Source organism: Arachis hypogaea, chromosome 17 (assembly GCF_003086295.3).
Source record: "Arachis hypogaea cultivar Tifrunner chromosome 17, arahy.Tifrunner.gnm2.J5K5, whole genome shotgun sequence".
Classification (NCBI taxonomy): Eukaryota; Viridiplantae; Streptophyta; class Magnoliopsida; order Fabales; family Fabaceae; genus Arachis; species Arachis hypogaea.
This window is the reverse complement of record NC_092052.1, coordinates 3334829-3395776: the sequence shown is the minus strand read 5'-3', so window position 1 is coordinate 3395776 and position 60948 is coordinate 3334829. Positions and strand designations below refer to the sequence as shown.

Here is a 60948-nt window from a genome sequence, read left to right as displayed (position 1 = left end):
ATATACCAAACGACCATAAATTATGAATATTTTAAAATGATTATTGTATTTGTTTCGGGAATTTATCCAAAATCTTATATATAATTATTTCACGTGTAAATAAAAAATCAACCATTAAATTAATTATTTATATAAAATATATATAAAAATAAATTAAACAACAGATGTATAAATATACAATAATTAATTTCTAATGTATTCAAAACATTTTTTAAAGTCTTATATATATTACTCATCAGAATTCTTATTATAAGCAAGCACATTACTTTTCAAAATTCAAATCATATAAATTTGCAAATTGCATATTGTCTCCATAAGTTATTCTATCATATAAATTGTATCATTATTGGCGTTTTGGCTCGAAAATTAAAGCATGAAAATTAAGAGAACATCTATAATTAATTTTTTAATTTTGAAGGCTTCATCATTTTGGGATGCCTCGTAACACTTGCATCTTCAATATAGCTTTCTGCCTCTACAATTTTATTTATCATCGTAATTAGAATAATCAAATTCAAATGCTTAAATATAAGAATTTTAATTTATAACCGAAAAAAAAATGAAAACAACAATTATTTTAAAATAGATACAGTAGTTCAATAAACGTAAAGGGGTAGAATATTTTCTATTGTATTTAATTGATGCATGCAACGAATATTTTTAAAAGGGTAAATTATATTTTTTATTTTAATATTTGTAATTTTTTTAAAAAATATCCTTAACATTTTATTTCACTCAATTTTGTTTCTAATATTTTTAATTTGTGTCAAAATTATTGTCGAAAATTTTTAATTTCATCCCTAATATTTTACATAAAGTTATCATCTAGAGATATAATTTTAGCATAAATCGAAAATATTATAGATAAAATTAAATACAACTAAATATTAAGAATAATTAAAAAAAAAAACTACAAACATTAGAAATAAAAAGTATATTTTACTATTAAAAAAAAGTTATATTCTTTTATTTAATACTTATTTTTAAATAAAACATGATAAAATCATAAAAAACTACATAGTAATTAAAACTTTGAAATATTAATGTCTCACATTGGTAGCCAACAAGTTGGGCATAGTGATTCATTGTACTAGCAGGCTAACAAAAAAAATAGTTTGAATTTATTTTATTTAGTATTCAACTATTTATTAATTATTATAATAATTAATAAATATTAAATAAAATAAATTTTAATTTTTTATTAATATTTTTTTATTACCAAATATTTTCGTTCATTTTATTAATTAGTTAGTGGAGGAGGCTGCGGAGGAGCAGCTGCTTTGATTTTATTCTTCTTGAGTCGCGGCTGAAGAGCCGGCTTTTTCGAAGCATGACCGGGCCAAGGATTAGAATGCTCCGCCCAAGGACGACGACGATGAAACGGATCCGTACCCTTTCGATACACGTGACTTCTCTTACCCGTGGAAGGATTATACCAATCTACATTTATCATAGTGTTTTCTGAAAGGAAAAGTATAGGTAGACAATGAAAATATTAAACAATGTGAACAATGGATATATCGGATGTTCAATTCACTAAGTGTGCGGATGGTTATTCTAATATTAAGATTTAGGTGAGTAATTTGAAAAAAAAAAGTATAGATAGACAATAAAAATATTAAACAATATGAACAATGGATATATCGGATGTTTCATTTTAAAATCATATCTTCTAATGAATTTACATACAAAAATTGCATAAAAATAGTTAATTTAGGACCATGAAATTATATTATAAGATTTTTTAAGTGAGTATAAAAAGATTATGTCATTTGAAATTTAGTTCGTTAACATCAAATAGCTAACTTATATCTAACATACATAGTGTTTGATATATTTATCTTAATTTGCTAATTAAAACTATCATGAGTTATAAATTATTAAATTTTACTAATAATTAGTATTTCAAATTTTGCTCCTATATACATATGCAATGAACCATAATTTAGAAGAATATACAGATATAAAGATGGAAATTGTATATAGTTTGGGTGACATTGAAGAAAGAAAGAGAAATCTCACCTTTAAATAGTTCATGCGTTAAAACGTGAGAAAATAAGAGAAGAATAGACAAACGAAAAAGAAAAAGAAAAGAAATATAGGCCATGGAGTTAGCCATGTTATTAGAATAACTTAGTATAAATCCACTAAGCTTTGATGGTATATAGCGCCGTTTGGATAGGTTGAAAAGTAGCTTTTTTTTTTATTTTTAATTTATAAAAAATTATAGTATTAATATTTGGTATAAATTTTAAAATTAAATTATAAATTTTTTTTAAGTTATTTAAATAGTTATGAAGAAGTTAAAAAAATAATTTTTTTATAATAAAATATTTTTTATTATTTTTTTTTAAATAAATATTTTTTAAACTAAAACATTAAATACAAAATAATTTATTTATAAATTATTTTTAATATATAAGTATTTATTGTTAAATATTTTTTTTTTAAAAGAAGTTTAATTAAATTATTTACCCAAACTGAATGATAATAATGTACGTTTTGGTTTGGTGTGGTAAAACATGTAATTACAAGAGGTTGATATATAGTACCACCATAGTTGTGTTTTCTTGTAATGTGATCTCTTTAGTCTTTATATTTTTTTGTTGCACAATTAAAAAAAAAATAGTAAATTGAAAATATAGAATTTAAGTTTTAAATTAGGTTCATTAATTATTATTCTATAAGTGTAATTTAACTAAATTATTAATTAAATCTCTATGTCTAGTTTAAATTAAAAAAATTTAGTTAAATTCTTATATAAAATAAAAAATTTCAATTAATTATATTGTCTTACCTGATATAAAACCATCATTGTGATGGAATGCAAATGAATGAGTATAGTGATCCATTTTAGTTGGTGGAGGATGTGGTGGAGAAGAGGCGGAGTTGTGTTTATTTTTTTTCGGTTGTCCACGAAGCGGCGACGAACCAAAAGAACGATCAGACCAAGGATTAACTCGCTCCGACCAAGGATTAACTCGCTTCGACCAAGAACGAGAATAATGAGAAGAAGGAGGAGGAAGCGGACCCGGACGTGGTGGTAGCCTCCTAAATCTCACCCCAGAAGGATCATACCAATCAACGTTTATCATAGAATTTTCTGAAATAATTTCCTCTAATGGATTTACAAACAAAAATTGCAAAAAATCAAAATGTATATATTGTATGTGTTCAAATGAAAATATATTACCCAATGTAAATGCATTTTGTTATATGATTATCCAATGTATAATTATATGATCTATATAAAACTTTTAATTTATAATAAGATAAAAAAAGAATTCACTCTAAAATAAGAAGGCCTAAAATGACAAATTTTTTTCACATGATAATCAGCAACAGTGGGTAATTAAAAAAAAATCAATTTGAAGATAATGAGTTATAATTTAGGGGATATGAAATAATTAGCGTATAGCATATAGTGTTTAATATTTATCTTAATTTGCTGATTAAAACTATCATGACCTACAAGTTTACAAATAATTAAATTTTACTTATAATTAGTTTTATAAATTTTGCTCCTATATATATGAACTATAGTTTAACAATAATAATGAAGATAAAAAGATGTAAGATGAAAATAAACTATACATAGTTTGGGTAAAATTAAAGATATGGAAACATAAATCTTACCTTTAAATTGTTCATGTGTCAAAACGTGTGAAGGTAAGAGAAAAACAGAAGAAAGAAGAAAAGAAATATAAACCATAGAATTAGCCATAATAAAAACCAATTAGAATAACAAATACAAAGAGTTTAATACTGAAACAAAATTTCATTTCATTTTTAATTCGAAAATGAATTGTCACTTGGCCGGGATATAGAAACAATACTCAAGGGTCAATTAATCTTACACAAAAATAAAATTTTATTATATCATGAGAACTAAGAAGTGAATCAAACGGTATTTAATTACAAATCGAGATTACGTAAACGTCTCTGTTAGATAGATAACAAAAATTATGAACAATACAAACAATATACAACAGACTGTATATTTTCTCTTACCCAAAATATATAATTACAAGAGTTAATATTAAATTATTGTCACCAACACATATCTACTTATAAGTAGAAGGATTAATCTAGTTCACTATTATAGATAGAATTTAATATATTGAATCAAGGTGATTATTAATTAAGCACTGCTGTCATTACAGGACATGCGAAGAATAGTAGCGGTTTAATTGTCGAATTGTGGCGGTTTTAAACCGCCACTAAATAGCTTGCCAGCAAAATAGTATCTGCATCGCATAAAGACGCGGGAATCATATTTTGCGGCGGTTTTCAACAATCGCTGGTATGCATAACCGCCGCAAATCAGATATTTTGCGTCGAATAATTTAAACGCCGCTATATCATCCAAGAGTGATTTTCCTTAAGTGTTTGCGACAATCCTCAATCATGTTTATTTTACTTAAAAATGTTAACTCTTCAATCAAATAAAACTTAAAGGAGGTACTTTTTTATTTTCTTTAAACAAACTAAAAAATGCAACATATATATAGAAGGTTTGATGTAGTCATTTTATCAAAAAGCATACCATCAATCAAATTTCTTTGGACAAAATGTTTAATTAAATCTATTATCTTATAGATAAATATATATTTTACTTTTAAATACTTATTAGATATTTATATATTATTGAATTCTTGAGTTTATAGTGGTTAATCACAATTTTATTGAATTGCTAGCTTAGTTTGCTACTCAACTATTTTGAGACAAAAATTGTAGAAATAATCTATTTCAATAAATATCAAAACATCGGCACATAAATGAAAAATAAATAAGATGACTTAAATAACTCATTTTAGTCAAATAGACTCAAATAATTTATTTTAATTTTACATAGAAAAATATTATATATTTCATAAATAGAGATAAATAAAATATCATTCAGATATCTCTCATAAAACAAAATATGCATTTGGTTTTGTGTTTTTATTTTTTATTTTTATTTTCAGTATTTATTATTTTTTAGATTTTGTAAAAAAAAAATAATGAAAACAAGAGATAAAAACAGAAAACATAATTTTATTATTTTCAATTTTTTTTTACAAAATCTAAAAAATAATAAAAATAAAAACAGAAAAATAAAAACGTAAACCAAACACACTCTAATACTTTTTTCATTATTTTTTTAAACTACATACTAATAAGTGGAATAACGGTAAATGATCATCAAAAATGTAAGAACTATATATGTTGTGATTGTGGACAAAGACGAGGATGAGAATGAAGATGCTGAGAACCATGGCGAGGTGATTTTTTGGTTGGTTGAGGAGGAGGAAGATGACGAAAATTGGCCCATGGATCATATATATAAGCCGGCGGCGGATCGTTATAATTGGTGGCGGAATAATAACCTATTAAACAAGTATCATAAAAAAGTCTCTTTCAACTTCATATAGCATAAAAGATCATAATAATATAATGATGAGTTGTCCATTCTAAATTATAGAGATATTAATACAAATGGATATAGGAAAAAAAATATTTATACAAATGGAATGCAAATTCAATTTGTTGTATGACTGCATGCAGCTGTTTTTAAAAAATTTTTAATTAAAGATTAAAAGTATATATTTTATCACTTTAAAATGGCAATTTTTTGCACTAATAATTAACAATTAATGGGTATAGAAATCAATTTTATGATTAATAATAATAATAATAATAATAATAATAATAATAATAATAATAATAATAATAATAATAGATCAGAAAAAAGAATGTACAAAGATAATAATATGGAAAGTGGAAACCATATACTTTGGGTTATTGGTGATGAAACAAAGAAAGAGAAGACTTACCCTTTTTCAATTCATGTGTGAAGACATGTGAAGGTAAGAGAAGAACAAAAAGAACAACAAAGGAAACAAAAACCTTCGACCTATCCATGTGATCACACTCCGATATATGCAATATATATATATATATATATAGGCTAAGAGTAAAGAATATTATTAACTATCATTATAATTTGAATTAATTTTTTTAAAGTAAAGAATAATTTCCTTTTTTTTATTTTTTTTCAATCTTTTTTATTTTTTTACTTATTCTATCTCTCTAATATACTATTATTTATCATGATTAATTATAAATTTAACGATTAAAATATACAACATGATATTATTTAATTGTAATTAAAATTAAATTAAACTTAAAATTAAAATTAAAATATAATTATATTATATTATATTACTAATTTAACAATAAAAATATTTCACATCACACTCTCTCATTATAACTAAGAAAAATATTTTTCTCAAAAATTAATAAATTTCTTTTCTACATCCTTTTATCTTCCTCTCTTTCCTTATTTTTTTCTCTTTTTTCTCTTGCAATTTCTATTTCTCTCAACCTTTTTTTCTAAAAAAAATAAAAAATAAAATAATCTAATTTAAATAAATTCATAAAATTATAAAGAATGTATTCAATTTATAATTAATTATTTCGTAATATTATTCGCATAAAAAATATTATTATTATATGTATATTTTTTTAATTTTTTATTGAGTTTTAAGTTTTCACCATTTATTTTTCTAATCTATATTTTTAGTTCTCTTTCTTTAAATATTTAATTCATATACTTTGTGTCATGATTAATAATTAAAATCAATATTCAATTATATAAAAAAATTGATTTTGAATTAATTTTATAATTATCAATATAAATTTTTTATACTAATATATAATTATATTTTTATATAGATAAAGAGAAAAAAATATTATTTTTAAATAAAAAAACATGAAAATTAATTATTTTTATTTGTGTAATAAATTTAACACCTAATTAAATATAAAAGTATACACATTAAACTCTTTTAAGTTTTAATTAATGAATATTAAAATTAATTATTAAAAAAAATTAAACTATTTCACATGAAAATAAAAACTAAAAATTTTATTATTTAATTTTTTTTATTTATAAAAATTCTGATCTTCTTATTAGTAGACAGAAATTTTTGTCCCTTACGACCTTTTTATAAAAATAGTTTGATTCTATAAAATATTTTTGTATCATAACCTATAACATCATAACAAAATCGATGTGTTATTATGGATAAAATACTAATTTATTATTAATTTTACATCAACAATCAATTATATATATTATTATATTAGCAAAAATAACTCATCTTTAAATTTACTATTCAAAAACTCATATAAATACATAAATTTAATTGCATGACTATTAAAGTTAAGCTCTATGATTAGAGGGACAAAGCTAGAATAATTTTTTAAAAAAGGTCGATATAAAAAAATAATTTTAAAAGGAGAAAAAATAAAATTAGAAGGAAACTATCATTAGAATATATATGTGAATTTGTATTATAATATTAGTAAGTTTGTATTAGTAAGTTAAGCTCTAATAATATTAAACTTTTATGATTAGATGATATGTGAATATTTATTAATAATATTAACTTAATATTAACTTAATTAAGTTTGTATTTAATATTATTAATAATATTAACTTAATAATATTAAACTTTTATGATTTGTATTAACTTTTCGTTCTTAGAATATATATGTGAATTTGTATTATAATCCCAGAAACAAACTTACTCGTAAATTTCTTGCGAATCAATCGCTTTTCTCAAGTTCGGATATTTTATAACCGCTCATTAATTTTGTTATTAGTGCGTCACTAATTTCTCATAAATTAGTGATGGATTAATAACAAAAAATATTTTTCGCAAAAATTCGTTGCTAATTTATCAACAATTATACCAGGATAAAAATCTTCTATTTAATACTATTTTTAAACTATAAAAACCTAATAAAACCTAATAAAATCATAAAGAACTCCATAGTAATTAAAACTTTGAAATATTAATGTCTTACATTGGTAGCCAACAAGTTGGGCATAGTGATTCATTTTACGGTAATGTTATGTTAACAAAAAAAAATAGTAAAAATTTATCTTATTCATTAATTGTTATAATAATTAATGAATATTGATGACTATTAGGCATAGTAATTCATTTTACGGTAAGGAAAAGTATAGGGGTTAGTAATTTTGTTAAATTCTAATCAGCATGTAACCAGCAAAAAAAAAAGTGAGTCATTAGATGAAATCTCACACCAATCTCGCACTATTGAAACTATCATTGATGACTATTTGATAGCTACAAATCATAAAAGTTACTGATCCCCTAATATTTCTTTAATTAATAAATATTAAATAAAACAAATTTTAATTATTTTTTATTACTAAATAATTCCGTTAATTTTATTAATTAGTTGGCGGAAGAGGCCGCCGCTTATTCTTCTTGGGTCGCGGTTGAAGAGCCGGCTTTTTTGAAGTATGACCGGGCCAAGGATCGGAATGGTCCGCCCAAGGACGAGGATGATGAAACCGACCCGTACGATTTTGAATCACGGACTTCTCTTACCTGTATACCAATCTACATTATTCATCATAGTGTTTTCTGAAATCATATATATCTTCTAGTGAATTTACATACAAAAATTGCATAAAAATAGTTAATTTAGGACCATGAATTACATTCTAAGGTTTTTTCTGACTTTTTTCTTACGAAAAAATAGTTATAATAATAGTATGGGATATCAAATAACTTATATCTAGCGTATATAGTGTTTGATATATTTATCTTAATTTGCTAATTAAAACTATCATGAGTTATAAATTATTAAATTTTACTAATAATTAGTATTTCAAATTTTGCTCCTATATACATATGTAATGAACCATAATTTAGAAAGGGTAATATCTTTATAGTACCACCAGTCCACCATATAGTAATTACAAGAGGTTGATATATAGTATCATTATAGTTGTGTTTTTTTTTAATCTCTTTGCTGCGTTTGTTTCTAAGAATAGGACAGGACAAGACATTAAAAATAGGATATGATAAGACATTGATAGACAGAAACATAAAATTTTGTATTCTTGTATTCTGTTTGACAATAAACTAGAATAAATTATGAAAATCTAATTTATTCTTATTTTTTCCACTCAAAAAAATTGAGATAAAAAATATAATAATAAAAAATATAATTATAAAAAAATAACAAAAATAATAAAAAAAATAAAAAATAAGTTGTGTCCCTTGTTAGTGTCTCTGTGTCCTTCCTGTTAGAATGGACACAAAATATACTAATTTAGTGTCTCTGGACACATTGTCTCTGTCTATATCTCATCTGCTAAACAGATTTTATGTCTCTGTGTCCCTGTCTCAGTGTCCTGTCTTTGTAAACAAACGCAGCTAAAATGTTTCTTTTTTGCACAATAAAAAAAATAAATTAAAAATATAGAATTTAAATTGTAAATTAGGTTAATTATTATTCTATAGATATAATTTTAGAAAATTATTAATTAAATCTCTATGTCTAACTCTAAATTAAAAAAATTTAGTCAAGTTGTTATATAAAATAAAAAATTTCAAAATTATATTGTCTTACCTGATATAAAACCGCCATTGTAATGGAATGCAAGTGAGTGAGTATGGTGATCCATTTTAGTTGGTGGAGAGTGTGGTGGAGAAGAGGCGGAGTTGTGCTTATTTTTTGGCGAGCCAAAAAAACGATCAGGCCAAACATTAACTCGTTCCGACCACGAACGAAAATAATGAGAATTAGGAGGATGAGACCTACGCAAACCAAGTGTTGGTCGCATCTTAAATCTAGTCCCGGAAGGATCATACCAATCAACATTTATCATAGGATTTTCTGAAATAATTTCCTCTAATGGATTTAGAAACAAAAATTACATAAAATCAAAATGCATATATTGTATGTGTTCAGATGAAAATATATTACCCAATGTAAATGCATTTTGTTATATGATTATCCAATATATAAATAAAATAAAATTCACTCTAAAATAAGAAGGCCTAAAATGACAATTTTTTTCACATGATAATCAGCAACAGTGGGTAATTAAAAAAAATCAATTTTAAGATAATGAATTATAATTTAAGGGATATGAAATAATTAGCATATAGCATATAGTGTTTAATATTTATCTTAATTTGCTGATTAAAACTATCAAGACTTAAAAGTTTACAAATAATTAAATTTTACATACAATTAGTATTATAAATTTTGCTCCTATACGACAATAAAAAAGAAGATAAAAAGATGTAAGATGAGAACTATACATAGTTTGGGTAAAATTAAAGATATGGAAATATAAATCTCACCTTTAAATTGTTCATGTGTCAAAACGTGTGAAGATAAGAGAAAAACAGAAGAAAGAAGAAAAGAAATATAAACCATAGAATTAGCCATAATAAAAACCAATTAGAATAACAAATACAATCACAATGTACAAGCTAAGCTAAGAGTTAAATACTGAAACAAAATTTCATTTCATTTTTAATTCCAAAATGGACTGTCACTTGGCTGGTATATAGAAACAATACTCAAGGGTCAATTAATCTTACACAAATAAAATTTTATCGTTATTTTATATCATGAGAACCAAGAAGTTGAACCAAATCGAGATTACGTAAGCGGTTTTGTTAGGTAAATAATAATTTTTGTGAATAATGTGAAAAATAAATTTTAGAATTAATTTAATAAATAAAAAAATATTCTACTTTAAATTATTCTAAATTTTAATATTAAGATAATTAATTATTTACACATCTAATAATTAAACATCCAGTCATTATTAATTGTGCATGACTAAATCGAATAAAAAAAAATAACCATCTAATTAAGAATTAGCATAATCATCTGTATACCTATTGAATTGAATATCCAGTATATGTTATTAGTAACTACTTAACCAGCCACATAAGTATTAGACTAATCATCTACATATCTAGTCAATTGAACATCTGGTTTATTATCTATTAGTGACTACGTGTGAATGAGACAAATTGTCGTTGGTGAATGACAATGTCGCATCACAAAGCGGTTGATCTAAGTTGGGAGGTTAGCGTGGTATTAAGAGTATCTGTGCCAATTGTAATTTAGTTTAATTATAAATTTTTATTTTTTAAAATTTAAAATCTAAAATTAAATAATTAATAATCTAATTTATGATTTTAATTTTTTTATTACATTATTCACATTTTTTAATTTTTTCATTGTCTCTATACTTATTTTTACGTGTAATATATAATTATACAAGAGTTAATATTGAATTATTGTCACCAACACGTATCTTATTAGTAGAAAGATTAATCTAGTTCTCACTATTATAGATAGAATTGAAATATATTAAATCAGGGTGATTATTAATTAAGCACTGCTGTTTATTTTACTTAAAAATGTTAAACTCTTCAATCAAATAAAACTTCAAGGAGGTACTCTTTTATTTTCTTTAAACAAACAAAAAAATGTAATATAGAAGGTTTGATGTAGTCATTTTATTGAAAGAGGAGTGTTAAGAAATTAGTCCGTTTTTATGATTTGTAGTTATTAATTAATTATTATTAATATTTTTAATAGTATAAAATTACATATAATAATATTAAATTACTTTTTTTTTACTGATTAAGTGTATGTTAACCAAATTTTAATAAAGATACGAAATTTTTAGACTTTTTCTTATTGAAAAACAGACAATCAATCAAATTTCTTTTGACAAAATGTTAATTAAATTTATTATCTTTTATATATATATATATATATATATATATATATATATATATATATATATATATATATATATATATATGTATACTTTTAGTCATTAACTAATTAGAACTCGTATCCAAAGCCGCTAAAATTTTGCGGTGGATAATATAAGATTTTTTATTTTAATAAATAAAATAAATTTAATATTTATTTAAATAAATATTTTTAAAAATTATTACCGAAATCTATCATCTTTGCTTATTTCGGTTATACTGTAAACAAGATAATTTTGTACGTATTTCGTTTAGAGTGTAAACGAAATACATTGAAATAAATTTTCAATATCTATAAAAGTATGTGTAACCTTTGGCATTTTTCACAAACATTTCATTTCTTCTTCTGTCCCATTTTTCTCACAAAAAAAAAAGGCAATAATGGCTAGTAAATGAGATCATCTCTGCTTTCTACCACAGGACCCTGGCCTCATGTTGATCTCTGCTCTGCTGCTGCGATCCAACCAACCAAAAGAACCAAAGCAGTTCATCATGTAACAGTTCATAAGAAGTTACAAATTGATAACTAAATACAAAAACAAACAATTGTTACCTCGCGGCCATATGATACATATAGATCCCTTTATCTGGTGGACACCACTAAAAAAATCTCTAGTATATCCAGGACATCAACAACGGAGTGTACCGGGTGATGTCTGTGACGCCTCGGTGTGCCGCCGAACACAGTGACTGATACGTTTAGGCCAGCATGGCCGAGCCACAAGACAACGTCCGGCACCGGCCAAAGTCCTTTAAAAGTGGGAGCCAATGCAGGTGGACTAAGTTGTTCGACTTGTCCGTCATCAGATAGCCTCCGATCAGTAACATAATGTAGCACTTCGCGTACTGTCAGAGGGTCTCTGGGTCGTCTGTAGGGGACATCTGGCGGACACGGTCCCGCATCCAAACGAGATTCAGCATGAAGGACTCTTTCTTCTGCGCCGCCTGCTATGCAGCCACCGGAGGTTGGGCTCCCAGCAACCGCTCCACCAACTGTCACGTCTCCGTGTGGTACCACCTAGCGAAGTCACAGAGGCACCCCAATTGGGTTCCCGTGTGCACAAAACCCTATGTGGTACATCACATCCTGTAGGGTGATAGTGGCATCACTTTACGGGAGATGAAACGTGTGGGTTTTCGGATGTCACCGCTTCATGAATGTCGTTATCAGGGAATTGTCGAAAGTAAAATCCCTGAGGGGTATCGTGTCGCCGAATCCAACATCAACCAGATACGGGACGATGGCGTTGGGTAGAGGAAGGGTATGAGTCACTCGCTGGAGCAGTAGAAGGCGAGGCCTCTGAAGAGAAAAAAATATATATTTAGAACTAGCAACAAATATATTCAGTAGAAGGCAATCCCTCCCACTCACTCGCTTTATCACTGAATTTTTTAAATAGGCTTTTATAGTTTTTTTTATTAAATTCATACACTATTTTTTAGTTTTATAATTAGATCTTTTTAGTATAACAAATATTAAAGTTAGATCAATATTTTTTTTCTAAAGTAAAGATATTTCTAATATCGAACATATTTACATCTTTAATTACATGTTTTTGAGACAAATATTATTCTGTTAATTTTCATACAATATAAAAAAACCCTAATCATAAGATTATAAGAAGTATAATAACTACATTAAAAATGATAAATCTCTAGTTATAGATTTGACGAAACTATAACAAATAAAATAGAGTTCTAAAACTAATAATTATTCAGTAACGACCTAACACAAGTGAAATAAAATAGAGTTTTAAATTTCTACCAATGACCTATTTCTAACGCTACAAACTATAGTCTAGTTTTTCGCGACAATCCTAACCATAGATACACACAAAAAAAATATCTATATGGGATTGCATAAAATTCAACACAACAGAATTAACATGAAAGTCGGCTGCCCCAACATAATGTGAAGTCTCATTCAGCCTGTTGATGTCTCCATCATTTTCTGCTGCGCGCGCCATCGTAGTTTTTGTCGATAATATGGTTAGAAAGGGATAAACAGGTGTGAAAGTGGTTGAAAAGTTCAAACTGAATCTCGGTCTAAGGCTGTAAATGACATCTATTTAAAGATGTCTCCTAACCTTATTTCGTTTACACTATAAACAAAATAAGCAATAATAGTAGTTTGATAATAATTTTTAAAAATACTTATTTCAATAATTATTGAATTTATTTTATTTATTAAAATAAAAAATTCCGAATAATATTAGGTATCGAATTTATAGATATCTTATTTTATAATTTTTTTTATTTTTATATGAAATTAATTTTATGTATTTCTTACGCTTACAATATTAACACTACATGTCTCTCAAAAATTACGGTTAGGTGCTCTTTTTATTGTGGTATATGAAACTTTTTTATTAGTACGTAGTTAAATACTTATTAGATATTTATATATTATTGAATATATTATTGAATTCTTGAGTTTATTATAGTGGTTAATGAGAATTTTATTGAATTGCTAGTTTGCTACTCAACTATTTTGAGACAAAAATTGTAGAAATAATTTATTTCAATAAATATCACAAGATCGGCATAAATTAAAGATAAATAAAATGACTTAAATAACTCATTTTAATCAAGTAGACTCAAATAATGTATTTTGATTTTACATAGAAGAAGATTATATATTTTATAAATAGAGATAAATAAAATATCATTTAGATTATTTTCATAAAAGAAAAATAAAAGTGCGTTTGATTTGTATTTTTATTTTTTATTTATATTGTTTATTATTTTTTAGATTTTGTGGAAACAAAAAGTGAAAACAAGAAGAAAAATATAGAAAATAAAATTTTATTATTTTTATTTTTTCTTTCACAAGTAAAAAATAAAAAAAAAAAACAAAAAAGATGAAAAGACAAATTAAATGTACCCTAACATTTTCTTTATTTTTTTAAACTAATAAGTGGACAGTAAATGATCAAGAACTTAAAAATTATATATGTTGTGGTTGTGAATCAGAATATAATGATGAGTTGTTCATTCTAAATTATAGAGATATTAATCAACTGAATCACTTGTTAAATCTTAACCCATCATCATCCTGATCCTTCAATATAGAACGGATATAGGAAAAAAATTATTTATACAAATGGAATGCAAATTCAATTTGTTGGATGATTGCAGCTGTCTTTAAAAATTTTTAATTAAAAGATTAAAAATATATATTTTATCACTTTAAAATGATAATTTTTTGCACTAATAATTAACAATTAATGGGTATGGAAATCAATTTTATGCTTAATAATAATAATAATAATAATAATAATAATAATAATAATAATAATAATAATAATAGATAAGAAAAAGGAATAAAGATAATAATATGGAAAGTGGAAAGCATATACTTTGGGTTATTGGTGATTAAATAAGGAAAGAGAAGACTCACCCTTTATCAATTCATGTGTGAAGACATGTGAAGGTAAGAGAACAACAAAAAGAACAGCAAAGGAAACAAAAACCTTCCATTTTTTACTATCATTATATGGGTTAATGTTCAAATTTGTCCCTGAAAGATTACGCGATTTTCATTTTCGTCCCCGAATGATTTTTTTAATTAAATTAGTCCCTGAAAGATAAATTGTTAGTCAAATTAGTCCTTCCGTCAATTGGATGATGACGTGTCACGTTAAGTGCCATGTGGCAAGATGACATGACACGCCACGTGGCATGTCAGTAACACATGGCACGCCGCGTGACAGATCAGTGACACGTGGCATGCTACGTGTCACTTGACATATAAAAAAGTTTTCTATTAGTCAAAATAGTCTTTGAAAGTTCAGACGTAAGTCATTTTCATCCCTCAAATTTAAAAAAATAGTCAAACTAGTTCTTAAATAATTTTTTATATTTTTTCTTCATAAAATTATCTCTCTCTTTTAATTCTTCTCAAAATCTCTCTTATTCTTTTCTATTCTAAAACCTTTTTTTGTTACATTACTATATTTTACTGGAATATATATATACTCAAAATTGAAATGTATGTATTTATTAACCTAAACAAAGTTATATGCTCAAAATTAAAATTTATGTATATTAACCTAAACAAAGTTATACCACTATTTTTTTCTACTACATCTTTTTTTTCCCATTACGGTATTACTTATATATAGGAGGTAATGGTAGTGATACTTAGAGTCAAAGTTCAATAAGATCTACAAATTTTACTTCAATTCCAAACTTTACAAAATATTAAAAATTTATTGGTTAATTATTATTATTATAAATGAATTACTTTTTAAGCGTAATACGTGCAAACATCATAATAAATTTTTGTGTGCTTTTTGAGATAGATTATATAATTTTTCTTTTAATTTCATAAATCAATGAGATAAAATGAAATAGGAAATATTATACCTATGCATAACACAGGCTACTCCGCACTAGTACATTATATAAATAGATATGCTTCGTATTAAAATAAAATTCCTTTTGTTTTAAATGAAATATTTAAAAAATTATATTAGAATATTAAGATTCAAAAATGATTCCATAAGCCAGTTTTTCAATTATTGAGTTTTACTATATAAATTAAATAATAATAAAAATTATAATTTTAAAAAATTTAAAAGATTTAAAATTTAAAATAATTACTATATTATTTAGTAAAATTTAAAATATTAAATTTTTAAATATATAATCAACAATAATTTGATAAACTCATTTAAATAAAAAAATTTACATAAAAAATTACAATTTGAAAATGTAAAATTTTAAAATACAAATGACAAAATAGTTTTATAAAAATTTAATTATTTTTATTATTTTATATAAAGAGAATTTTATTTATTAAGGTTTAAAAAATAATATTAAAATTAGTAGTATAAAAAAAATATTATAAATTTAATATTATAAAAAATTATATAAGGACTAGTTTGACTAATTTTTAAAATTTGAGGGATGAAAATGATTTACGTCTGGACTTTCAAGGACTATTTTGACTAATAGAAAACTTTTTTATATGTCAAGTAACACGTGACACACTGACCTGTCACATGGCGTGCCACGTATTACTGACCTGCCACATGGCGTGTCACGTCATCATGCCACGTGGCACTTAACGTGACACGTCATCATCCAATTGATAGAAAGACTAATTTGACTAACAATTTATTTTTCAGGGACTAATTTGATTAAAAAAATCATTCGGGGACGAAAATGAATATCGCGTGATCTTTCAGGGACGAATTTAAATATTAACCCATCATTATATATAGAATTATATATATAATATTATTAACTATCATTATAATTAGAATTAATATTTTTTTTAAATTAAAGAGTAATCTCCTTTTTTTTCTATTTTTTTATTTTTTATTTATTCTATCTCTTTAATATATCATTATCAATGATTAATTATACAATTAAAATGTACAATATGATATTATCTAATTGTAATTAAAATTAAAATTAAAATATAATTATATTATATTATATTACTAATTTAACAATCAAAATGTGTCACATAACACTCTCTCATTATAACCAAAAGAAAACATTTTTCTCAAAAATTAATAAATTTTCTTCCTACATCCTCTTATCTACTTCTCTTCCCTTCTCTTTTTCTCTTTTTTCTCTTTCAATCTCTATTTCTCTCAACCTTTTTGTTCTATAAAAAATAAAAAATAAAATAATCTAATTTAAATAAATTCATAAAATTATAAAAAATGTATTAAATTTATAATTAATTATTCTGTAATATTATTCACATAAAATCAATATTCAATTATTTAAAAAAATAATTTTAAATTAATTTTATAACTATTAATATAAATCTTTTTATACTAATATATATCTAATTATATTTTTATATAAATAAAAAGAAAAAATATTATTTTTAAATAACAAACATAAAAATTAATTATTTTTATTTGTGTAATAAATTTAACACCTAATCAAATATACGTAATCAAATATAAAAGTATATATATAATTTGGATAAAATTAAAGATATGGAAACATAAACCTCACCTTTAAATTGTTCATGTATCAAAACGTGTGAAGATAAGAGAAAAACAGAAGAAAGAATAAATAAAGAAATATAAACCATAGAATTAGCCAGAATAAAAACCAATTAGAATAACAAATACAATCACAGTGTACAAGCTAAGCTAAGAGTTTAATACTGAAACAAAATTTCATTTCATTTTTAATTCCAAAATAGATTGTCACTTGGCCGGTATATAGAAACAATACTCAAGGGTCAATTAATCTAAGAAATAAAAGTTTATTTTATATCACGAGAACTGAAAAAGTGAAAAGTGAACCAAACGGTATTTAATTACAAAACGAGATTACGTCAAATATATAATTACAATAGTTAATATTAAATTATTGTCACCAACACGTATATCTTATTAGTAGAAGGATTAATCTAGTTCACTATTATAGATAGAATTGAAATATATTAAATGAGGGTGATTATTAATTAAGGACTGCTGTTTATTTTACTTAAAAATGTTAAACTCTTCAATCAAATAAAACTTCAAGGAGGTACTTTTTTATTTTCTTTAAACAAACTAAAAAATGCAACATATATATAGAAGGTTTGATGTAGTCATTTTATCCAAAAGCAGACAATCAATCAAATTTCTTTGGACAAAATGTTTAATTAAATTTACTAATTATATATATATATATATATATATATATATATATATATATTTATTACTTTAATTTGCCATTAACTAATTAGAACCCGTTTCCAAGCCGCCAAAATTTTGCGGCGGATAATGTTGGGTGACTGAAAATTTTTTTATATGTAAATTATATATAAATTTTAGGTTAGATCTTCTTAAAATTTTATTTTAATTTTATTTTTTTTATCTAAATACTTTTTATTTTTCTTTAATATTTTATCTAACTCCACTCTTGACGACTGATAAAATTTTGAAAGAGAATACAAGATGAGGTTTAATTCAAAATCTTAAGATACTAAATTTTTAGATATTTCATCTTATATTTTTTTTATTTTTTGATGTAAAATTAATTTTATGTATTTCTCACACTTACAACATTAATACACGCCACTAAAAAATTAGTGTTGGATGCTCTTTTTGTTGTGGTATACGAAGCTTTATTATTAGTACGTAGACCGTAGTTAAATACTTATTAGATATTAAAGGGAAAGTATGAGGAGCCAATGAAATATTTATACAATAATGTTTACAATGAAGGTTTATGGAGTATTAGAGATATAATCATTAGTGTTACCTTTTCTCATCAGCTAAAGTTTTTGGGATGAGTGGTATCATGACATAGTATTAGAGCGCTAGATCCGAAAGATCAAGAGTTCGATTCTTGGTGAATTCTAAAATTAGTTTGATTTTTTGAGAAGATGTTTATTATCCCTAGTACTCGAATGGTTATTCTAGATAGTATGAGAGATGTTCATTTTGTAACTCAATAGCCCATTGTACATATTGTACAAATAATCTATTGTCTCCCTAGCGGGATAAGGGAAAGTATGAGGAGCCAATAGAATATTTATACAATGTGTACAATGGAGGTTTATGGAATATTAGAGATATAATCATTAATGTTATCTTTTCCCATCAGCTAAAGTTTTTGGGATGAGTGATATTATGACATAGTATTAAAGCTAGGACTGACAATTCATACCCTACCCGCGGGTACCCAACCCGGTCCAACCCGTTCGGGTAGGGTAGGGTACGGTTCGGGTATGCCTGCGGGTAGGGTAGGGTACGGGTTTAGTTTACGTTTTTATTTTTTATTTTTATTTTTAGTATTTTTTATTTTTTGAATTTTGTAAAAAAAAAGTGAAAACAAAAAATAAAAACAGAAAATAGAATTTTATTATTTTTATTTTTTTTATAAAATTTAAATAAAAAAACTAAAAATAAAAACAGAAAATAAAAATATATTCCAAACGCAACTAACATTTTTTTCACTTTTTCAAACTAATAAGTGAAAAGTTACCAAAAGGAAAAAAAACACTAATAAGTGAAATAACAATAAATAATCAAGAACGTAAGAACTATATATGTTGTGATTGTGGATGAACAGGAGACCGAAGATGAGGATGAGGATGAAGATGGCAAGAACCATGGCGAGGTGGCTTCTTGGTTGGTCGAGGAAGAGGAAGAGGACGAAGATGACGAAAATTGGCCCATGGATCATATATATAAGCCGGCGGCGGATCGTTATAATTAGCGGCGAGATAATAACCTATTGAACGAGAATCATAAAAAAAATTTCTTTCAACTTCATATAACATATATAGAAGAATATAATGATGAATTGTCCATTCTAAATTATAGAGATATTAATCAACTGAATCACTTGTTAAATCTTTCAATAACCCATCATCATCATGAGCCTTCAACATAGCATCATCATGTCCTAAAATTCTCTCTTATGATGGATATAGAAAAAAAATATTTATACAAATAGATATTGCAGCTGTCTTTAAAATTTTTTAATTAGAGATTAAAAATATATATTTTATCACTTTAAAATGGCAATTTTTTGCACTAATAATTAACAATTAATGGGTATGGAAATCAATTTTATGCTTAATAATAATAATAATAATAATAATAATAATAATAATAATAATAATAATAAATCAGAAAAAAGAATATACAAAGATAATAATATGGAAAGTGGAAAGCATATACTTTGGGTTATTGGTGATGAAATAAGGAAAGAGAAGACTCACCCTTTTTCAATTCATGCGTAAAGACATGTGAAGGTAAGACAAGAACAAAAAGAACAACAAAGGAAACCAAAACCTTGGAGCTATCCATGTGTGATCACACTCAGATATATGCAATGCAAGTCCAATTATATATATATATATATATATGTATTTGGCCATTATTGAAGGCCAAGAGTAAAGAATACTATTAAATATAATTATAATTGAAATTAATTTTTTTTATAATTAAAAAATTATCTATTTTTTTTCTATCTTTCGTATTCTTTTATTCGTTTCATCTTTTTTATATATTATTATCAATAATTAATTATAAAATTGACAATTAAAATGTGCAATATGACATTATCTAATTGTAATTAAAATTAAATTAAAATATAACTATATTATATTACTAATTTAATAATTAAAATGTATCACATGACACTTTTTTATTATAACTAAAAAAAATATTTTTTTTTAAATTAATAAATTTTCTTCTTACATCCTCTTATCTACATCTCTCCCCTTATCTTTCTCTCTCTTTTTTCTTTCAATCTCTATTTTTCTCCATCTTTGTGTTCTAAACAAATTAATAAAATAATATAATTTAAATAAATTCATAAAATTATAAAAAATGCATTAAATTTATAATTAATTTTCATTAAAAAAATATTTAATAATATTATTCTCATAAAAAATATTATTATTATATGTATATTTTTTAGTTTTTTTATTGAATTTTAAATTTTCACGGTTTATCTTTCTAATTTATATTTTTACTTTTCTTCTTTCAAATATTTATTTCATATCATTTGAAGAGAATATTAATGTTGTGATCAATAATTAAAATCAATATTCAATTGTTTAAAAAAATTTGATTTTAAATTAATTTTATAACTATTAATATAATTTTTTATACTAATATATATCTAATTATATTTTTATATAGATAAAGAAAAAAATATTATTTTTAAATAACAAACATGAAAATTAATTATTTTTATTTGTACAACAAACTTAACACCTAATCAAATATAAAAATATACATATTAAAGTTTTTTAAGTTTTAGATAATGAATATTAAAATTATTTATTAATAAAAATTAAGCTCTTTTACACGAAAATAAAAACTAAACAATTTTATGATTTAATTTTTTTTACGAAAATTCTGATCTTCATAGTCGGCAAAAATTTTTGTCTCTTATAATCTTTTTATAAAAATAGTTTGATTTTATAAATTATTTTTGTGTCATAATCTATAATATTAGAATAAAATCAACATAATTTTTAAAAATTTATATTTCTGTAATGTAATACGGTTAAAAATAATAATTTATTATTAATTTTACATCGACAATCAATCCTATATTATCATATTATAGTAAAATAACTCATCTTCAAATTCACTATTCAAAAGATTATATAAATACATAAATTTAATTGTATGACTATTAAAATCAAACTCTATTATTAATTACCAGGACAAAATTAGAATAATTTTTTAAAATGGGCCAATATAAAGAAAATATAACTTTAAAAGAAGAAAAAAAATAAAATTAGAAGAAACTAATATAAAATTTAAAGGATTATATACATAATTAACAAGTTTGATAATGTGCTATGCACGGAATAAAAATAAAATTATTAATTATTAATTTGTTAAATTGAAATCAATAATGAGGTAATTATATACATTATTATAAATTTTTAAATTAAAAAATATAGAATTCATATATATATATATATAATTACTCGAGTCAATATAAAAACCAACAACAAATTAACATATATTTATGCTTTTATTTCAACACTGCTGGACAATTATATGGCCACAAAATAAAGATCAATAATATTATTTAAATAGGGCATGTATACATAATCATATCATATATATTATGCATTTGCCATAGACAACATAACATGTAAATGTTTAATTTATTGATGGCATTAATTAGTTCATTGTCTCCTTATTAGCAGTGTCTCCATGACCCATTTTACCACCATCTATATATGCATGCATGGTGCTTGAAGTTTTGAGTGGAAAAGCATGAAAATATCTCCACTTATTAATTTCTGAAGGCCTCGTCAGTTTCCGATGCCTCATAACACTTCTACCCTCATAGCTTTCTTCTGGCTCTACAAATTTATTTATTATTTACCATAATAATAGTTAGAACAATAATATTCAAATATTTTATAATAAGATTTTAGGAACGTTATAACTAATTAAGTTTTTATATTGTTTATATGATACTTTAGTAAGTGTAAAGAAAATAATAAGATGAGATGTGTTGTTTAATTACTTCTTGATAGACAAGCTTAAGTAATTCAAATTAACAATTCTTTAATTAACCAATCACCCTTTTTTTTCACTTTCATTTTCGAAAATTAAAGAGAGAATAATATATAGTTATGGACAATTTTTTTTGTCATGTTAACTACAAAACTAATTAATTTTGGTTGGTTTAGTATTAGTTTCCTGGTCTGTTTAAATAAGTATTGGACGTTCGAATTTCGTCTTATACACACAATAAACTTATTAGTCGGCGATAACTCTTAAATATAATTCAAATACACTAGAATTAATCCTTAGCTTGCCAGATAAAAAAATACTATAAAAAAGAGAAAAGGATAAATAAATTCCTGATCTTTTGTCCCGCAGACATTTTCGTCTCTAACCATTGAAAAATATTTTTAAGTTTCTGACCTTCATAAAACTTGGACGGATCAGTTCCTAACGGAGGCATTTGGACGGATCAGTCCCTAACGGAAGGCATTTGGACGGAAAGACTGATCCGTCCAAGTTTTGTAAAGGTCAGGGACTTAAAAGTATTTTTCAATGGCTAGGGACAAAAATGTCCGTGGAACAAAAGTTCAGAGACCTATTTATCCTTTTCTCTAAAAAAAATAATTATAAAACCGTTAGTCATTAAAATGCGTATGTCTTACCTATATCTTCTAAGTTTAAGGGTTCCAAACCAAATGAATCACCAGAGAAAGACATCAATGGAGTGTGCATAGGAAGCAATGGAGTGTGAAAAGGAAGGAGGAAGCCCATCATGCGAGGATAGTAATTTGAAGGAGGAGGAAGAGGAGGAGCGCCGCCGCGACGAGGTGGTGGCCTTGTCGGACTATACTTCGAACCAGGAGGGGGATGAGGAATACTACCCCATTGATTTGGATAATAATAATAACCAAAACCATTGTGAATAATTGAGTCACTTGTTGAACCTTCTAACCCATGAACCTTCATAGCACGTAGTGTTGAAATTCTTTCCTCTAATTAATATAGAAAAAAAATTCATTCAATCAAAATGTGTTATTTGTGTTCAATGTAAATTCATTTAGAAAATAGAATATGCAAAAATAAGTTGGAAATTAAGAGTTTGTGTAAGAGAAATAGAGATAAAAAAAAACTCACCCTTGGATAATTCATGTTCCAAGGCATGTGAAGATAAGAGGAAAACACAAAGAAGAACAAACGAAATATAGTCCTTAGAGTTAGCCATTGATAATATAACACAATTTATGTAATAACAATCCTTTATATAGCTTAAGACCTTGTATGATAATAAGTTAATGACATACACAATTGCTATGTTTAAGCGATCATATAATTTGAAAATGCATGGTCAACTTGGCCTTTATAGAAACCTAACTGTCAAGTAGTATACGCTATTAGACGACCAATAATATATAGTACCGTTATGAAAATTCTAATGTAAATGTTCAAATTATAATAAATTATCATTTGTATCTATGAAAGATAGCTTCCGTGTGTTAAGAATATCCTAACGGACTAATTGTGTAACCAACGTTTGGGTACTCTTGGCACACGGAAGTTATCTTCCATGATTATAATTGTCGTTTTATTCTTATACGGGCCATTGTTCTTTCTTTTGAGAATTAACAATCATTAAATTTTAAATATTTTTGTTATAAAGGTTTTATATGTTATATATGAAATTATTTATTTTAAAAATTTAGGTTAAGTAATAAAAACCATAAAAATTATATTTTAAACAAATATTATTATTTAAATACTATCGATGTTATCTCAAGCCTTATTTTATTTATCCTTCTTAAGGCAAATGAGAAGGGAAAAAGACAAAGTGAGAATGACACAAAAGGTGGGGAATGCAATATTCCTCCTGTACATGAATAGTAAAAGACATAGTTATAATAACTGCACACATGCAAGAGAGAAGAGACAATTATTTGAATATGCATAGTCATTTGGTTAGTATAGAAAGCCAAGAATCAACTACAGAAATTTTTATTGATTTATTTCAATATCAACAATGCTAGGGAATCAAGAGGTATCAGCCAAAAACCAGCTAAATAATTTTAGGTGAATTCAAAACTTCTACGTAAATGGTGTTTATACTAAGTATTAGGATGTTTCTTCTACTAAGTATTAAAATATTTTTTTTTTCATACTAAATAAATGTTTTTTTATATATTTTATAAATTTTTTATATACTAAGAATCAGGATTGTTAAAAGTTCCATGATCTCGGTCCCTATTTCTTCAACGTATCATTCAAAATTTTAATTTATCAAATATTATAAATTAAAAATAAATAAAATTAATTAAATATAATTATAAATTAGTTAAATTATTTGCTTTTTGACTAATTATCTCTTAGTTGCATATACTTTTCCTTTCAATATATATGCGGATATGCCTATATATGGACACCATATGTGAAGGTCAATGGAGTTAATGACTTAATGTAATTGAAAAATTGGGTAATTTTAGTTACATACATGTCTTATTTATTATGCATATGTTATATTAGTATTAAATTAAATTAAATTAATTCGATTTATTACTAATATAATATATATGTAAATTGAATTAGTTTAATTGTTGATTCGATTTCTTATTTATACAATTTATTGATTTTTTTATTTTTAAGTTAATTTATTCTATATTAATTTTAAAATAAAAATATTAATAAAAAATATTTTTATTTAAATTCAAATAAAATATTTAAAAAAATAAATAATAATAAAAATTTAAATTTTATGTTTTAGTTCAAATTTCATAAAATATACATATTTATAAATTTATAAATTTAAAACGGAATAATAAATAATTTTTAAAAATTCGTTAAAATCATTTTTTGATTCATTAATATATCAAGAATTATTATTAAAATTTTTTATGTTAAATAATTTATTATAAATTATAATCCTTTAAGATGTTATAGGAGTTAAAATTTATTTTTTTTAAATTATAAATAACAAATAATTATATAATATAAAATTATCAACTATATTTATACCATATGTAATTTGTGAAATTTTATAAATATTTATAAAATATGTGATAATTTAATTAGTAAAAAAAAAACCTAAAATAAAATATATTATATTAGGGTTTGTTGATTTCTTAATCCTTATTTCCCTCTGATGCGCCGCCACGGCTCTCTGGGTTCTGCTCCATCCGTCAGCCTCACCTCTCTTCCGTCCGTCAGCGCGAATCGTTGGCGTCACCTCCTCCCCCAGCTTCCCAGCCTTGCCTCCTCCTCTGCTCTACGCCTCTGATCCACTCGTGAGCTTGTTTTACTTTAATTTGTCAATTTTCATTTTTCAATTTTTTGATAGCTTGATTCTTGTTTTTTTAACTATCTGGATCTTCCCCTTGTTCAAATCTCTAAATTATGCATGTCTCTCTGTCTAAAATCCAGCTCTGGATTGAACTACTTTGGTTGTGTGTTTTACTTAGATTTTTTTGATAGATCAATCTTCATTTATATTAATTTTTACATAATTCTAATTGAATTATTAGTTAATATGTCACTCGATTTTTAGGTTTCAAACTTGACTATCAAATGATTAATGATGATGGAGAGTTGGAAAGTGACCAAAGGGTGATGAATTGAAGGCTCAAATCTTATTAATATGATTTATTTATGATTTGTTGTAATGTTGCAACTTCTTGAGTCTTGTGTTAATTTGTTTAGTGACTACTGACTTGACATTAGGTTTGTTTTTGTGAGTATGTGGTTTGAATCTTAGTTTTTTTAATCATTGTTATATAAATTTTGAAGAGTAGATGATCAAATTAGTCCCGAAAGATTACTCATTCTTCAAATTGGTCTCCGAATGATTTTTTTAATAAAATTCATCCATTAATCATTGTTATATAACATGAAATTTAATTTTGTATGTTGGATTTTAGAGGTTAAAGGGGCGGGGCAGGTACTTGCAGGGCGGGTTAGGGTGCAAGGTTTTACTACTCGCGGGTAGTATTGGAGCGGGTTTTTTGTCTAATTAGGATGTGGCGGGGTAAGGCAGCGCGAAAACCCGTCCCATTGCCATCCCTTCATGATAGGTTGGACCTTCATGTTCTTCTTGGCTGTTGGCCTGTAATTAGATGCAATATTATCTGTAAGGACACAAGAAATTAAGAAAAAATAAATAATTCTTTAAAAGATTTTGAAAGTTTTTGTTGTAATTTCTTGCAAATGCTATGTTTTCTGGTGTGATAGCTTTCAATCTTTTGGATTCAGAGTGTGATTTAGTGTTCTTTGTTTAACTTCTCTTTGGCTTTGATTAGATGGATTGGCAAGGACAAAAGCTAGCAGAGCAGCTGATGCAGATATTGCTGCTTTCCTTTGCTGTGGTTGCATTCACAACTGGATATTTTATGGCTTCTTTCCAAATGATGATCCTCACATATTTTGGTGGTGTTGTTCTAACTACATTGGTGACCGTCCCTAATTGGCCGTTCTACAATCGCCATCCTCTCGAGTGGTTGGACCCAAGCGAAGTAGAGAAGCATCCGAAGCCGCAACCGTCTGCAAACTCAACTTCAAAGAAGAAACCTGTTAAGAAGTAAGACTTAGAATCGCAAAAGAAAAGATCACTTATTGTGGTTCTAGAAATACATGATTTTAAAGTTTAATTGTTTATACTTTTGACAGTAACTTGCATCCTATTTTAGTTTAATCTCTTTTAGATATTGATAATATAATTAATGGGGTTAGAGGAACATTGTCCTCTCGGTGATGGTCACTTAGTATACGATTTTAATCTTTCTCATGAACTAAATATGGTTCTTCAAAGCCAATGATCTATAACTCAAATGGTATAGTATCCGCGTACTCACATAGAAGTCGCGAGTTCGAGTCTCACTCCTAACTTGAAAAAAAAAAAATATTGCTTCAAACTCTTATGATTAAAACGACCAAATAGATGCATATTCAAGTTGATGCATATATTTTTGAAGTCGAAGTTCATGCTAGTAATGCTCCTCCACTTCCTTGGGATCATTTCTACGTTTTAGCTTGTTGTAAATTATGTGTAACATAGACCTAAGAAAAATGATTAAAATTATATTTTTATTTATTTTTGGTCTAAGGATTTATAGCTGAAATGAACTTAATTTCACAGGTCAAATGACATCTTTTTTTCATCACTTCAAATTCATACTCAAAAACACGAATGGTACTTTTACTACATTATTGGAATAGTACTTTTATTGATTTATTTGAAAGGTTTTATTTCATTCTTTTTTTTAGAAGAAAAAGTTTTAATTCTAACTTAAAAAAAAGACTAAATTAGGATATAGGCCTAGGATATATTAAAAAGATAAACAAAACTATTTCAATTTATTAGCTAATTGGTTGTTGTTGGAATTTAAAAAAATCCACGCTTATTTGAACAAATAAGTGAGCTAATCAAATTGAGTATTGACTGAGCCAAGTTAATTACAATAAAAAATAAGCATAATCATAAATAAATTTAAAAAATAAGATTGTTTAACGCAAAAATTATTTATACGAATTTAGAGGTTTATATATCTTACAATTATATGTCTCCAAAACTAAGGATAGATGATGAGCACACAAACCATTAACCAAAATCCTACAACAAAAAACGATGCCTTTTCTAGGAACCCGGATCCAACCCAAAGCCCGGTTCAGCTTCCTCTTCAACCCCCCTCCTCCTCCTCCTCCTCCTTCTTCTTCTTTGCACTCACGCAAGCTCTTTCAGCGAACACTTATCATGTCTTCGACTATGACGCAGTCCAACAAATCAAAAAGACCAATTTGCCCCTCTTGCTCCAAACCCGATCGAACCTGCCTTTGCTCTCGGATCCGGGTCTCTGGAATCGAGAATTCCGTGAAAGTAACCATCTTGCACCACGCATTGGAGAGCAAGCACCCCCTTAATTCCACTAGAATCGCCAAGCTGGGACTCAAGAACCTCACTGTTGCAACTGTTTCAGACGTTAATTTCGGTGCCCGGTTTGTGATTCGGTTAATTGACCCGAAGTATTTCAAATCGGGTTCTTCGGTTCGCAATGTGAGAAGTAATGGGTTGCTTTGTCGTCAGTTTGAAGAAGCTGGAGGGATCCGGAAGCTGTTTTGTGAGAAAGATTGTAACTTGGTTGATTCTAGTGGTGGAAAGTGTGGTTTGGAAAATGGTGTTTGTGATGATGATGATGATGATGATGATGATGATGATGATGATGATTGTGCAATGTTGAATGGTCAAGTTGGGGAAATTTTGGTTGATTCGGATTCTGTTCCAAATTGTGGTGTTTATGGAGAAACCCGGAAGTTGTTTGCTAAGAAAGATTTTAACTTGGTTGATAGTGCTGGAAAATTTGGGCTGCAAAGTTATGGTGCATTGGTGAATGGTGAAGTTGAGAAAAGTTCCAATATTCCAAGTTTTGATACTAATTGTGCTGGAAGGCCTGCTATTACTTTTAATATTGGCAAATATGGTAAAGTTAGTTCTCTATCTCATATTTGGATGTCAGATTCTCAATCCAGCTGGTTGTCAAGTTTTGACTATGTTTTGGATCATGATGAAGCTTGTGAAGCACTCTCAAAAGGGTTTTTGGTGAAGAAGTTTCAAAGCAGGAAATTGGATAATAGGGGCATTGATTTGGAAGAATTTGAGGAATTTGAGATTGAGGTTCCACCAGGATCAGCACTACTATTTCCTTCTGATAAGGCTGTTACTATTGGTGAGCTTGATGCTATTGGTTTTGAGGTGAAGAACTTGATTGTTCTGGATGGAACATGGTCCAAGGCAAAGAGAGTGTATAGTGAAAACCCTTGGTTGAATATCTTGCCTCATTTGAAGCTAGAAGTGAATGAGATGAGCTTGTATAGTGATGTAAGGCACCAACCTAAAGCTGGTTATTTGTCCACCATTGAGAGCATTGTGCATGCATTGAAGGCATTTGGGGAGGAGAATCATGAGGATTTGGATAGACTCTTGGACACTTTTGAGGCCATGGTTGGAGACCAAAGGCGTTGTAAAGATGAGAGATTGAGCAAAACTCTTCCCTAGTTGATGAGGCCTTTTCTTCTGTTTAACCCAAAATAGAAACTATGTTCAATGAATTAAGAATCATTAAACCTATGAGTTTTTAGCTCTTGTATCCCAAGTAGTGATAGAACTATTCATTTTTGTGTGACTTCTACTTTTTGTGACTCAAATTACTACAAAAAATAGTTACACAGACATTTTACCTGTATTTTTTAGCTGCAAGCAACATGGAAATTCTACTAGATTATAATATGTATGGATAAAATTATGCTCCATTTGCTATACAATGATAGACCAATCATGCCATGCTTTAGACACAAATCAATACAAAAACTCACATTTGCATTGGTTATATAGGCAGTTCTTAAACTTCTTATGTACACAAATCAAGCTAACAAGTTCTCACAATACAAGTAACACCATCCAAGAGAACATCATCATTACACTAAAAGTTGATGACTTAATTATATTTCTCTGTCTTTTGAGCACTCAAATATACAAGTATACAATCAGAACCAGTTTCAATATGCTAAATGCTTCAGTATCATCAATCTATATTCTATATAGTCCTTTCAAGCTGCTAGTAGTGTCATATATACTCTTGCTAATCCACCAAGTTAAGGGATGGCACCGGCGGATCTGAGGCTTTTATGGTGTCATAAGCATACTCCGGAGTTCATGGCTCTTGTCATCAACACATCTCGAGCTAACCAAAGAGGTTATCCAGAAATCATCAGCTTTTACTGACTCATCATCATCATTCCTGTGCCAACTCCAGTAAGCATGAGTTGAGTTAACCATTGTCAGCTCGCCGTGTCCGAAACTAGCTTCGCGAAATTCCGACCAATTTGGTTGTGGATTTATATACCTGTCAAAGTACAATTATGTAAGGATACATCTAACAATAATAATGAAAAAAAAAAGGTTTCTAAATAAGTTTCTGGCATACTAACCTATGAGCTAAGCCTTCTCTATTTCCTCCATCACCAATAGTTATATGCACAGCACCACAAGGATCCGGTCTTCCGTCATACACGCGCTTCTGTCAATCAGACAAAACAACACTTAAGACCGCGACACCATAAATAATGATTAAAAAGAAAATAAAAGACTAAATCATGCAAGCATACCGAGCGTTCATAAGCATGAACATGCCCAGCAATAACTAAATCAACACTAGCAGCATAAAGCAATGACTCCATAGCTGCCTTCATAGCATCTCCTTCACCTTGATGAGCCTTGTTACTATTATACCATGGTACATGAAACAACACAACCAGCCAAGGTGTCCTTTTCCTATCCACCTTTGATAGATCTGCCTGTAAGCGAAGATAAGATCGAAAATGATAAGGGGGTTAAATGAGTTTTTAGTCTTTGCTAAATTGAGTCCAATTTCACTAATTTTACAGATACGAAAATCTTATTTAAGTGAGTGATAACTATCAATGTATCCAAACAATGGTGGAATAAGATTTCTCTTCTATAATTTTAATCTAAGATGCCATTTACTAGTTATAAAAGTATGTCCTTGATCAATTGGGAAACAAACAAACCTTTAGCCATCTGTATTGTTCTGACCACTCATCATAATCTGCATAGGAGCCAAGCATAACAATATGAACACCTGCAACTTCAAAAGAATAGTAGAGATTTGATGTTGATCCACTCTCTTCAAATGGCATCTTCCATCTGGAATTATAGGACACAAAACCATCCTTCAACAATGGTATATTCTCCTCTTCATGGTTCCCCTCAGTTACCATCCATGGCCTTGAACTAGCAAGTGGCTCCACTAGCTTCCCAAAGGAGTCCCATAGATGCTGCATATAATCGGCATAGGAAAGGTCTCCCGGAAGCAGGTACACATGGTGTTTACACTGATCTATATGATCTAATGTCGATTCGGTCCAGCCAGTCTGCCCCAAATCCCCGGCAACGGCGAATGTAATTGGGAATTGAGCTGGAGGAGTCTTAAGCTTGAACTCTGGACCTTGTCCACCACATCGATAATAGTACACAGTGTTGTATTCCAAAGGACCAATCACAGTATGGTGTATCTTTCCTGAGCTATATAGCATATAACTATAAGAAGTGAAATCTCCTTCGGCTACTAAATCATATATGCCAGGTGATTTTCCATATTCTACATAAGAAGGTGAGTTTTTATCATCAGTTATCCATGAAACTCTCATGTGCTTCTCTCCTGCTAAAGAAATGTGCACCTGGAATAGAAATTTCAACATCTTAGAATCTGGAAAATTTAATAAGCAGCATAAGTGAGCATGCATGAAGATATTGATGTGAGTGCTTCTACAAAGAAGGAAGTCATTGTTCATGAAAACATTATCATAAAGAGACAAAAAAAAATATGTTGAAAAATACAATGGTCATAAAGCAGGAAGCACAATCTGGAAGATTAAGAATCATTCTATTTTGTAGAATTCCTTCCTTTTTTTAATTAAAAAAAATTGTATATAACATGAAGGACTATCAAGTCTCAACTTTACCCTCTTTCAGCTATTTATTTATTTATTTTGAAAATATATTATATTATCAATCTAGAATCAGAAAATGATAAATTTTTAATCCATGATCAGAAACTATAGGAAGTTATCAGTATTACAGACAATCGTTCGATATTACCAACAAGTCAAGTGTGATGTTTACTCAACCAAGATTCAAACTTATTCAGAAACAGAGAAACAAATCAAATACTATAGGAGTGATAATAAAACCAAATATTAATAAAAGGATGATATAAAGCAGATTAATAATAAAATATGAAGAGGATGAAAAAAAAATGATTTTGACCTGTTGGGGTTGAGAATTGGTTTTTGAATCCCATGGCCATCTGAAGCCTCCTCCTAAGTCCAAGTTTTTCCGAGGAAGAGGCCTAACATATGCTTCTGGTGTGGCAGTTGAAGAGAGTAACACAGCAACCACCAACCTTAGGAGTTTGAGGAGTTCCATGTTTTGATATGAGAATGAATCTATGGTGGAAAAAGGAAAAGGAAGGACAAGAATCTACAGTGTTGTACTTTGTGTTCAACCGTTGACAAAAATCTTGTATGCATCATAAGATATAAGAATCCATTTCACCGAATGATATCACCTAATTTGTCCTTTCTCTTTCAATGTAATGTGTCTTATCTTAAATGAGAAGTTTGTATTTCTAGTTTCTGAAAACTAAATTCAGTGTATTCAGATTTTTCAGTGTAACTGTTACTATTAATTTATCTTTTATATATTAAATATATAATAATAAATATAAAATTAGTTAAGATAATAAATATTTAATATTTTAATAAAAGGGATTTTATTCTTCAAAATAACAAGAAAATATATATATTAATAAAAGACATTTAAAAAAAATTGTGCACTAAATTCTCCCAATATTCTTAGATAGATTTTTGTATTTATGTTTAATTAAAAAATAAAATAGTTTGTTTCTAGACATGGATCAGTTTAAGCTAGGGTGTTCATGGATCGGGTGAAATCGGATTTGTCCTTATCCAGACCCAATTCTAAATATATATTGGATCTACTTTTTAGACTCTAACCCGACTCTAAACTCGATGAAATCAAAATATTTTTGGGTCACAATTATATCAGGTCCAAACCAGATCTTTAAAGTTTTAACAATAATTTATAACGATAAGCTTATAATTAATATAACATAATATTTAAATTATATCAGGTCCGGACCGAATCTTCGAGTCGGGTCGGACCATGTGCACTCTGGTTTAAGCAATAGATTTAGTTGGTTATTAATTAAGAAGTTTGCTTATTAAAATAGTTATTAATTTTTATGTTAATAAAACAACCAATAAACTAAAATAATTCCCAATATATTATAAAATCAAAATTAATTCTAATATACTTTTTCATCTTTCACAATTTTATAACTACCGAACAAACTACCTTTATTTATATTATATAAGCTTTAAAAGAAAAAAGAATTCTAATTCCATATATATATTAGTATAAATTATTTATAATTTATTTATCATTTATTAAAAATTATTAATTAAATAAATGATCAAATAATGAATATAAAACGTCAAACATTTTTACTTATGTGCAAATGTGCAATATATTATTAGTAATTAACTAATTATAGAAAACATTTTATATAGAATTTGGATTCTCTAAAGTTTAAATTTCATTTTAGAGAGTAAAGTGTGATCTTTCACCTTTTATTTTATAAGCGAGACCAAAAAATAAATATGAGAGAGAAACCATTTAAGGATAAAAAATCATACTTTATTCTTTAAATTACAAATTTAAAATTTAGAGGATCCAAATTCTTATATATATATATATATATATACAACAAATTGCATGTGAAAACGACGACGTTTTACATAACAATTTGGCGGTAACAAACCTAATGTCCAAAACTTGCTTCAGCTCCATCAAGTAGCTGCTACACTCAAAATCAAAAACCCTAAACCCCTCTGCGTGTGCGGCTAAGTGTGCATTGCATTTCCTCTCCCTTCTCTGTTTTTACCTTCTCCTGGAGAGAGGCGCACACATTCGAAAATCGAAGTAATAAGAACCCTACATCTTCTGTGAACCCCAAAAAGTTAGTTACTGCAAAAAAAAAAATGGCTACTTCCATAGCATCTCAGCTCGAAGCTATCAAGTCCTTCGCCCGACCCGACATCGACCCTCTCAAGCGGCCATTCACCCGCCCTTCCATCCTGTTCGACCCCAAAGAAGCCGCTGACATCGACATCGACACCATCTTCAACATCGCCCTTCAAGGTTCCCCAAAAATTTAAACTCACCCGAAATGCAATTTCGAATAAAGTTTATTTATTTATTTTTTGTTTGCATTGAATTTGAAAATTGGAATTTTGGGCATCTGTGATTGTCATTGTTTCAGGTTTAGAGGTACTTACAGGCAATGATGAAAAGTTTGGGCACTATAAGAACGATTTGTTTAGCTACCGGAGTAAAGAGTTGGATAGGGAGTTGATGAGCGTAGAACAGAACAATCAGCTTAATGTTACCATTGCTTCGTACTTAAAGCTTCTCTCTGGATATTTTCTCATTCCCTCTGCTCTTAAAACGCTCGAGTATTTGGTTCGTAGACACAAGTAAGTGACTTGCTTTTATCAAACTCTTTTTCTAACTCGTAGACTGTTTACAAGTTTGTAAAATCAACTTGACAATTTTACGAGTGGAGCTTTATCATTCTGGTTTACCTTAGCTCCATGAGCTTGGTGAACTCTCTAGTTTGATTGCATTGGTGTGGGGGATGTGATGGGTTGTCTATTTTATTATGTCGCTTATCGAGTGTTTTACAGGGTTCATGTGTACAATGTTGAGGAGTTGGTTCTATGTGCTTTGCCTTATCATGACACGCATGCATTTGTTCGAATAGTACAGATACTTGATACAAGGTTAGTGTGATATGATTGTTTGTTATTTTGTTTGGTTATGATGTAAATTGCTTATTGGAATGGTTTCTGATGTTTGTCTTTAATTTTTTGGTAAAGGAATACTAAATGGGGGTTTCTTGAGGGGGTGAGAGTCTCTGGTGCACCGCCACCTAGAACGGTCTTGGTGCAGCAGTGCATCCGTGATAAAGGTGTATTGGAAGTTCTATGCAACTATGTGAGTGCTCAATTCATTTTTGTTTTTGTATTTGATTGTTGTCTAATGGAATTGAATAGTTAGATAAGAGTTTCAATTGCAGGCAGCTCCATCAAAGAAGTTTCAACCTTCAAGACATGTAGTAGGCTTATGTACTGCTGTTTGCATTGAAGTTCTGGGTAGTCTTGTGACGGTTAATGATGATATTGTCAAGAGAATACTTCCTTTTGTAGTTTCCGGTCTTAATCCTGGTGTTAAGGGAGTTTCAGATCACAAGGTTAGATTCCTTGAAATTTGTTTTAGCACATGAAAACTTATTGGGATGAGCACATGGTAATATTTTTGTGATTACCTTTTGGTTTATATGCAATGTATTGCCCTTAAAAATGTTTGACTGTCTGAAACGAACTTGAAGTTGCCCTACAATGTCCAGTAATGAAATATATTATTTAGTGATAGTATTTCTCTCCCATTCGGATAGAACATGAGTGATGGTAAACTAATGTTGTCTTGTAGTACAAGTTATTTTCCTTGTTGCCTTATTATACATTGTTTCATGCAAATTGTGCTTATATGCAGGCTGGTTCTCTGATGATCGTTGGTTTGCTTGGAAATAAAGCTGTGTTAGCTCCCAAACTTACTAATAGTTTGATACGTTCAATTGCTGAGGTTGCTCATGAGGAGGCAAAAGAGTTGACTGATCTTCATTGGTTTCGATTATCTCTTATTGCCTTAATCAATCTTGTTCAGGTACCACGCATGTTCCTCTGTGCATAAGTTGCATTCCAATCCCTTTGAATACCATATATGTTTATTATGTCTTACCAGTTACTTATACCTTTTGTATCTTTTTGAGGATCACTTATCCTCTTTTGTATCTTCTCTTCCATTTTTTATTTTTTTATTTTTTTTAAGTGTTAAGTTACATGAATTGGTTTATTGATGCAATTTTCTTTTTGCTCTTCTGTATGTATTTTTGAATTTGGTTTGAAACATAGAAGAATTTTGTCATTATGATTTCTTAGTATGCATTCTATTCTGATATGTTCTATTGGATTTTTTTTAGTCACAACATGTTGAAATTTTCCCTGTGAAGGCCTTGGATATATTGAAAGAAATAAGGTAGTTTTCCAAAAGCTACTCCGCTTATCCGTAATTTCTGTGCTTTGGCTGTTGATTTGTAATATTTATGATTTATAATTCTTTTTATATATAGGGACTTGGCAGGGATCTTATTCGAATTGTCTAGGGAATTCAATATTGAAAAGTTTCTTTTTGTGCTTTTGGGCTCCCTGATAGACTCCAGGTGAAAATTTTGTGATTTCCTTTATGAAGAGTATCCTATAACTCATAGTTTTTGCTCCTTTGTGATTTTGTACTGATTGTAACACATTTGCAGTTCTTCTGATGAACACTGTCAGCTGGCATTGCTATCATTGATAGAAAAGGTTCCCATAAATGGTTTTATTAATCAAGTGGTTACCAAGATCCTATCCACTTGTCTGAGATTGTCACAGAAAGTCAGTGACTCAACATCTTCTATGTCAGGTATATATTATTTAGAATCTTAAAATTTTGTTCACATTGATATTATTGTTCTTCACACATTTATCGGATCTATATTCCCTAAGGCTTGTCAAATCAGATTGGACATTGAAGTATTGAACTCTCCTGTTATGTACATTTAAATGTGTATAGTTGATTATTGTTGTTAGGTTGTGCCCCTCAATAGATTTTTGCTGCTTCTCAGTCAAACTTCTTGTTCTCAATAGAATATGCAACTATTATTTGATGCCTAACTGATTTTTCTTCTCAAACCTTGGTTTGTTGGATGTCAATCAGCTGGTTGGGCAAAAAAGATTCTGACTGTTCTTAATACGAAGTATCCTTCTGAACTGCGCAAAGCAGTTAATCATTTCCTTCAGGCAAGTTCCTGTTTATCTTAGTATGCATGTATCTATCTATGCCTTTGTGAGGAAGTTTCAAATGGTTTGAACTTTGAACTTGTTCAATAGGATAACAAAGGACGTTCTAAGAAAGACCACTCGGCATATAAGATTTTGTGTAAGATGCTGGATGGGAATTTGAGTTCACCAGTTGATATCTCAGATTCAAAAATTTGGTTCGCCTTGCATCATCCAAAGGTATTTCCTGAATTCTAGTTTCCCTCGGTCTTAGTTGCATGAATCTGATTTGATAGTCTTCAAATTTCTCAGTATGTAAAGGTTCACTTTTCTTATTGTGTTGTATAGGCTGATGTCCGGCGGTCCACCCTGCTTGATTTAAATTCATCTGGAATTCTGAAAACCAAGGTCGTTGTTTCTGAGGTATTCCCTCTGTTAAACTCCTCCAATCTCAAGTCTGCATCTTTCTCATTTTTTATTTATTATATGTTTCTGTTTCATCAATCTGTTGAAGAGTATCCTTGATCAGTCTCTCCTTTTGGTTGAAACAATTTGAATATTGTTGCTTGTTATGTTTTTGTTTCGTTATTGTGTAAACTCTTTAGAACTTTCTGATGTCATTGGGGTTTGCTTTGAAGTGTTTCTTTCATCCATTAGTGAGATTTAATTTATATGGACATTGATGTTGTGTTGTATGTAATTGGTGGGGCTTAATTGATCTAATTTAACAGTGCACATCATTCTGTGTGTCTGTCATGGTAGAAATCCCTTCTTTTATGAATGATTCGCTAAAGTAAATGATTTTGATACTGTACTTTAAATCTTGAAGGCTTATATCCGTTTTCCACTCCCAATTTCTGTCCTGTTGAACAGAGTCTTGTAGACATTGAAGATGCCATATTGAGACAGTTTGATGATAAAGATCTGACAGTTGTTCTAGCAGCTTTATCAGTTGATGGCTTGGAAAATGTAATAGGTTCTTCTAAGCTATTTGATGCACTGCAGAATGTGCTGAGGAGATGTAGTAGCCAGCTGCTGTCAGGTAATGTATGGCATATTTGACACAACTTAGTAAAATATAGTATTTAGATTTACTTTATCTGATATACTAACTGCTATAAACTTGTTCGTTGTGATTATATATGAGACAGTAATTGGTTCTATATATACACATTTAGAACACAATTGATAGATGACGAACATACATATTTTCATCCAATCAGATGTTTGGCAAAATAATCTGTTTCTGAATTTATTCTTGTCAGTGATGTCTGTTAAATGGCGGAGTCGTTTAGAGCTTTAAATGAGAAAATCTAAGTCTACATGCTTTGGCGATTGGTAATTGCTTTTTTCTCAAAATAATGCAACCAATTTTTGCTTTAGATAAAACTTTTAATCTATACATATTCATAGTTAAACCCTTCTTGGATTGTATACTTAATTATCATACAAAAACAATGACTTAATCAAAATTGAAATTGAAGAGAGATAATTTATTAAGGGGAGCAGATTCAACTCAGCCAAACATTTATTGAGTTTAAGGCATGTATACTAATTCTGGAAAATTTGTACCCGGGTAGTTGTTTCATGTTAAGTATATTCTATTTCACCTTTGGATAGGGATAAATTTAGCTTCCTCCGTATGTTTGTGTTTTGGATTTATTTAAATAAATGCTCTTTGCTTGGGGCCTTTTTCATTGAGAACTTGTTCAGGGAGAATACATGGCAGGTAAATAAATAATTGTGTAACAGGAATAAATTGTGACGTCTGTTGCCTTGTTCTCTATTTTCTGTAGGTTCAATTGATAATGTTCGTCTAACAAATGAAGTTGCTGTCTCTTGTCTAAATAATGCTATATCATACTTTCATGATCATACTGATTACTTGAAGAAACTTGCTGGCATGATCTTCCCATTACTCCTTGTACTACCACAGGTTGCTTTGCACCTCTTCCCTGACTTTGGATTTAGTATTTATCTTTTTTGTTTATCGACTTTGTTCTGACATGGTGTCTTTTTACCTCAGCATTTAAATTCTCTTTTCTGATTAGCATTACATAACCACCTTTCTTCCACTTGCAGACACAAAGCTTGAATTTAAAGGCTCTGGGATCACTCAACAAAGTAAATTGGCCACTTTATCAGAATATCACTTCCTCTTCTATAGAAGCGGTAAATATCTGTTTAAATTTATTGCCCACTTATAATATGAAGAAACTTCAGTCTGTTGTTTAACAAGGCAAGGCTGTCAAACTACAGAGGTTTATCCAAGGTTTACTATACTGAATGCATCATAAGGTTTTACCACCATTGGGAAAAGCAAAAATTGCGAAGTAAAGTGGACATAGCTAATAAGCCTATCCCTACCACTTGAATGTATTCAAATTTGAATAGAATACGTGGAATGGGTTGGGGATTACTTATCTTTCGGTTTCATAGTATTTCTGAAATATTAATCCCAGTAACTAGCTAATATTTTTTGCCAAATGAAGATCCATCACCTTTCTGATTCTTTAAGGATAAAATACAATTGCAGGCATCAATAACTGGGCGTTTATCTTCAATTAACTTGAAGACGATCAACAATTTGGCTGATAATTTCATGTCCCACCCTGAAGATCATATTGCTTGGTTTGTTGACAGCTGCAGTGATTTGGAACTGTCAAAAACACTCTTCTTTTTTGTGCTATTGCAGTCTTTTTTGACAAAACTAAAAGGTTTGTCTCTCTCTTTTGTTAATTTCTTTTTTTCTGTGATACAGTTCTTCTATATATTACTTGTTTCACGACTGAAGCATGACCCAATACTTGATAACTTTTAATTTGGAGAATATCATCCCCACACACTATTTGCAATTCCCTTTTTTATATTATAGTTCTTTGTCGGGATTTGTTAAAGCAGATTAAGCAATACTGATTGTGGGCTTCTTTTTGCTCAAAGGTGATGACTTTTCTACACTTTTCGATATTGTATTTCCTGTGCTAAAGGCTGAATGGGAATCCTTAGTGACTGCTGGTGATGTTCGTTTGGAAGAGGTACAAGGATTTGATAGTATATGAGTGCTTTTATGTTTGTTAATGTTTTATTGAGGAGAAACTTATTCCACTTTCTCTTTTATCTTCGGTTTCATTGTACAGTTCAATTCTGAAGTGTTAGACTGGGATTGCAGTGCATTCTTTGATCACTTTTTGGTTACCCATCTGAAACCTCTAAATGGCAAAATTATAGTTTGCTTGTTTTGGAGGCTGCTAAAAGCACTAATATCTGCAATGCCTTCAGATCTGCCATTGGTGAGTAATTCCTTCAGTATTTGAGTATTGTAATCCTGTAACGATTTTGTTACAAAAATCTGCTTGGCTTCGTATAATTTGTCGGTTATCACTGTTGGTTGGATTAACATTCTACCAATTGCAGGATGATAACAATAAGTGGGTCTGTAGGATAAAGGACCTGTTTGTCTTTTTCGCTGCCTTGCAATACAAGCATGCTTTCCATGAACACCTCCATTACTTAGCAGCACAGTGTAGTATATCACCTGCATGCCTCCTATCGAAGTTTTTCACCGAGGAAGGTACTTTTCACTTGAATCCCTATTCTTTTATTTGCTCCATATGTCAATATTTGATTCCTTTTCACATCTTGTATATCAAATAAATTCACTTGTAACTGACTTCCAAACCTTTTTCTTTTCCTATTATTATTTTCTAATGACTATATTAACATCTCTTTACCATTCACATGCTTCCAATTCCTATAAGCTCAAGTTTAAATTTGCTTGACCTTGACTTTCTGTTGGGTCTTGCATTCTGCAGGTGTTCCTGCTGCAGTGCAGGTTGAAAGTCTTCAGTGTTACACATTTCTTTGTAATCTATCGCAAGATAGATGGCAAGTTGAACTCTTAGCTGAATTTCCGTCTATTCTTGTTCCATTGGCTGGTGACAATCAGGCATGTTCTTTTGCTTACCCCCCTTGACCTGGTGTATATATTTTCATACTTAATTTTCATATAGCAATTTTTTGAATATTAACAAATGATATTGCTCACGGAGCGGATACTGCTTTTCATTGTGTATGTTCTGTTTTCTTGACTTCAAGGAAATGCCATTGGGTCAAACATTTTTTTGTATCTTTTGAATTTCTTTTCAGGCTATAAGGGTTGCTGCCATGAACTGTATTGATGGGCTATATGCATTGTGGGGTCGTATTGCACGTTCTGGCAAGAAAAATGGTACTTAACTATCAGAATAATTGGACTTGGCCATTACTTCCTAATTAATATTACCTTGATATGAAGATTTTCTAAACTGGTAACAGGAAGCAATGCAACGTCGATCCATTTTCTAGGTGAACTTTTATCGTTGATGGATCAGCAAAAAGCACTTATATTATCTGACAAGAAATTCCTTCCTTCATTGTTTGCATCCATGCTGAGTTCAACTTTTCAAAACATCTTAGTACCTCAGAATATAGGAAACAGGTATCTTCATTTCTCAATTCAATGGCACTGTTTTCATCTCCACAGAACTGCATAATATATTTGTTCACGTGCATCTTGTAGCTTTCTCCTTATTAATCTGATTTTCTGTTCCTCATTTTTGATAGTTTTTTCACTATGTCTGGAGTGGGGTTCATTATCTTTATTGAAAATTTAAGAATATTAGTTTCAATTGTCCTTATTGAACCCTTCGTATTCTACTTTGTTTCCACAAACATCTTTTCAGGTTTGATCAGTCCACAAAAGAAAATATTCTTGGTGTGATTTTGGGTTCTTCTATGAAATTCTCTAATTATGGAAAGGTTTGTTATCTTCACCCTAGATTTCTTCTATTTTGCTTTCCTAATACTTCAGATGCAAAATGGTGATAAAAATTCGTTTTTGAATGGTCAGTTTCATATTTACTCTATTTTTAATATATATATCCAAAGCTATGATGGAGATATTAACTTACTTTTGGACATTGTTACCCCTGGCAGCTAATGATTTTATCCTTGCTCAAAGGAATTGGGAATCTAATTGTGCAATTTGAAGGAGTGATGTCATTATTGTCCTCTCTTATTATGAGGCGGAGGCAATATTCTAATGAGCTCGGGAAGTGTTGCCCGAAAGTCTCAAATACTGAAATTCAACTAATCTGCCTTCTGCTGGAGGTATGCCTATTATGCTGTGCTTGATTTAGTTGATAGAACCTTCGGTCTCATGTTTGGTGTGAACCTTCTTTCGTTTTTTTTTTTTTAGAGCTTTGTTATGTCATCACCTTCTGGTGGGAATGATCACCAGGATCTCTTACTGAAGGCTTTGCAGGTCAGCTACTAGGTTATGCTTCTCTTATGCCATATCATCATTCTATTTAAATTAACTGACTTACTGCAATGGGCCATTTCCTTTTTCAGTTGGATGCTGTGTCATCAGATGATCCTGCCTATGTAAAGCCTTGTATCACTGTTTTGGACAAACTTAACAATCAATTCTACACAGGGTTGAAGAATGAAGTGAAGGTCCTAATAACAATATACATGATTCTTAACAGTTTTTGTCATTCATGATAACTAGATCTGTTTATTCTCTTAACATGGTGTACTAGAAAGATTATTTTGTGGAGCCTTGTCACCTATCTAATACTTACTTTATAGCCTGAAAATACCTTTTTTGGTCCATCAGGAGCATTTATTTTGTGAGCTTGTGCTTTTGTGTCATAATGCTAATGGGGACATACAAAATGCAACCAAAGAGGCCTTGATGCGCATAGATGTAAGTTCCTTGCTGTTGAGTAAATGTTATATATTTGTTCTTTCAATAATTGTACTTGGTGTGTGGTTGTATAGATTCTGCTCTGTTTATTTTATCATGCTGTGGGTCAAGTTTTTATTCCATAGAAGAAAAGGAAGAAATGAAATCGAAAATCATTGGTGGTTCTCATGGAATTGCAGATTAGTTTCGACACAATTGGCCACATACTTGATCTCATACTTAAGCAGGAAAGTTGGATAATTAGTTCATCACATGAAAAGACCACAAAGAAGCAGAAATTGAAAATACATGAGGAGGAGGTTCTCACTAATGACATCTGTAGAAGAGAAAATCCAGTCTACATCCTTAGTTCTCTTCTTGATGTTTTGCTGTTGAAGAAGGAAATAACAAACAGGTGAATGATTGCTCTAACTAATTAATCGTATAACTGCCCGGAAGAAGATAACAACATCTTTTATCATGTTAAAAGATAAGACCAAGCATTTTATTGTGCTAAATTCAGTTTTTATTTGTTCAGGCATTTGTTTTTAGGTCCCTTATTTAAGCTCCTTCGCAAGTTATTTTCATCAAGTCCCTCAGAAGCAAATACCATCATATGTCATATTCAACACACACTGTTGATAATCCTGGACGATATAATCATGTCTCTCAAAAGCATGGCTCTGCCAAATGTATGTCCTAATCATGATAGTTTTGATTTACTTAATACCAGTTTTATTGTCTACCTCTTTGCTATTTTGGCTGATTACTAATGTTCAGTTTCACTATCTTCGACAGAAACAAATTACAAAAGAAATTAGCATTAAGCTGTTGATAGAGTGTGCCCGCACATCCAACGATGTAGTCACCCGCAACCATGTATTTTCTGTGCTTTCTGCTATTACCCGAATCTTCCCAGAAGAAGTTTTGGGATATATACTTGATATTATTGCAGTCATTGGAGAATCAGCTGTGACACAGGTTTGTAAGGATAAGGTTTCTTTTTATTGGGCATCCTATGAGTAGGATAGTTTATTAAATCAGTTTCTTGTCAGCGTCAAATGTTGTTTCCCTACTTGTTTTTAATCATTGTTTTTTGAGGTCACACTTTTTGAGTTGATTTTGAAAGTTTTGAGGAACTGTCCTGCATGCTTAGTTTTATGTTAACACACTGCAACTTCTATACATTGAGTTACAAGTGTTTGAATTCTTCATGATTATTATTGGTGACTTCTAGTTACTTATTTATTTTTAAAAAAAAAAAACTTTATTAGGGATGTGATCATTTGTGTTTATATACCTGTAGATTGACAGTCACTCGAAGCATGTGTTTGAGGATCTTATATCTGCAATTGTACCTTGTTGGTTGTCTAAGACAGATGATGTGGAGAAATTGCTGAAGGTTGGTTTTGTATGATGTTTTTGTCTTTCATACCTACTATATTATTGCATTGCAAGTCACTCTTTGCAGATCAACATTCTGATGTGATTTTTCTTCAGATTTTCCTGGATATCTTGCCTGAAATTGTTGAGCATAGAAGGTTATCTATTGTTTTATATCTGTTAAGGTATTTTTGTTATACTTGTTATTGCCTTTAAACTTTTTTCGCCTTTGGTTTGTGATCCACATCCAATGATGGTTTCCCATTTTGCAGAACCCTAGGTGAGGGTAAAAGCTTGGCCTCATTGCTTACCCTGCTTTTCCATTCATTGGTTTCAAGGAAAGAAGCATGTTTCCTTGACAGTGAGACTCCAGATGCTTTAACATCTTATACGAGGGAGTGGGAATATAAATTTGCAGTGCAAATCTGTGAACAATTCACAAGTAAGACTTGGCTTCCTTCTCTGGTTTTGCTGCTTGAGCAGCAGGAAGGACATAGTAATATTGATCAGGAATGGTTTCTGGAGTCGTTTCTTGCAATGCAATTTACTTTGCAAAAATTGCAAGATCCTGAATTTGTGTTCGCACTTGAATCTGGAGAAAATACAGTTGTCATTCAGGTATAAGTTCACAGATTGGATAAGAGATGCATTGATTTTTGCATGCCTTTTTTAATATCTCACGTTATTCAAAAAGGTTAGGCAAGTTCTCAACATCACCTTATATCGTAATTCTTCCAAAGAACATCAATTTTTTGCAAAACCAATGGCCAACAGCCCAACAATCTGTAACGGTTTGTATTTCAACATATATGTAAGGGCGGGATTGATGATCTCATTTTTTGTGCTACTTCATTGCTACATTAAATGGATGAAATTGTTTGCTTAATATAAATCTAAAAGTTTTGGGATATCTCGGGCTTATGTCAAAGCTAAAGTGAAATTTACCATTGTGAACTTAAGAGAGCATGTATGTGTTTTTTTGTTGCTTTCGTTTTCAGATCCTTTTTACTTTGTTGTGTATAATATAACTGGTGTTGTACACGTATATTTGGCAGATTGCCTAATACTTTAGTCTGTGGTTGCTGCCATTTCTTGCTGAAAAAAAAAAATTCGCTTTACGACAGTCATGATACTTTCTTTTATATTGCAGAGGGCATTGAGTGAGCTTTTGGAGCATGTTGTTTTCCTTGTGCAACTTGTAGATGCAAGTAAAAAGCAACTGAATTTACCTGTTGTTATGAGGAAAGAGTTGAAGGAAAGTATGCGTGCTGTTCTGAGAAATATAACCATGGCCATGATGCCTTCATCTTATTTTAACAGCATAATTAACTTGCTCCACCATGCAGATAAAAGTGTGGGGAAAAAGGTATTGTTTTTCATGTGTTTGTGTAAGATAAGAAAGTTCAATCATGATCTTACATATTACAGCTAATTATTTAGTGCCGAAAACTCGCATTATTGTTCATCAAGTTTTCTCATGAGTAGGACATTTCTAAAAGGACATTTTTTTCTGAAATATGTCACTCATATACCATTGGTCCTATGGCTACTTTATTTTTATTTATTTTTTTCTGTTAGTTGTTCCTTGACTGTCTTTCATTAACTGGAGAGACCTAGAACTGTTGTTTGATACTGTAGTACTTGCCTGCAGGCTCTCGGGCTGTTAAGTGAGACCATAAGAAATAATAAAAAGGACTTGGTGAAGGTTAAAGACACTAAAGGTTCAAGGTCAACACCAAGTTTCTCTTGGCTTCATATGAATAGAAGTTCTCAAGAATCAATGGATAAGATGTGTTCAGAAATTGTCCGTGTACTTGATGATTCATCAAACAACTCCCTGAAAGTTGCAGCAGTTTCAGCATTAGAAGTTTTGGCTGAAAGCATCCCATCTGATAATTCCATCTTCAATGTATGCCTTGGATCTGTTACGAGATGCATTATGTCTTGCAACTTGACTTTCACTTCTAGTTGCCTTCGGACAACTGCTGCCTTGATCAATGTTCTAGGTCCAAAGGCACTGCCAGAACTTCCTAAAGTTATGGATGGTGTTTTTAAGTCATCACAGCAAGTATTGTCTAATGTGGATAATAAACCCAAAACCAATGAAGCTTCATCAGCCTCGCATGAATCCTATTTGTTTGCTATTTTCTTCACTCTGGAGGCAGTTATTGACAAGCTTGGCGGGTTTCTAAATCCATATCTTACAAATATCATGGAGCTTCTCGTGCTTAATCCTGAATACGTATCGGGAATAGATGCAAAGATTGAGACTAGAGCTAATGCAGTACGAAAGCTTCTTGCAGTGAAAATTCCTGTAAGGCTTGTTATAATATGAATTATAATACTATGGCAGCTAATGAATATTTCTGCATTTTATTTACTTAATATGCATTTTAATTTTGTTACAGGCTCGACTTGTTCTGCCACCTTTGTTAAAGTTATACCCTGCTGCCGTTGAGGCTGGGGAGAAAAGCTTAACAATTGTGTTTGATATGTTTGCAACCTTGGTTGGCACGATGGACAGATCAACTATTGCGGCATTCCATGTAAAGATTTTTGACCTTTGTTTGGTTGCTCTTGATCTTCGCCGTCAAGGTCCCCCTTCAGTTCAAAACATTGATGTGGTAGAGAAAGGAGTGATGAATGCAATGGTAGCTTTGACCTTAAAACTTACAGAGAGCATGTTCAAGCCTCTCTTTATAAAAAGTATTGAGTGGGCCGAATTTGAGGTGGATGAAACTGCATCTGGAGGAAGCATTGATAGGGCCATATCTTTCTATGGCATGGTAAATAAGCTCACTGAGAACCATCGGTGAGTCATCTTCTCTATGTACCCGGTTGAATTACTTAATAATTATTTTTATATGGTATTCTGACAAATTAGTGTGGTGATAGCATAAATTAAAAATAAGTTCCAACGAGATTTTGTTAATTTATATTTTATATTCACCACCAATAAATACAGCAATATAATTAGTTATTATGATGTTACTTATGCTTTTGTGAAATATTGAAGGACAACCACCTAAAGCGAACACTGATGTATTCTTTGTTGTAGGTCATTATTTGTTCCTTACTTCAAACACTTGCTTGGTAGCTGTGTTCATCATCTCACTAATGGTGGAGATGGGAAGGTGTCTAATTTCAGTCGGAAGAAAAAGAAGGTGAAGATTCAGGATGACGGGGATGTAGAAGACAGGGATAGTGTGTCCATCAAGGTCTGGCATCTCCGGGCATTGGTCTTATCCTCCTTACACAAGTGTTTCCTTTATGATAATGGGACCTTGAAGTTCCTAGATTCCTCAAATTTTCAGGTTAGTGAATCATACCATTTGAGTATTTGGCCACTTTATTTTCAGAACATTTTTCTTTTGCGTATTGACCAACTTAAGTGCTATCCTTGATGCAGATGCTGTTGAAACCTATTGTCTCGCAACTTGTTGTAGATCCACCAACTTCTCTGGACGACAACATGAATATACCAAGTGTAAAGGAGGTTGATGAACTATTAGTTAATTGTATAGGTCAAATGGCCGTCACTGCCGGATCCGACCTTCTGTGGAAACCCTTGAACCATGAGGTATGGTTCTTGTTCTTCTATATATACCTATTTTAGAAAAATAAGATAAATTTCTCTGACCATCTTTTTCGCATTCATTTCAGTGATAAACATAACATTAAGCTAAATATCTGTTTATATTTTTTTTGGTTCTTGTGCAGGTCTTGATGCAGACGCGGAGCGAAAAACTAAGAGCCAGAATTTTGGGACTCAAAACCGTGAAATATCTTGTGGATAAGTTGAAAGAAGAATATTTGGTATTCTTGGCTGAAACAATCCCATTCCTTGGTGAACTTCTTGAGGATGTGGAGCTTTCAGTTAAGACACTTGCTCAGGAAATTCTGCAGGATATGGAGTCTTTGAGTGGTGAGAGTCTTGCTGAGTATCTACGCTCTTAATCATCAATATACCAGTTTTGTACACTTAGGAGGTAGCATTATGGCATAGACATGTATGATCCTCGTGTATGCAATTTTGATCACTAGTCCAATGTATATTATATGATTGTGAAAGGAAAAGTAACATTTATTTGTTTGTTTAATCGTCGAAAATGAATTTTTCTCTTCTTGGAATGAAGTCTGAAACATTTGTAATAGTTCACTACGATATTTGAGATGCAAGTCTAGGTAATAAAGAATATTTATTCTTTTACCCTTTAAAAAATTCATCATCTAGCAAACTTATGGTTCTAAACCCCAGAAAATATTATGTTCAGGATTTTAAACCCTACCAGAAAATTATTTGGAAGCACACTGAACACTATATAAAGTAGTAAAAAAGAAACATGAGCTTTAAGGTTTTATACATATTCATCTTCGTCCGGGTTTTTAAACAGCTATCATAAATTTATTTGGGATTTAAAGCCCAAAAAGATGAATCAATTTACATTGTCTTATAAAATTTTTATATAAATTCAATGCAATAGATTTGTAAAAATAAACTTTCATAAATACGAACTGGTTGAATTAATTAGCTGTTAAAAATCAAAAAGCCGCAAGAACCTATGCTCACAAAAATGCTATTCACAAAGTTCCACAAAACTGCTCTATTTTTCACCCGTTTCGGATATGAAAGAAAATGTGTACTAATGCATATCCTTGTGACTATGATGAGTGCATGGAATTCAATAATTTCAAAGCTAGAGCTTCTTGCTCCTCCAAACTAACAGAACCAGCACCAATGGCTCCCTTCCCTGTGACTTCATTTCTTTCACCATCATCACTGTCACTGTCAAAATATACTTTACTCTTTTTATTCGGTCTTGCCGTGGCTTTATCTGATTCGGACCCAGAAACATCATCATCTTCATCCATGTTTCCTTCCTTCCACTTCATCTTCTGTTTGATTCTTTTTTCTCTACGCCGTTGTCGCTCCAGAAGCTTGTCTTCCTTGTCTGCCTTCTTCAAATCCTCGCGCATCTTTCTATAGTATTCAGCTTTTTGTTCTGCAAAGGATGCAAATTGAGATAGCAGAATATATTAGATTCAAGTGAGATGTCAAACCAGAAAAGCAATTCATAATTCATACACACACATGAAAAGTGAAACATAGTTCCTATCACTTCTAGGTTAAAGCGGTGACATACCTGGGTCAAGCAGCAATGATTCCTTGCCACTTTGCGTATCAGCAATCCTGGCTAGAGGAGGAAGTGTGTGACCTTCATCATCAAATACAACCCTAGTCCCCAGTGGCCGATGTACATTGATTTTGAGCTTCTTTTTCTTCAATATACGAGTTGCAGGCCTGCACCAGAATAAACCAATTAAAATTACAGTGGTTTCAGTAAGGACAACAATGGAGAAAGAAACTCCCCAAGACTTCACACAAATAGAACTGCCTAGAAACAACAGTATCATGAACTCCTTTTTAAGTACTACCAAAATCATATTAATAGATAACATACATGATTTCTGCATCTTCAGATGCCTTTCCTTCTTCTTTCGGGTTATCGGCTGCCAAAAGAAGATCATTTTCTGTTTCCTCACCCTCAGAATCACTTGAGTCTAGCTTCTTTTGGGATATCTTCAATTCATTTTCCTCTTTTTGATGTTGTGGTTCATCTAAAATTGTTTTTGCCAATGCACCTTTAGATTTAATTTTTTGGTTCAGGAAACGGATTTTGGGGGTCATTGGTAAGCCTAATGATGCTGAATATTCATCAATAGGTAGTTTCATAACATCAAATATCTCTTTATCCTTCTGTATATGTATGGATCTCAAATATGTGACAAAGGCCCTTTGAGCCCGATGCTGCAGATCTGGATACTTGACCAGTAAAGATGCCAACAAAGTCGAAACTGGTTGTACTAATTCTTTCTTTGGCTGAAAAAACAAACAACAAACAAGAAGTATTATAAGCCTATACTTTTCTTGGTTTAAAAAGGAAAGTATTGTCATTAAATAATACAGTGCATATACATATACAGTGCATTAAGAAAATGGCACCTTTAAAGCAAGCATGATGTTCAAACACAAATTGGAAATACAATTATTTCTAACTTTTTATTTATTCGAAGAGGAGTACCTTATTAAAGTGAACAGGAACTTTTGCTGCTTTTAACTTCTCAAACATTTGCATTTCTGAAGGCAACAGAAATAAAACTGACTTTCCAACAGATTTATAACGAGCGGTACGGCCAACTCTGTGTATGTATGATGCTACATTTTCAGGACAATCCACCTGCAGATAAAAGATAAAAGTGAGGCCCTCACCGTAAGGACAAACATTTTTCGCACATAAGTTCAACACCCCCTTAGTGCCGCCCCAAGGCCTGCAAGAGATTACCTGAACAACCCAGTCAACTGCTTTATTAAAATCAAGGCCTCTTGCTGCCACGTCAGTCGAAAAGAGCACAGAGCGCTTCTCACAAAACTCGGAATAGATTGCCATTCTTCTTTCCTGCTTCATCCTCCCATGAAGACACTTCAACGGAATGCCAGGGTGTAGTTTTTTAAATGCTTCAAACACGAATTTTACCTATGAAAAAGGGATGTAAATAGATGAAATTTTGAGGAAAAATCAACTCATTCACTCAAATTGAAATAATTTTCGGCTAGTTAGGTGTAAGAATGTAAAGCACATGCAACTAAAATCCTTTAAAAGCTTACTTATTACAGTGACCACAATAATGACATGCCAAGCACTAGCTAAGCAACGATAGACCGAGTAACATTTAAGTTGGCATAACAAAAAAGTAATATGAAATCCTAAAATATAACATTCCCACCAAGAGAAAGAATTGCTCGACTCAAGAGAAGTAGTGATACCTGTTTACAACTTGAAAGAAAAACAAGTATTTTCGACTGAAGGTGAGTCTTTATGAAACTCCACAGCATGTTTAACTTTTGGTCAAGTGCAACCTCCATCACAATTTGCTTCAAGAGTGTAGGAGTGGCAGTCACAGACTCCTCATGCACACTCAGATACTCTGGGTCCTTCAAACTTAGTCTTGCAAGATCTTGAATTGACTTTGTCTGGGTTGCTGAGAAAAGCAAGGTTTGTCTACGCTTTGGTAGTTGTGAAATGATTGCATTTAGTTCCTTCTTGAACCCACTGTCGAGAATACGATCAGCCTCATCTAGTACCAAAACCTGTATCCAAGCCACCTAAGCATTAGCATATATCGATAGATGCTAATGACAGATCAAGTATGTCCCCAAAAAGCTTCAATGTTTTGGAAGATAAAGTCAAAGTCAGTATCTAAGACTTTAAAGAGACATGCTAAAAATTAAACCTTTTTTCGATCATTGTTACTCAATCACTTAGGTAGCTTCTCAAAACAAAGCAGAATCTTCTGAAGCTTAGAGCAGGCATCTTGGCATACCAAATTGTTGCAATTTAATTTAAAACACAAGAAACAGATCTAAAGATAATACAAAAACTTATACTAATTATTAAGTTGGAAGTTTCCACATAGAAGGGGGCAGACAAAAGAATATATTGACCTGCATCTGCGAACATTCAAAATTGGGAGTCTCATCCATGTGTTGCAATAGGCGACCGGGAGTGCAAATCAATATGTTGAGCTCATTGACTCGTTCCTTCTCCATGTCAACATCCTTGCGACCACCAATGAGAAGACCAGCACTGAAATTATGGAACTTGCCAACAGACTTCAACACATCAAACAACTGACCAGCTAGTTCCCTTGTAGGAGATATTATAATACTCCCGACACCATCCTCAGGTCCCCATCTCTCTCTATACAACGTTTCCAACACCTACCATCCATTCACACCAAATTCAACCATCAAAGAAAGCCCCAAAATCCAACAAATAAAAAAATAAAGAAAAAATAACTCTTTACACTGGTATCACCAAAACTCAAGCATCAATAGGAAAACAGATAATTAATTCCTATTAAATTGCCCTTTAACAATATAAAGGAAACCGAAAACTAAACAAAACCAAGAACTTCATCACATACAAAACATGCTACATTTTTAGTTCTGTCTGAACCAGCCCTACTATGATAGCGATGAAGTGCTAGTTTTGTTAGTTATAGCTCAGCTGGCATTCAGTTAAGTTTGTTATGTAATTAGACATGTGCTCTAATTATAAAAAAGAAAAAAAGAGAAGACTTTGCTTAAAGAGAACTAATGTAGCTAAACGTAAGTTATTAATACTGTTTTTATTAAAAATCAATGGGAACCCTAAAATCTTAAATTAATTCCATAAACCTCAGCATTAAGCTGAAGCAGAGAACTCACAGGGATGATGAAAGCAAGAGTTTTTCCGGAACCAGTTTTGGCGGCGCCGAGAATATCTCGGCCACAAAGAGCGTGGGGCAGCGAAGCCCTCTGAATCTCCGTCATAGACACGAACTTCGCCGCTCTCAACCCATCCTTCGTCTTCTTCGAAAGCGGCAACTGCTCGAACCTACCAACACCAGCGTACCGCGAAAACGCGGTGTCGTCTACGCGCCCCACTGGCGCGTTTTTGGGAAGAGGAGGAAGGGACATTGGGTTGGAACCCGACTCTGGTTTCTGGCTTTCGATCCATGATTTTAGAAGCTCAATCTCGCTCTCCTCGGAAATTCGCTGTTGCTTCCGAAAATCTTTTGATTTGGGTCTCCGCATTGTTAACGAAGGTTGAAGCTTGACGATAGAGAGTGAAGAAAAGGTGATAATGGATTGAGAGGGTTTTAGGGTTTAAGGTTGAAGTGACGTTGAAGGTTACGTTGTGATTTTGTGACAGTTTTTCCGCTGCAAATGGCGGCGAATTCAGCTTTGATAATTTAGTGATTTTTTTTTTGAACTATCTAATGGGCCAGTATTAGTTAACTATGTTGGGTATCTACTAGTGTTAATGGGCTGGGCCCAAATTTTTAGGAGCCTTTTTTATTTATTTCACAAGAAAAATGCTACTCGTGCACCAAATATTTTTCGTACTCGTATAAAACTACAGCTGGTGTTAATTAATTGTGTATTTAACTTTTTTTTTAATTAATAAAACAAAAAAGACATGTATTTAGTTAAGAAAATATTAGTATCAAAACTATTTATTATAAATAGTGTAAATGTGACGATATTGCTTTTCTAATGACATTATCTTTAGATGAATTTTGAATCTATAAAGTTAATAGATTGTTTGTAATAAGCGTATTTATTAGCCATCATAATCATCTCCGTCAACAAATCCATAAACCAATTGTCCAATAATCAAATCACTTGATTGAATGCGCAAATAAATTTCATTTCGAGATGCAGATGAAAAAAGGTGAATTATCTTTATGTGAAGCTAAGAATTAAAAATTGTTACATAATTATTTAGTTAAATTTATCCAATTATTTACTCATTTTTAAATATTAATTTCATATAAAAATAATTATATATAAATTTTTATATTAAAATTTTTTTTATAGACTTAAGTCTTAAAATGAAGTCTGAATACTTCACTGACAACTACTCAAATGATTATGATCAATATTTCTTTTTAATATTAGATTTAAAATAAATAAAAATTTAAATACAGCTAATTTTATATAAAGTTAATAATTAAAAATTATTAAATAAAAATTTAATTAAATCAATTAAATTATTTAACCATTCTCAATCATAAAAAGTGGACATAGAATAAAACTAAGAATACATGAGATCTATTATATTATACAGGAGTAATAAGGTCGGTGTTTTTAACACTTGATCTTCAATTCCTTTTATATCTTTAATCTTTACAAAAAAATTACTTCTAAATTCTTTTTATAATTAAGTGAATGTCATCAATAATCCATATTAAGATATTTGAACATTAGACAACAACAAAAAAAAAAGTTATTTGAACATTCAATAATCGTGGTCATCAACACAAGAATTATTGAAATGTTTTATTTCTTAAGTAACTTTTAAACATGTTTCAATTGTATTATTTTTGTTAATTATATAAATTTAGCTATTTTGTGTCTTAAAGACACATTTTAATAGTATAATAATAATATTTTGAAATTTTTTAATATATTTAATGCATTAAAAATAAAAAAAATATTTTTTTTAGTAAAATATTTTTAAAATGTAAAGTTATGTGCCACGTATTTGTAAGACTCTAATTATATTTATTAATAAACTAATGGGTAAAAATAAAGTTAATTCTATAAATGTAGTAAATCATATAGTAATAGTCAGAGAAGAATATCATAAATAACATATATCTCAAAATAATGGAATTAAAACTTGATTTTTGTAACCTGTATACCAATAATATCAATTTTGAATACTTAAAATAAAAAAGTATTGTTGTTGACTAGTTGACCCAATTGATTAATGAGAATTTAATACTACTATATGACTTGCTATGGCATTTGATTTATTGGCAAAGAAAAATTTAAAAATTTTAAAGCATTAAATCTCGCCTATTTAGGATAGTAGACAAAATATTTTCAATAAAATTATTATCAACACTAAAATATTTTAAAGGGTATTCATCTTTATATATTATACAACAATGTTTTATCTACATTAGTCAACAAATCAGATATATATTAATTGAATTCTTACTTTTTAACTAAATAATTTACCATAAAAAACATAATCAAATCTATCATAATAAAGTAATTAAATCTGTAATAAATGAATAATTAGACTTATTTATAGCAGTTATTTTTTTATATAAAATATTAAGTATATATTTCTATATATAATAACTAATTAATAGTTAACTTTTTGTGTATACATAATACTATCATGTATTACACTATAACAATTGCAATAATTTGGTCTAAACCACTCACTATTTCATAATGGAAGATGATTTGCTCCATCAAACTAAAGTAAGATTAGTTGGAAATTGTAAAGAGCAAATGATTCGTAAATAAAAACATATTAATATAAAGGATCAAATTTTAAATAAAAAGTAATTAGTTGAAGGTATATTTTGTTCGGCCTAAAACCTTTAATAAAAAGAATTTAATTTAATGCATTATTAGTATAAAATAATTTTACACATATATTTAATTATGTAATGTTACATTATAAAAAATAATTATTTTTTATATTAACTGTGTGAATAATAAAAAAATAGATATAATTATACAACTATATAAATGATTTATATTGTCAATATATCAAAATTAAAATCTAAAAAAAATTAGAAATAAATATTCTCATTAAATTTTTCCACGAATAGAGTACTACTACTTCTTAAGGGTTGAATTTGTGAATAAATAATAAAAGTTTAATTATTCTTTTGGTCTCTATAATTTTACAAATTTTTTAATTAAGTTTTTATACTTCTTTTTCTTTTAATTGAGTCCTTGCACCAATGAGTTATACCTCAAATAGTATAATCTTTCCATACTCAATTAAGAGATTGCGGGTTCGAGTCTCCTATCTCTAATAAAAAAAAATTGAGTTAAAAAAAAAAATTAGTGTAGACCTAATTAAAAATTTCGTAAAACTATAAGAAAAATAGAGTAATTAAACCAATAATAAATGGTCAAATGAGTTGGAAAGCGAAACACAAAAGTAAACAAAGAAGAATTGACAGATGATGTTCAATTTTCAATCGATGTCGTCCAAAAACAAGTCAAAAACAATAACACAAATCTCATCTCATCTTATTTTCTAGTACAATCCAATGATCCAGTCCCAATCCAACACAAACCCCACATTGCATTAAACAAACTTACACACAAAATAATACAATAAAAAAAATTAAATATAATGAATTGGTAATTAATTAATAAAAAAAAAAAAGTGACCGAAAATCAGAAGCCAAGCGTTTCAACTTTTAAGGCTCGTGATGACTGATGAGTTGTGTATGTTTGCTTTGTTTTGTTCCATTCCTTCAACAATATATATTTATAAATAAATTATATACACTATATATAGTGATTCATCATCTCATCTCAGTTATGAGACACAAATTTCAGTTTCCTTGATAGCGTTATACTATACGTTTTATTTTCTTGACACACTTTTTCTGTTCACAACAAACACTTTGAATTGAAAGAGAATGGCTTGTGCTGGCTTTGCTTCATGTTTTCCCTTCTGAGCTTTTCTCTTTGCTGCAGCTTTTGAGATTAGAGAGAAGGAAGTGAAGTCATTTATTTACTTGGTGAGAATGGGTTTTGTTTGGTGCCTCTTACTCTTATCAATGTTCTTATTGAATGGGTTTTGTTTGGCAACTGAGAAAATGGCAAAAAAAATCTGAAAAACAATGTGTTGGTGACATAATAGAGAAAAATAAAGACACCCCATTTGTTCATTTTTCATGTTCATGGTAAAGTTTGAGTCTTTTGAAGTTTATTATTTTTCAGGAACTGATGGGAAATTTTATGTTTTTGGTTTTAACTTCTATCCATTCAGTTTCATGATAAAGGAACAGAGCTTTTGGTTTACTTTTAATTAACAGAGTCTTCGCATTGAGCGTTTTTTTTTATCAAATTATTTTATGGTTTTTTCCGAAGACTTGTGGAATGAATATTCAGGAACTTTCAAGTCAAAGGATGTTTGGTAATAGAATAATAGATTGTAGCCAATGAAGTGTGTTCTATGTGAAGTGTCTGGTTTCTCCAACCAGCACACTGAAATTAAATTTTTGAAGAGAAACTATTTTCTGAATTGTTCTGTTTTTGCCCTGTTCAGGTGGATTCAATTAGTACCAAAATTTTCAGAGATTTTGTTTTTTTTGTTATGGAAAATAGTGGTGGTGGTGCCCTTTTGAGGAATAGAAGGTTGGAGAGCTTCTTAGATACAAGCTCTGGTCTAAGAGTGGAAGAAGCTCCAAAAATTTTGGTTAAAGAAAGACCGGAACACCGGCTTAAGAAGGATGTATATATCAATGACAACGGGTGGGTTTCGTCAATCATTTCCTGGATCAGGATTGTGACATGTTTTGTGTCTATGATGGTCACAACATTCATATGGGCATTGATCATGGTTGTGCTTATACCATGGCCTTATGAGAGGATTCGGCAAGGCAATATTTATGGCCATGTCACTGGTAGAATGCTGGTAAGTTTCAATGTTGTGCATAGCTGCTAAAGATTTCTATGTTGTTCATTTTGTTGATTGATTCATATAGTATATATTTTGAAGTAGCATAGTTATGTTTGTTCATAATTTTGCACCAATATTGGGTTGGCCGAATAGTAGTCTTGTTTCGAGTCCTAGGGATGAACAAAAACCCCCCAAGCTAGGAAAGGCAGCAACAGTTTCTTGTCGGATTAGTCGAATTACTAGTAATAGATGTGGAAAATATGACTGATATTTCAGATTTTGGTTGCAGATGTGGATTCTTGGTAATCCTATAAAGATTGAAGGTGCTGAGTACAATAACGAAAGGGCGATTTATATCAGTAACCATGCATCTCCAATTGACATTTTTCTTATAATGTGGTTGACTCCTACAGGCACTGTTGGTATTGCCAAGAAAGAGGTATGTTTTTTATGCTTAAGGTTCAAGAATGTTCCTTCGGATCGATGAATGTATGGTCGAAAATAGCTAAGATAAGTGGCATCTTGCAGTGCATCACTTAGAATTTGTCATATTAGATGTGCATTAAGACACTATGCAGCATTTGAAAAATGAAACTATTGTCATCTAAATTAAGTTTTCTATTAAAAAATTTGCATTCAAGGTTTCAGAAAATATATGCAGATAGTATGGTATCCTCTATTTGGGCAACTTTATGTTTTGGCCAATCATCTTCGAATAGACCGATCCAATCCAACCTCAGCTATTGAGTCCATGAATGAGGTAAGTATTATTTACCCTGCATCATTTTCCCCACATTTATATAAGGTTTCAATTTCGAATCGTCGCGATTTTCAGGCAGCTCGTGCAGTTGTAAGAAACAATCTGTCCCTGATAATCTTTCCGGAGGGTACCAGGTCGAAGAATGGACGACTACTTCCTTTCAAAAAAGTAAATAACTAACTAAATAACTAACTACTCTAACCTCACTTTCTTTTCATTCTAATAGCCAATATTGGTGCTACTTTTCATTCTAATTGGAGGTTTGTTATTCTTAAACTTGACTTGGGGCTTGTTTGGGTGAGCTTCTAAGAAAAGATTTTTTGTCGAGTTATCTTTTTTTAAAAGATCTTATGGAAAAGGAAAAGTAATTTTATGTTTGGATATCTCATGCAAAAAGATCTTTTTATCTATCAATTATGTTTGGATATAACAATATAAAAGTACTTTTTTGTTTATTTATTACCTGAAAAACATCTTTTTTTTAAGGAAAAAAGATCTTTTGAAAAAAGATGTAAATTACAGCTTCTAAAAAAAAGATGTTTTTCTGATTTTTCTAGTGCTTTTACTTTTACTACTCGAAATTTGCCAAACACGCTAAAAAATAAAAAAAGATCTTTTTTCAATGAAAAAAGATTTTTTTTATCAAAATAATGGCGCCCAAACAAGCACTTGGTATGTCAACTTAAAAAATCAATTTTTCTTCAGATAGGGATATAGATTATGGTATTGTAGTAGTTGCTATCAGTGAGTTGGATGAAGATTATGATTATCATTATCATTACCCATGTTGTCCTTTTATGCACTAGAAGGTATAGTCTTACATAATTTATTCTCAAGAAAGAGACTTAAATATATTATAGAGTTTGTCAATCTTAAAATGTTGTTTTCCCATCTAGAAGTTGATTCATGAGAAGGTTATCATCTATTGCTGAGTTTTGAATTTTGATAAAAAATGATTTGGACTATTTGATGCTGCAATGATTTGTGGTTATGTACTTGTTCTTCCTTGAAATCTTTTGCAGGGTTTTGTCCATTTGGCCCTACAAACGCGCCTTCCTATTGTTCCGATGGTCCTCACCGGTACTCATCAGGCATGGAGGAAAGGCAGTTTACATGTCCGACCGACACCTCTTGCCGTCAAGTATCTTCCTCCGATAAGCACCGAAAATTGGAAGGCCGAGAAGATCGATGACTATGTCAAAATGGTTCATGACTTGTATGCTGCACAACTTCCTGAGACTCAGAGGCCTTTGTCCTAAAAAGGTTCATAGTCTTAGTCCACACCAAATCTAGAAATCATTGCATGTTTCTAAAGAAGATTTATTGCGCGCTCCAATAATATTTACACTCACTTATTTTCGTCTAAAATAGTTTAGAGTTAAACAAAATATTCAGAATAAGTGAGTGTAAATGTTACTGGAGCGCGCATTAAATATTCTGTAAGAACATACAAATATTTCTCGCGTAAATTCTTAGGTGAGGTACCTCTTTTTATAAAAGCATGAGTGTGTTCCTCTAAATTATAAGAAGTTATAATATATAGCTATAATATCTTTTACAATAAGCTTAGATAGAAATCCTTAATCTTAGGATTCATCTTCACATGTAAATTAATTAAATGTTTTTGAGCAATTTGGTCAATGTGTTGATTCTTGTATATTGTATAACGCTTGTTCAACCAGATTCCATATGTTCAAATCATGCAAATGCAATACAAGATTCATCTCCCTTCATGAGTGTATTTATCATGGTTTTCTCTCATTTTTTTTTTTTTTTTATTTCTGGCCTAATTCATCATAGAATGAATATTTGTTTGTAAAATCAGGTGACTCCATCACTTTATTTATCTGTCTTCAATCAAATTATTTTTCTAGATTTAAATTTTTTTTTTGAAGAAAAAAAAAACTTAAGGCATCATAATTTTAATGTACTAATAGTGTAAATAGGTTTATATGATCATTTAATTAATTTTTTGTATTTATATAGTTTTTAAATAATAAATTTAAAAATTATTTATTTTTTATAATGTCATAACATATCTGTGTAAATATATGTAAAAAATTAAATTTATATTATATTTCATAAAAAGACCACTTGAACTGGCTAAGCCAAATGAAAATTTAGGGAATAAATATCATAATTCCATCAAAAAAATACCTTGTGATACAATTATTATTTGTTTGGAAAAAGTTTGATTATTATTTCCTTAAATGCACAAGATATAATAAATATTAAAATGAATTGTGAACTTGGGTGATGGATTGGGATCCATAGAAAAGGAGTGAATGATATTGATCTTTTTTGGTACTTGATTTTGATGTGCTTTGTAAAACAAAACAAAATGATGTGAGGAACACGTGGGATGCTAAGAGCACAAAAATGGGAAAAAGGAGAATATACGGTATGAAGTATATGCATAAAATGAGTAGTGATTAATAAATCATTGAAAGTGATTGGTTCGGACTTCAAACATGATAAGATATTAATCAAACGTCAGCATTGAGAAAAAACCTACTAGATTTTCAAGTTTGATAGATACTATGTGTGTGCTGTGGGGCAACACCTATGTACTTAAGTGTACAACTTAATTAGGATAAGGATTTATTCTAATGCCACATAATTTTAAAAAATAATAAACATAGAAATAATTGTTGAATAAGATAGAGTATTATTCTGTGAAATTATTCTTTTGAGAATTTTTTAGAACAAACGAAATCCTCAAATCTTTCAAGAGAATGTTTTTGGTGGGAAAAGTATATTCATGATCTTAAAGAATTATGCAACAAGATTCTAAATGAAGGGTTGGGATGGTTATCGTACAATAATTGTTGAAAATATCAATTTTAACCCAAAATTAAATGTATTTGTAGATCTCGTTCAGATCATCTGCTCTTCTTCTCAACCTCCATAGAAACGCAGCAATCGATGCCATTAGAACCACAACTCCACCAGTCGCTGCGGGTGGTCCGCTTCTTGGAACATCAACAATCTTTTC

General features: G+C 29.8%; 8 protein-coding genes and 3 long non-coding RNA genes across 15 annotated transcripts; 4 read left to right on the top strand and 7 right to left on the bottom strand.

Annotated features, from left to right (window-relative positions):
* Positions 1 to 266: 266 nt before the first annotated feature.
* On the bottom strand, positions 267 to 3772 carry LOC112766061 (uncharacterized). Of its 3 annotated transcripts, XM_025811913.3 has the most exons (4): positions 3637 to 3772; positions 2798 to 3118; positions 1220 to 1461; positions 267 to 475 (listed from the first exon to the last, which is right to left on the bottom strand). In XM_025811913.3, exons 1-3 carry the CDS (start codon positions 3722 to 3724, stop codon positions 1241 to 1243), a joined length of 630 nt encoding a protein of 209 aa, XP_025667698.1. In that variant the 5' UTR covers positions 3725 to 3772; the 3' UTR covers positions 267 to 475; positions 1220 to 1240. The 3 variants fall into 3 exon arrangements, with proteins under 3 accessions (XP_025667698.1, XP_072079915.1, XP_025667699.1); XM_072223814.1 differs by lacking the exon at positions 267 to 475 and having other exon boundaries at positions 938 to 1461; XM_025811914.3 differs by lacking the exon at positions 267 to 475 and having other exon boundaries at positions 938 to 1461; positions 2798 to 3103; positions 3637 to 3769.
* A 1245-nt stretch (positions 3773 to 5017) lies between these two features.
* On the bottom strand, positions 5018 to 5924 carry LOC112766951 (uncharacterized). Its single transcript, XR_003184636.2, has 2 exons — positions 5817 to 5924; positions 5018 to 5369 (listed from the first exon to the last, which is right to left on the bottom strand). It is a non-coding gene; the product is annotated as an uncharacterized lncRNA (long non-coding RNA).
* Positions 5925 to 8077: 2153 nt separating this feature from the next.
* On the bottom strand, positions 8078 to 10303 carry LOC112765936 (uncharacterized). The gene is made up of 3 exons (XR_011875739.1): positions 10176 to 10303; positions 9436 to 9702; positions 8078 to 8405 (listed from the first exon to the last, which is right to left on the bottom strand). It is a non-coding gene; the product is annotated as an uncharacterized lncRNA (long non-coding RNA).
* Positions 10304 to 19419: 9116 nt separating this feature from the next.
* LOC140181084 (uncharacterized) lies at positions 19420 to 20413 on the bottom strand. Its single transcript, XR_011875738.1, has 2 exons — positions 20308 to 20413; positions 19420 to 19814 (listed from the first exon to the last, which is right to left on the bottom strand). It is a non-coding gene; the product is annotated as an uncharacterized lncRNA (long non-coding RNA).
* A 1636-nt stretch (positions 20414 to 22049) lies between these two features.
* Positions 22050 to 23907, bottom strand: LOC112765602 (uncharacterized). The gene is made up of 3 exons (XM_025811495.2): positions 23708 to 23907; positions 23236 to 23565; positions 22050 to 22422 (listed from the first exon to the last, which is right to left on the bottom strand). The coding sequence occupies exons 1-3, from the start codon at positions 23793 to 23795 to the stop codon at positions 22238 to 22240; spliced, it is 603 nt and encodes a 200-aa protein (XP_025667280.1). The 5' UTR covers positions 23796 to 23907; the 3' UTR covers positions 22050 to 22237.
* Positions 23908 to 25692: 1785 nt separating this feature from the next.
* On the top strand, positions 25693 to 27288 carry LOC112766484 (signal peptidase complex subunit 1). Of its 2 annotated transcripts, none has more exons than XM_025812382.3 (2): positions 25693 to 25845; positions 26854 to 27288. In XM_025812382.3, the coding sequence occupies exon 2, from the start codon at positions 26854 to 26856 to the stop codon at positions 27133 to 27135; it is 282 nt and encodes a 93-aa protein (XP_025668167.1). In that variant the 5' UTR covers positions 25693 to 25845; the 3' UTR covers positions 27136 to 27288. The 2 variants fall into 2 exon arrangements, with proteins under 2 accessions (XP_025668167.1, XP_072079358.1); XM_072223257.1 differs by lacking the exon at positions 25693 to 25845 and adding an exon at positions 26492 to 26628.
* Positions 27289 to 27514: 226 nt separating this feature from the next.
* On the top strand, positions 27515 to 29883 carry LOC112764825 (uncharacterized). Its single transcript, XM_025810620.2, has one exon. The coding sequence runs from the start codon at positions 28179 to 28181 to the stop codon at positions 29601 to 29603; it is 1425 nt and encodes a 474-aa protein (XP_025666405.1). The 5' UTR covers positions 27515 to 28178; the 3' UTR covers positions 29604 to 29883.
* A 24-nt stretch (positions 29884 to 29907) lies between these two features.
* LOC112764826 (purple acid phosphatase 18) lies at positions 29908 to 32787 on the bottom strand. Its single transcript, XM_025810621.3, has 5 exons — positions 32394 to 32787; positions 31136 to 31804; positions 30713 to 30901; positions 30536 to 30624; positions 29908 to 30450 (listed from the first exon to the last, which is right to left on the bottom strand). The coding sequence occupies exons 1-5, from the start codon at positions 32550 to 32552 to the stop codon at positions 30231 to 30233; spliced, it is 1326 nt and encodes a 441-aa protein (XP_025666406.1). The 5' UTR covers positions 32553 to 32787; the 3' UTR covers positions 29908 to 30230.
* A 1138-nt stretch (positions 32788 to 33925) lies between these two features.
* On the top strand, positions 33926 to 48420 carry LOC112764436 (uncharacterized protein At3g06530). Its single transcript, XM_025810021.3, has 39 exons — positions 33926 to 34349; positions 34471 to 34684; positions 34895 to 34990; positions 35087 to 35204; positions 35287 to 35460; positions 35763 to 35933; positions 36250 to 36305; positions 36400 to 36489; positions 36583 to 36731; positions 37026 to 37108; positions 37199 to 37327; positions 37436 to 37510; positions 37961 to 38129; positions 38884 to 39023; positions 39170 to 39259; positions 39624 to 39804; positions 40028 to 40122; positions 40225 to 40377; positions 40502 to 40658; positions 40900 to 41033; positions 41234 to 41315; positions 41402 to 41564; positions 41809 to 41884; positions 42062 to 42235; positions 42324 to 42389; positions 42479 to 42583; positions 42747 to 42836; positions 43016 to 43230; positions 43354 to 43507; positions 43614 to 43796; positions 44122 to 44217; positions 44316 to 44383; positions 44471 to 44816; positions 45349 to 45564; positions 45850 to 46512; positions 46607 to 47010; positions 47257 to 47512; positions 47608 to 47778; positions 47919 to 48420. The coding sequence occupies exons 1-39, from the start codon at positions 34190 to 34192 to the stop codon at positions 48153 to 48155; spliced, it is 6399 nt and encodes a 2132-aa protein (XP_025665806.1). The 5' UTR covers positions 33926 to 34189; the 3' UTR covers positions 48156 to 48420.
* A 263-nt stretch (positions 48421 to 48683) lies between these two features.
* Positions 48684 to 52982, bottom strand: LOC112764437 (DEAD-box ATP-dependent RNA helicase 32). Its single transcript, XM_025810022.3, has 8 exons — positions 52468 to 52982; positions 51703 to 51978; positions 51025 to 51348; positions 50543 to 50734; positions 50282 to 50437; positions 49661 to 50079; positions 49343 to 49500; positions 48684 to 49201 (listed from the first exon to the last, which is right to left on the bottom strand). Exons 1-8 carry the CDS (start codon positions 52834 to 52836, stop codon positions 48861 to 48863), a joined length of 2235 nt encoding a protein of 744 aa, XP_025665807.1. The 5' UTR covers positions 52837 to 52982; the 3' UTR covers positions 48684 to 48860.
* Positions 52983 to 55961: 2979 nt separating this feature from the next.
* LOC112767028 (1-acyl-sn-glycerol-3-phosphate acyltransferase) lies at positions 55962 to 59681 on the top strand. Of its 2 annotated transcripts, XM_025812910.3 has the most exons (6): positions 55962 to 56309; positions 56840 to 57208; positions 57483 to 57632; positions 57855 to 57953; positions 58029 to 58121; positions 58976 to 59681. In XM_025812910.3, the coding sequence occupies exons 2-6, from the start codon at positions 56888 to 56890 to the stop codon at positions 59210 to 59212; spliced, it is 900 nt and encodes a 299-aa protein (XP_025668695.1). In that variant the 5' UTR covers positions 55962 to 56309; positions 56840 to 56887; the 3' UTR covers positions 59213 to 59681. The 2 variants fall into 2 exon arrangements, with proteins under 2 accessions (XP_025668695.1, XP_072078277.1); XM_072222176.1 differs by lacking the exon at positions 57855 to 57953.
* The last annotated feature ends 1267 nt before the right edge of the window (positions 59682 to 60948 follow it).

Excerpts from the sequence above, each read along its gene's own strand:
- LOC112764825 (XM_025810620.2), top strand. The coding sequence starts at position 28,179 with ATGCCTTTTCTAGGAACCCGGATCCAACCCAAAGCCCGGTTCAGCTTC.
- LOC112764436 (XM_025810021.3), top strand. The coding sequence starts at position 34,190 with ATGGCTACTTCCATAGCATCTCAGCTCGAAGCTATCAAGTCCTTCGCC. Across the intron at positions 39,260-39,623 it reads CTTCCTCTTCTATAGAAGCG|GCATCAATAACTGGGCGTTT; the intron begins GTAAATATCTGT and ends ATACAATTGCAG. Across the intron at positions 46,513-46,606 it reads TTCTTGCAGTGAAAATTCCT|GCTCGACTTGTTCTGCCACC; the intron begins GTAAGGCTTGTT and ends ATTTTGTTACAG.
- LOC112767028 (XM_025812910.3), top strand. The coding sequence starts at position 56,888 with ATGGAAAATAGTGGTGGTGGTGCCCTTTTGAGGAATAGAAGGTTGGAG. Across the intron at positions 57,633-57,854 it reads TTGGTATTGCCAAGAAAGAG|ATAGTATGGTATCCTCTATT; the intron begins GTATGTTTTTTA and ends AAATATATGCAG. Across the intron at positions 57,954-58,028 it reads CTATTGAGTCCATGAATGAG|GCAGCTCGTGCAGTTGTAAG; the intron begins GTAAGTATTATT and ends CGCGATTTTCAG.
- LOC112766061 (XM_025811913.3), bottom strand. The coding sequence starts at position 3,724 with ATGGCTAATTCTATGGTTTATATTTCTTTTCTTCTTTCTTCTGTTTTT. Across the intron at positions 3,119-3,636 it reads GACACATGAACAATTTAAAG|AGGAAATTATTTCAGAAAAT; the intron begins GTAAGATTTATG and ends TAAATCCATTAG. Across the intron at positions 1,462-2,797 it reads CAATGATGGTTTTATATCAG|AAAACACTATGATAAATGTA; the intron begins GTAAGACAATAT and ends TTTTCCTTTCAG.
- LOC112764437 (XM_025810022.3), bottom strand. The coding sequence starts at position 52,836 with ATGCGGAGACCCAAATCAAAAGATTTTCGGAAGCAACAGCGAATTTCC. Across the intron at positions 50,735-51,024 it reads TTCTTTCAAGTTGTAAACAG|GTAAAATTCGTGTTTGAAGC; the intron begins GTATCACTACTT and ends CCTTTTTCATAG. Across the intron at positions 49,202-49,342 it reads ATCATTGCTGCTTGACCCAG|AACAAAAAGCTGAATACTAT; the intron begins GTATGTCACCGC and ends CATCCTTTGCAG.
- LOC112766484 (XM_025812382.3), top strand. The coding sequence starts at position 26,854 with ATGGATTGGCAAGGACAAAAGCTAGCAGAGCAGCTGATGCAGATATTG.
- LOC112765602 (XM_025811495.2), bottom strand. The coding sequence starts at position 23,795 with ATGGCTAACTCTAAGGACTATATTTCGTTTGTTCTTCTTTGTGTTTTC. Across the intron at positions 23,566-23,707 it reads GGAACATGAATTATCCAAGG|AGGAAAGAATTTCAACACTA; the intron begins GTGAGTTTTTTT and ends TATATTAATTAG. Across the intron at positions 22,423-23,235 it reads CTTAAACTTAGAAGATATAG|AGCCAGAAGAAAGCTATGAG; the intron begins GTAAGACATACG and ends ATAAATTTGTAG.
- LOC112764826 (XM_025810621.3), bottom strand. The coding sequence starts at position 32,552 with ATGGAACTCCTCAAACTCCTAAGGTTGGTGGTTGCTGTGTTACTCTCT. Across the intron at positions 31,805-32,393 it reads CCAATTCTCAACCCCAACAG|GTGCACATTTCTTTAGCAGG; the intron begins GTCAAAATCATT and ends TTTCTATTCCAG. Across the intron at positions 30,451-30,535 it reads AGAGAAGGCTTAGCTCATAG|GTATATAAATCCACAACCAA; the intron begins GTTAGTATGCCA and ends GTACTTTGACAG.